The 70,512-nt window shown below is 50.2% G+C and overlaps 2 protein-coding genes across 2 annotated transcripts in view; both read right to left on the minus strand.

Moving 5' to 3' along the window:
• Window positions 1–29,511: 29,511 nt before the first annotated feature.
• Window positions 29,512–46,535, minus strand: LOC124506669 (annexin A8). Its single transcript, XM_047072623.1, has 12 exons — window positions 46,515–46,535; window positions 41,686–41,776; window positions 40,583–40,677; window positions 39,101–39,214; window positions 38,007–38,097; window positions 37,186–37,265; window positions 36,623–36,682; window positions 36,002–36,095; window positions 35,652–35,747; window positions 33,905–33,963; window positions 32,640–32,762; window positions 29,512–29,571 (listed from the first exon to the last, which is right to left on the minus strand). The coding sequence occupies exons 1-12, from the start codon at window positions 46,533–46,535 to the stop codon at window positions 29,512–29,514; spliced, it is 984 nt and encodes a 327-aa protein (XP_046928579.1).
• An 11,513-nt stretch (window positions 46,536–58,048) lies between these two features.
• The window catches only part of ANTXRL (ANTXR like), a 36,054-nt gene continuing 23,590 nt past the window's right edge, over window positions 58,049–70,512 (minus strand). Inside the window, exons 11-17 of the mRNA XM_047072789.1 lie at window positions 69,489–69,558; window positions 68,837–68,927; window positions 67,083–67,268; window positions 65,792–65,827; window positions 64,625–64,705; window positions 63,108–63,185; window positions 58,049–58,303 (exon numbers count right to left, since the gene is read on the minus strand). Coding sequence (XP_046928745.1) covers window positions 58,049–58,303; window positions 63,108–63,185; window positions 64,625–64,705; window positions 65,792–65,827; window positions 67,083–67,268; window positions 68,837–68,927; window positions 69,489–69,558 — 797 coding nt within the window. The remainder of the gene's footprint in view (window positions 58,304–63,107; window positions 63,186–64,624; window positions 64,706–65,791; window positions 65,828–67,082; window positions 67,269–68,836; window positions 68,928–69,488; window positions 69,559–70,512) is intronic.

Here is a 70,512-nt window from a genome sequence, read left to right on the forward strand (position 1 = left end):
AGTCTTAGAACTGGATGGAAGAAAGAATGTTTCTTTGTCTTTCCACCTGGCTGTAGTCTCCTGAAGCAAAAAGACTAAGCCTTTATCTTCTGGGTACCCAACATACTGCCTGGCCTTGAGTAAATGCCCCATGAAAGGGCAGTATGCTGTTGTCCATCGCAAAGAACGGACAAATGAACTTTGAAGCTCGGAGGTGAGCTAGGCCTCAGGGAGGAGACCAGGAAGAAATGGGCTGGCAACCTCTTTTCCCATTCAGTGCAGCTGATTGAGATTCGGTCACCTCCAGCTCCAGCATGCACAAGACAACTCTCCATACGGAGCATTTAAACTAGGCTTTGGGGCCCAGGGGCCTGCCTATTTTTTTGTATTTAAGTAATCAGGACAGTATAATATAAATTAAATGAGAGACATAGATCAAGAGGGAGAAAGAGAGGCAGAGAGAAGGGAGAGAGGAACCGAGGCAGAGCACTGTTCTCTGTAATTTCTTGGGCATGATGGAAGCGGGTTCGGGATCTTGGACTCCGTATTTTATCACCTGATCCTACTTCTTCCACGTTTCCTCAGGCACAGCTGTTGACACAGGAATCTACAACATTTGTATGTATCAACAGAGACCAATTAACAAATGCATGCGTTCCTGTGTAAACATGGAAACTTCCTTATGCTGACAGGGGTAAGCGGACACTTGGCCTGGAAATATTTGGTGTTTAGAAATATTTAACGAATTAGAGATTGGCGGACGAGATGTCCGCTGCTCCACTCTCCTCTGGGCGGCCAGGTGCCTAGACTCTTTTGGGTTTTCTGGTAAGTGAACTTTTCTTGAAACAAATGCTATATGAGTGATTTATAGTTATTCATAAACAAAAACCAAATTTGCCTTTGTCTAATTTAAACAAAAATTAGGAAATACAGATAAACCCAAAGAAACCTAAACCACAGATCATGCCCGTTAACATTTTAGTTTATACACATAGTCCCTTTTAAATTCTATTTATTTATTCACACAGATTTTAAAATTAACTTATCCTAGACATTATCCTTTATAACATTCTTCTTTTATTGTATTTTTTAATGTATTTAATTAATTTAATTTTTTTTAAATGGACCTAGAACCTATTATGCTAAGTGAAATAAGACAGACAGAGAAAGACAAATCCCACATGATCTCACTTATATGTGGAATCTAAAAACCAAAACAAATGAACAAACAGCAATAGCAACAACAAAAAAGAGGAACAATCTCATAAACATAAAGAACCAGTGGTTGCTGAAGGGAAGGCAGGGGGCAGGGGAAGAAGGGACGAAATAGGTGAAGGGGACCAAGAGGCACAAAACTCTAGTGATAAGTCATGGGGATAAAAGCACAGCACAGAGAATATAGTCAATAGTATTGTGCTAACTTGGGTGACAGGTGGTAACTATACTTTATTGTGGTGAGCATTCCATAATGTACATACTTGCTGAATCACCATATTGTACACCTGAAACTAATGTAAAAAGTCAATTAAAAAAATAGACCCACCTGTTTTTATCAGTCTCCCCTTGTGTCACTCTAAGCATTTCAGTGGTCATTGTCAGCTTCCTTGAAGCTAGCACGTTCTTTAGTGGGTGTGCCAGAGGCATGTACTCTCTCACTTAACAGTGGAAGGAATCGACTATGGGTGAGTCATCAATGAATGAAGGTCATTCAGCCAACATCATCAAATGCCTAGGCACATGCCAGGCCCTGGGGCTGAGGAAGGCAGGACTGCAAAGGTGCATAAGGCGGCCTGGAGGAACTCAGAGCTCATAAGGGAAACCTATATTTGATGGTAAGATTCATGGACAAAAAGGCCTTTCTGGGTACTGTATCATATATGGGGAACAAATAAATGTCCAACAATCAGAAAAGGCTTAATAACACAGTATGATGGGCTATGGGGCTGCTAGTGAAAACTTTTTTTTTTTTTAATTTTTTTTAATGTTTAATTTTGACAGAGAGAGAGAGAGACAGAGCATGAGCAGGGGATGGGCAGAGAGAGAGGGAGACACAGAATCCAAAGCAGGCTCCAGGGTCCGAGCAGTCATCACAGAGCCTGACGCGGGGCTCGAACTCACAGACTGTGAGATCATGACCTGAGCTGAAGTCGACACTCAACCGACTGAGCCACCCAGGCGCCCCAGTGAAGACTTTTTAGTAGGGTTGAGGATGCTTAAATATTTTATGTTTGTTTATTTATTTTCAGAGAGAGAGAGAGAGAGAGAATATGAATGAGGGGCAGAGAGAGAGGAAGAGAAGGAATCCCAAACAGGCCCGGCACTGACAGCACAGAGCCTGATGTGGGGCTCAATCTCATGAACCACAAGATCATGACCTGAGCTGAGATCAAGAGTCAGACGCTTAACCGACTGAGCCACCCAGGTGCCCTGATCTGTGAAATATTTTCAAATAGCGATGTTGATCCATGGAGTATACTCCCCACTATTTGTAAAGTGTGCTTACACGTTCATAGAAAAAACAGACAAACAAACAAACAAACTGTAACCCTGGAGGGAAAGACTACAGTGATTATGACATTATAGTGATATTTTTGTTCTGTTTATATTTTTTACATTTTCCAAATTTTCTACGATAAGCAGCCGTTGTATTTGTAATCAGAAAAAGCTCTTTTTAAAAGACTTCATGCTTGGCTGTAAAAGACTGTTTATGAAGCTTCTTAGGGTCTTTTGGGTCTGCTGTTCTATCAGGAAAGCCGGGTTCTAATAATTCGCTTAGGAGAGTTACCTAAAAGTAAAATGAAGGGCAAAGGTTATGCCCATTTCCAAGCTTCTGATATGTCTGCAAAACTACTTTCTAGCAAGGCCATGCTGATTCACCTTCTCCAACAGCCCCTGTGAGAACTACAAGGTTTTGGAGCAGACACCTTGGTCCTGTGGGGACAAATGCTTTGTCTGATGACATTTGGTGGCAGGCTCACTTACCTCCTGTAAGACACTTGCTGATCTAGCCACCAACACTCCTGCTTATATCCCATCTTGTCTCCAAACATTCAGGCCTGGTTAAGAGATCAGAAATACACGAGTTTTGACAAAAGGCTGGAGCACACTTCAGTTGGCTTCCAGCAGTACTATCTCCTGGAGCAAACTTGTCCTGCTGTTGCTATGGACTTTCCGCTGCCTCAGTCGGAAGTGTCAGGGTCTGCCTGAATGATCTGTTACCTCTGGAGAGACAACATCAAGTTTGCAGGAGGCTGGATCTGCCGGCTGGGCTGTCTGTCGCTAAGACGGTGCTCAGAATACAGGAGGCAGGAAGCAAAGGGGCAGAGCAGAGACAGCCCGGAGTGGGCGTGAGGCAGCTGTTGACCCCGGGCAGGTGACTGTCCTGTCCTGGGCCACAGCTTCCTCACCTATGACATGCATTCTAATGTTCTTCCTGCTTAAATATCCAGCCATTCTGCATGCTCTGGTATAAGGAGATGCCAGCTAAATTTTCCAGACAGTGCCCAGATAAGCTCCTCAGTGAGTTTGCTTCGTGTCATTTAAGGGTTCCACTCTGGACCTGAGATCAAGAATTGCTTGAACTCAGAGAGTTAGGGTTGAAATCTGGCTGGGTTAGGACTCTCCAGTTCCAGATGAGGAAATTGAGACCTAGAAGGATGGAGAGGCTTGCCTGAAACTCCATGGTCATTTGGAGGCTAGCTGAGAGGACACCCTAGGCTCCCTTGACCATATGGAGCCCCTCACATCACCTTGCTTCCCTGAAACATCTTGTCTGATCTTGCCCCTCAGGGAGGAGCAGAGCAAGCTAGGACTTTTGAGCACGATTTCCTCGCGCGTTTGCTGACCAGCATGCTGTCCATATGAGGCCGAGGTAGGCACAGTGAAGCAAAATGCTTTCTGTTTCAAAGTGTTTGTGTAGAGGCTGGGGGGTTAAAAGCCACCAAGGAGAAACCCAGGAGTGTATCGGAAAGGAAAGAAGGGGACTGTCCCCTCTCAGGCCCTGCCAGACCCTTAGCGGAAGGCCAGGACTATTCACAGCGTGGGGGTTAGGGAGAGAGGGAGGGACAGGAATGGGCTGTGTTCCCTTTGAGCCTGGTTATGAAGGCCGATGACACCACTATGACGCAGCTCCTGGGGGGGGGTCACAGTGGGGCTGTGGGTAGGGGGAATGGCAGTAGATTTCTCTCCTTAACTTTCTAGCAAGTTGGCCGCCTGAGTGGGAAGGCAGATCTCCCAGCCTTGCTGTCTGTTCTTGAATTGCACTTGAACCACAAAATGGGCTTGGGATGCAACTTGGTATAGTGGAAAGACAGGGCTTTGGACGTGGGCTGAAGGCCCTGCTCTGCTGTGTAACCAGCCCCAGCATCTGTACTTGTCTGCTGTGAAAATGGGGGTGCTCTTGCTTACCCTGAAGCAGTATACCAGGCCACTTTGTACCCGTGAGTCTAGCTCTTTCAATACTGGCCAGGGCTGGAGGCCTCCCGTGGGGGACAGTGCTGGGCCCCAAACCCCTGCTGTAGACATTCCCTTTCTCCATGGGAACCCCATACATCACAGCTTGCTCCCAACCCCACCCTAGCCTCTGGACTCTGTTCCCATCTGAGTCCTGGAGAGGCTGGGCTAGAAGGTCCCACCAAATATCTTGATAGCTTGGGACCCTCTTCTCCATCTCTTCTTGCCTGGGTTTCTGTCTCCCCCACCCCCATTCTGACTCCACGTGGCCCTCTTTCTTCCTTAAACACTCCCTGCTCCCTTCTGCCTCCAGAATTTTAGATACAGGGCTCCCTCTGTGCGGAATGTTTTTCATCCCCCGCACCCTCCACATCCCCAACTAACCTGGAATGGATAGCTTTCATGTCACTCCCTCTGGGACACCCAAGACTGCCTCAAGCCCTCTGTTCCACCCCCTGTGACTCCTTGAATTTCCTGGCACAGCTATAACCATCTTTCCAGAGTCTCCACACCTTACCCTGCCCTGGTGTCTCAGTGACTGTCCCCAGAGAGGCACTTTATGGATGCAGAGCTTGGCGCCTCAGGCCATGGATATGCCCTTACTGTAGATTCATGGATTTTACATGCTTTAGGGTCTGGTGGTGGGCAGAGGAACAATGTCTTCAGTGAGGGGCCATTGACATCAGCTTATGAATATTCATGAGTCTCTTTGTGCCCTGAACTTCTTGTTTTTTCACAAGAGAGGGCTTTCAGGGCTGTCACGCCAAGGATGGGCTGACATGCTTTGTCAATTGGGGCTCTGAGGATAAGACCTCAACTAGCTGCTGAATTCTGCCAGGTGCCTGAGGATTGCGTGACATATCCCTATACCCCCTCCCACCCATATTTTTTTTTATTGTGGTTCTATGTATACACACACACACACACACACACACACAGGGAGTCAGGTGGTCAGTCAGTGCCTCATAACATCAGACATGCTTATTCTCTTGTGCATGGCATGTAACACAGCAGGGCCAGCCAGAGGCCATCTTTAGGAACTGAGAATGAATTCTGGAAAAGAGGAGTTCTCTGTCCTTCTATATGCACCCGGTGGGCTATGTGAGCTTGGGGCTTCTGCTCACCATCTTGTTGGCTCATGGAGACAGTGTGTCTGAAACTGAAGCCGTGCAGAGGCCTGCAGAGTCTAGAAGTGAAGAATGAAAGTCTGAGGACCTTGCTTATATTCCTGGGCCCAACCATACCTCAAAATCCTGGTTGTGGACTTCCCAGTTAGGCAAGCCAACAAGGTTGTTTTAAGTAGTGTGTCTTTGTGGAAGATTAAGGATGGTCACAAAATCTTTGACAGAGCTCCTCTTGAGAGGTGGGGTGAATCCAGGGTGGTCACCTAAGTCAGAGGCCTGTGTGCAAGAGGCCTGTGTGCAGGCGCCAAGGTAGCCCATGGATGGTGCTCCTCCAGGCACCTTGGGAGGAGGGACCAGAGGTCAGAGTCTGAGGAACTGGAGGAGGAGATGTTTACTACATCTTGACCTCATTTCATACGCAGGATTCAGAGGTAGGAGCTGATGCTCTTATCCTAAGGAGGAGGCAAAGCTGTGTCAGGTGAAGGCCAAGGCCATCTTGTAAGCAAGTAGACAGATCTAGAGTCCACGCTCACCCCCTCTCCAAGTCAATTTTCCTGATAATCAGTCAGTGACCACTGTGCCCTCATGACCTCCCATTCCTGCCCCCCCCCCCCCCACTGACTCTTCTATTTTTCTGCTGCACAGATCTCATTACCGCTGGGAGCAGGGAGCGTGGCTCCAGCCTCGCCCACCTCAGCCGCTAATGAGCGCCCTAATTTGATTGGCTCCAAATGAATGTGACCCAGAATTAAAAGATGCCAGAAGACACTGCCATAAATCGAATGAGTTTGCTTCAATTTATTATGTTTCGAATTCAATTAGATTTCTCCTCCAACCCTCTCCGAATATTAATCCAGCTGCTGGCTATAGAACAATAACTAGAAGGGCTATTGTTGAATCCCAGCCCCCACTGTTCAGCTTGGGCTCGGGCAACAGTGGTGGATGGAAAACCTCAGCCTGGGTGTGGGGAGGTCAAGGGAGTTCAAGGCCAGCTGCCAAGCATCCCACCAGCCAGCCAGCATATTTCCTGTTGGGGAAGGGATTCAAAGCAATGTACCCGATTAAAATGGTTTAAAAATTATTTTTAGTGCATAAACACTTCAAAAGACTACATAGAAGGAGTGCTGGAGTCATGGACTTTGTCATGTGACAGGCGACAGGGGACAGGATGACCCAAGGTCTGGGCTTAGTCTGGCCACAAACTCTGTGCAACTAGGACTCTGTACAACCGACCTTTCCCAGCCTCGGTTCCCTCATTTGTAAAACCAGGGGGCTGGACTCCAAGAACGATTTTGATGACCCTGGTTTCTACTCTTCTCCTTTTGTTCCCAGCTGCCCACCCAGAACCTCTTGCTGGTCCATTTGGCTTGGGAACCACATCTCCTCAGGCTGCCTAGCCAGGGCTCTCTTGCTGGGCATAGGTTGGACTCAGCCAATGGGAGATTTTGGTTGGAGGGTAAAAGGATAGGAAGAGAGAGGGGTTAGGGCTGTGTCTCTCCAACACTCCACTCCAGCCAGCAGCGTCCTTTGCATTTCCAGCTTTCATGGCAGCCACGGCACTGTGGCCTCTTTGTCTCTTTAGTCCCATGGGTAGTCACAGCTGCTGCCATGTTCTCTACACCCTTTACTTTTTCTCTGTGCCCTGCCCATCTTTCTTTAGGGAGTATTGCCATTAAAGTCTCAGGATTTGAATCATCTGGGATGAATTCCACTTCATTCCATGACTCTAAATAATGCAGATGAGAAATCCACTTTTGATTGAGGTTTCCCATGGGGAAGGGTCTTCCAAACTGCTGCCCAGATGAAAGTGGGGGGTCCTGGTTTGGGAGGCTGGCATGAAGCCAGGGAAGCCCAGGAGCTTCCAGATGGAGCACAGGAGAGGCTGTCTCCATGGGCAGTGTCCACCCTCGGGTGGAGAGCACAGGGTGACCTGGGAGGACCTAGGAGATGGTTGTTTGGGGAAGGTTGTCTCTCTCAGTCCTCGTAGAGCAGATGATGCCTCAGAAGGACAGAGGAAAAAGGGGAAGGCTCCAGGCCCCACTCCATCCCTGACCCAGTTGGATGTGGGGGAGTGAGAGCCCTGGCCTGAAGGCGAAGGGCATGTATCCTCAGGGAGGGAGGGAACTCTGCAAAAGGGCTGATGACAGAGGGTTTGTTTGCTCTGAAATGGGGTTCCCAAAGGCACAGGACAGAGGAAAGAGGGGAAGGATCCAGGCCCCACTCCATCCCTGACCCAGTTGGATGTGGGGGAGTGAGAGCCCTGGCCTGAAGGCAAAGGGCATGTATCCCCGGGAGGGAGGGAGCTCTGCAAAAGGGCTGATGACAGAGGGTTTGTTTGCTCTGAAATGGGGTTCCCAAGGGCATAGTGACCAGGACTTGGAGTCAGTCATGAGGGAAGAGACTGATGGAGAGGAATCCCAGAGCAGGAGGGAGGGAGAGAGGGAGATGGTGAGTGGCCAGGGTCTTGCCTTTGGGATGGTGACCAAAGATTACAGAGGTAGGATCAACTAGGGTTCTATATGGTGCCCAGCATCAGTGTAAGTAAATGACCTGGGCCCTGGAGGAGGGTGGAGAGTGCCTCTCTGAATGTCTGGTCCAGGAGCCCTGTGTGGGTGAGCAGGGACCCAGAAGGGAGCTGCAAGTCAGTATCACACCTAAGTCATGGTGTATGAGCATCCTAGGGCTGTGGTCTGGCTGCCTCGGGGTCAGCAGGCAGGGCAGGCCAAGTTCTGCCTCAGTGGCTTGCACATCTTGGTCCTAGTGCTACCCTTTGTGTTGAAGGGAAGCTTGGCAGTGATTGTTGAGTTATTTGGAGAAGGAGCCACCACCCGGGAGGGATGGTGTCCTTGTCACTGCAGATACTCAAGACCATCTGGAAGCTTGGAGTTGATGAAGAAGGAATGCAGATAACCTTTGTGACTTAAATGAGCTTGGGGCTTCAGGGAGCTGTGACCTGTGAGTCAATAGGAAATTCAGGTTCGAGGAAGCCAGACCTGGATTCTGGGCAAGTGGAGGTGGGGGTCTAGGCTAAGAGTCTGAGTGCCAGGTCAGGCCCCAGAGAAGCAAAGGCTGTTGGGAGCCTGGCCAGCTGCTCAGGTGGCTTCCGGCCATCCCCTAGGGCCAGAGCCAGTGGGGACTGAGAAATGTACAAGCACAGTCAGTGTTCTGGACAGACACTGGAGGCAGATGAGCCACATGGCCTGGGAAGCAGATAAATGGGGAGGGGCAAATCTTCTTGTGAGAACAGAGACATCTTCCTATCTCCTGGAGAGAAGGTGTGGATAAGCAGTCCATTTACTCATCCATTTGTGATAGGTTTTTAAAAATTAAAGTAGGGGAAGGTTTCACACCCCCCCTCCAGACTTGGAACATATTTTTTTATTGACCTGTGATACAACAGATCAAATTCCTAGAGGTTCAGCCTAGTAGATACGAAATTAAGTAGTTTCCCCTCTTAAAAGGCATAACTCAAATATTAATAAAGATAAGTCCAAATTATATATTTTTTCCTTATGATCTTAAAGTTTCATCTCAAATGGAGTCACCATACTTGATATTGATCAAATCCTTTTCAAAGCTTACGTTGTTGGTCCAAATATTTAAAAATATTTCACTCTCACAGTGTGTCTGGTCATTGACGTGATACATACAAATAGGAACAAATCAAACAGGAGGGAAGGGTTTATGATTAGGGAAAGCAGATTCCACCCTCACTCTCCAGTAAACTTCTTTTAAACATTTCCATTTTTAGTACTTCTGGTGGGTACCTCCATAACTCTCAATAGCATGCATATGTACTTTTAGTTCTTGACTTATTATCTGTAGAAAGTTTATGGATCCCTTATAGTTGAACATGAGAAATTGCTCCCTGTATATGCCTTTTTTTCCTCCCTTCATTATCCCAAGTTTCCTCACAATTATTTTTAGTTCTCCCATTAGTCTAATAACTTTACACTGTGTAATTATACCTTAATTCTGTATTTTGTCAACCTCAGTTAGGGTAACGGACCGTGGCAAGCGGTTTTGGCCTGTTCCCATATTTACCACCCCACTTTCTTTTGGGAAGGACTCTTCCTTTCTTTCCCAGGGGTGCGTGGGAACACACTCCCCATTGGCCCATCAAGTGCACACCACCCCCCGTCACCCCCGCCCCCCCCCCGCAGCCATGGGTGGCAACTGCTTGAACCCTGGGCATGTTTCCCAATGCAGGCCATTAAGAATCCAGAATGTATAATGTTAAATGAAATAAGTCAATCAGAGAAAGACAAATACCATATGATTTCACTGATTTGTGGAATTTAAGAAACAAAACAAACGAAGAAAAAAAGAGAGACAAACCGAGAAACAGACTCTTAACTACAGAGAACAAATTGATGGTTACCAGACGGGAGGTGGGTGGGGCTGTGGGTGAAAGAGGTAAAAGGGATTAAGAGGACATTTGTGAGGAGCACTGAGTAATGTATGAAATTGTTGAATCACTATATTGTACATCTGAAAATAATATACCTGTGTACGTTAATTACATTGGAATTAAAAAAGTTAATTAGAAGAAAAGAATCCTCCCTCTTACTTTCATTACTAAAATCTTCTCTGGGATTACCTCCAGCAGGCAAATGGAACATTCTTGCTGGTAGTGTCCCTCTGGACCACTGTGTACAGAGATCCTGCCTGAGAGGACCATTCCAGAGGCCAACAGCAGTGAGAGAGGGAGCTACTGAGATAGAGATGAGTTTCAATGATGACAAAGACTGGTAGTCCATCTGTCCTGGAGCCTCGTTCACCTCTTGACCTTCACAACTGCATGAGCCTGAACATTTCATTATTAGCTTCAACCAGTTGTATTTGCTTTCAGACTACTACGGCGCTAATCACGGCATAGCAAACACCCCATCGTGTATAAGATGAAATGAGAATCAGCAATTCTGCTTCTAGCATTATTTTCCTATGGCTGCTATAACAAATTACTGCGAACATAGTGGCTTACAACTTTATAAATCTTGCAGTTCTGGAGGTCAGAAATCCAAAATGTGTCTCCCTGGGCTAAAGTCAAGGTGTCTACAGGGCTGTGTTCCTTCTGGAGGCTCTAGGTGGAGAATCTGGTTTTTGCCAGCTTTGGGAGGCTGCCTGCTTCCTTGGTTTGTCGGCTTCTCCCTCCATGTCCACCACTGGCAGTAGTGAGAGGGGTCCTTCTGACCTGGCATCACTCTGACCTCCTCTTCTGCCTCCATCTTCCCCATTCAAAGACCGTCAGGATTACACTGGACCCACCTGGACAACCCAGGATGCTCTTTCTGTTTTAAAGTCAGTTCATTAGCAACCTAATTCCATCTGCTACCCTAATTTCCCTTTGCCGCTGTGATGTTCTTTCTGACACTGCTTCTGACATCCAATGTGTGGTGTCTTTTCCAACACCAATCAATTCTCCAATTTTCCAATATCAACCCTAAATCTCTGGTTCTCTGACACCAACTTGGTGCCATTATTCTACCTATCAGACTTCATATTTTAAATGAAATTTCATAGCTCAACTCCCATTCAGTACATATTTACCTTTCTTTTGTTTTTAAATTTAAACAGCTCATGGGGGTATAAAATTGATATACAATAAATGGCACATATTTAATCTGATGAATGTTAGCATACACCCATAAAACCATTGCCACAATCACGAAAATGAACATTGTCCCCCAAAGTGTCCTTGTGCCCATCTGTAATCCATTTCTCCCCCCTTTCCCATCCCTATCGTCAGGGATTTTTTTTAGAAGTTCAAAGACATTTATAAATGGAATCATACCATATGCATGCCTGTTTTTCTGGTCTTTTTGTCTTTTAAGTAAGCATGTTTATTTTGAGATTCATTCCATGTTGTTGCACTTTTTTTTTTTTTTATGGCTCAGTAGTGTTCCAGCGTATGGATACAACACAATTTTAAAATTGAGAACGCTCTGAATAAGGTGAATGCTCTTGATAAATGTTGAATTGTTCCAGTTATGTGGACATGTAGTTTCATCTCTCTTGGGAAAATACCTAGGAACGAAATGATAAAATCGTGTGATAGGTGTCTATTTAACTTTCTTTTCCTTCATGGATGTTGCCATGGATTTTGCGTCGCGTGGCATCAGAAGGCACATGATTAACCATTTATTTATTTATTTATTTATTTAAGTTTGTTTTAGTTACAGTCAAATTCACTTTTGGGATGGTTATAGTTCTATGAGATTTAAAGCACCACCCTCAGGGGGCGCCTGGGTGGCGCAGTCGGTTAAGCGTCCGACTGCAGCCAGGTCACCATCTTGCGGTCCGTGAGTTCGAGCCCCGCGTCAGGCTCTGGGCTGATGGCTCAGAGCCTGGAGCCTGTTTCCGATTCTGTGTCTCCCTCTCTCTCTGCCCCTCCCCCGTTCATGCTCTTGTCTCTCTCTGTCCCAAAAAAAAAATAAAGCACCACCATCAGGATGTCAAACACTTTGATTACCCAGAGCTCCCTTGTGCTGCCTTTTTGTCTGCAGAACCTCCCCTGTGAAACTCTTGATCTACTTCCTGTCCCTATAGTTTTGCCTTTTTTATTTTTATTAAAATTTTTTTTAATGTTTACTTATTTTTGAAGGAGAGAGAGACAGAGCATGAATGGGAGAGGGGCAGAAAGAGAGGGAGACACGTGATCCAAAGCAGGCTCCAGCCTCTGAGCCTTCAGCACAGAGCCCGGTGCGGGGCTTGAACTCACAAGCCTGTGAGATCATCACCTGAGCTGAAGTTGGATGCTTAACCGAGCTACCCAGGTGCCCCTTTATTTTTATTTTTTTAATTTTTTTTTGAGTGGGGGGGAGTGCAGGGGAAGGCAGAGAGAGAGGGAGAGAGAGAATCTTAAGCAGGCTCTGTGCTGTCAGTACAGATCCTGACATGGGGCTGGAGCTCGTGAACTGTGAGATCATGACCTGAGCCGAAATCAAGAGTCAGTTGCTCAACTGACAGAGCCACCCAGGCACCCCAGTTTTGCCCTTTTTAGACTGTCATATAAATGAAAGTATACAGTATGTAACTTTTTGAGACTTGCTTCTTTCATAATGCCTTTGAAATTCATCCATGTCATAACATGTATCAATTTTTTGTTCCTTTTTAACCGGGTAGAATTGCATGTGTAGATGTGGTTCAGCTTATCCACTTCTCTGCTGAAGGACACTGGGTTGGGGGGGTTTCCAGCTTTAGGCAATTATGGATCATCCATAATCGTCTTCTCTAATCATCTGTATACAGGGTTTGAATGAAAGAAAATTTTATTTGTCTATGGTGAATACCGAGGAAGGGAATTTCTGGGTGTATGGAAGTATATGTTGAATTCTATAAGAAACTGACAAACCATTTTCCAGAATGACCATACCATTTTGCATTCCTACGTTAGTTGTTAAACTCCTGTGTTAAACGTAGGAGAGCCCCAGTTGCCCTACATGCTTACCAGCAACCACGTCAGATTTTTACTTTTTTAAATGTTTATTTATTTATTTTGAGAGGAGGGGGAGGGGCAGAGTAGAGAGAGAGAGAGAGAAAATCCCAAGCAGGCCCCGTACTGGCAGTAAAGAGCCTATCGCGGGGCTCAGTCCCACAAACCGAGAGATCATAACCTGAGCCGAAATCAAGAGTTAGATGCTTAACGACTGAGCCCCTCAGGTGCCCCATAATGTCAGATTTTTAAATTTTAGACATGAAAACCGCATGGTTTTAACTTGCTTTTCCCTAATGACCAATGACATTGAGTATCTTCTCGTGTACTGATTTGCCATCCGTATGCCTTCTCTTCTGTCCAAATCTTTGGTCACTTTTAATTGAGTTGTATTTTTATTGTTGAGTTTTGAGATTGATTTTTTGTTGATCCTGTATCCTATAACCTTGCCAAATTTTTAAATTAGTTCTGGGAAGTTCTTTGTTTCTTTGTTTTTATTTGTTTTTTAGGTTCTTTGGTATTTTCTACATAGACAATCATGTCATCTGCAATAGAAACAGTTTTATTTCCTCTTACCAATGTGTATTTCTTTTCTTTCCCGAGTTGTTGCAGTCATAACATTTCTAGTTCTGCCTTGAATACAGTGCTGAGAGTGGACATCTTTGTTTTGTTCCCAGTCTTAGAGGAAAATATTCCATTGGGCCATTAAGTATGATGTTAGTTGTAGCTTTTTTTGTAGATGATCTTGGTCAATTCGAGGTAGTACCCCTTCTATTCCTAACTTCCTGAGAGCTTTTATTATGAACGGGTGTTGGATCTTGCCAAATGCTGTTTCTGCATCAATTTGTAGGGTCATAGGGTTTTTCTTCTTAAGCCTGCTGATGTTGTCGATATCCTCGATGGATTTTCAAATGCTGAACTTGCTTGGCATACCTAGAATAAATCCTACCTGGCTGTGGTGTCTAATTCTTTTTCACGTGGCTCGGTTGGATTTGCTGACACTTTGTGGAGGACTTTTGGGTGTAAGTTCACAAGAGATATTCATGGGTTGTTTCTTTTTCTGTCTTTGGTTTGTATCTGGGTAATACAGGCCTCACAAGACGAGTTAGGAAGTGTTCTCTCTTCTTCTCTTTCTTGGAAAAGCTTGTGTAAAATCGGTGTTAATTCTTCCTTAAATGTTTGATAGAACACTCAAAGGAAACTGTCTTGGCCTGGGGATTTATTTTACTGGAGCTTTTTAATTATTAATAAAATGTCTTTAGTTGTTATAGGGCTAGTCAGATTGTTTCTTAACAAGTTGGCTTGGTTTCTGAAGTTTCTGATTTTTGAGGAATTGGTCTATTTGTTCTAAGTTTCAAATCTATGAATGTCGTAAGTTGTTTATATCATTCTTTTATGTCTTTTAAGGGCCTGAAGGATCTGTACTGACATCTCCTGTATCATTTTTATTTCCTTCTTTCTGCTTACTGTGGCTTTATTTTTCTCTTCTATGTTCATGAGGTGGGGACTTATGTTGATTTGAAAACTTTCTTCATTTGTAATAAAGTTTAGTGCTATACATTTCCCTCTCTTTACTGTTTAAGACATGTTGTAATCTATGTTTTTTGATATTTTGATATACTGTATTTTAATTTTCTTTCAGTTCTGTATATTTAAAAAATTTCTTTAGAGGCTTCCTCTTTCACTTATGGATTATTTAGAAGTGTGTTGGCCAATCGCCAAGTGTTTAAAGATTTTCCTGTTGTCTTTGTTTTTGATTTCTTGTTTGAGTCCATTGCGGTTGAGAGAATACGCTCTAAGATTTTAATTCCTTGAAATTTGTTGAGGTTTGTTTTATATGGCCCAGGATATGGTCTATCTTGGCAAACAGTCCAGGGACACGTGAAAAAATTATATTTTTCTATTGTTGGATGGATTGTTCTACGAAGGGCAATTAAATTCTTTTGGTTGGTTGTGGAGTTCTGACCTTCTACATCCTTGCTGATTTTCTGGGTAGCAGTTCTATGGGTTTCTGAGACAGATGTTGAAGTCCCCAAATACAGTTTGGATTTGTGTGCTTTTCCTTTGAGCTTCATTAGTTTCTCCTTCATTTTTTTAGAAGGATTTGTTGTTTGGTGTGTATACATATAGGGTCATTATGTCTTCCCCCTGAATGAATCCTTTTATCATTTTGTAATGCTCCTCTTTGTTCCTGGTAATTTCTTTATTAATATTGATAAAGATATTAATATAGCTGCAACTAATTTTAAAGGTTCATGTGTGCATTGTGTATTTTTTCCCATCATTTTATTTGCAGTCTATCTCTGTCACGGAAGTTGAAGTGAGACTTTTTGTAAGCATGACAGAATTGTTGTTTAAATCCACCCTGCCAGGCTCTGTCCTGCTCGGCGCAGTTAGACCATTGATAGTAGGGCAATTATTGATACGTTAGGGCTTAAATCTGCCATTTTATTATTTGCTTTATGTTTGTTTAGTGTGATTCTTGTTCCTCTGTTGCTCCTTTTTTGGGTCTTCTTGTGGGTTACTTGAACACTGTTTAGGATTTCATCTTGATTTATTTATCATGCTTAAGAGTGTATCTCTTTGTACGGATTTCCTAGTGGTTGCTTCGGACATCACAGTTCACTTGTATGTCTTGTCAAAGTCATACCCAAACTGGATTTTACCACTTTGAGTGAAGTGTTAAAACCCTGTTTATTCGCAGCCACTGTCAGGCCTGTTGAGTGAAAAGAGCTTCTCCTGCCTCTCCTGGGATCCTTAACAATATATTTGGCACTGCAGACCCTGCCCCCCAATTATTTCTCTCCACACTTGGTGAACCTTCTGTCTTCCAGAACCGTGTTGCACTCTGTCACTTATTAATGTTCCCCCTCTCCTTTCACTTCTGCCTTATTTTTGTTATTATTATTATTCCATTTTAAATCTACAAGCTTCGATTTCAGTGATGCCTTCAGAAAAACAGGAGATGAAGGAACAAAGGAATGGAGAACCCCAAGGGCCCTTTTAAAGACATACTGTAGGAAGAGCCTGGACTTGGGCTCTGGGCAAAGCTGGTGAATCAAGAGCTAAGCGCTGCTCACTCGCTCCAAGCGTGGCCCGCGTGAGTGTGTGATCACACTGAGCCCGCGCGTCCTCCTGGGCGGCACACAGTGTTGCTGGAAGATGAGCGAGTGTGGGGAGTCTGGTTCAGGGCCTGGCACAGAGCAGCTCAGTAAAGGGCCCTTGCTATCTGTGTGCCTGCACGGTGGTCCAAAGCGGGGGGCTGGGAGGGTGCGGCTCATCTCTGTGGGGCCACCACCGGCCTCTTTCCCTGGCTCCTGAAACGGGGTTGACTTAGCCACTTTTGGTATCAAGGAATGTCCCAGAAAAGGAGGAGTGTCCCCCTTGGAGGGGACAGCGGACTGGTGGCTGACCTGAGGGCAAAGGAGTGGGTTAGGGCCACTTTAAGAAAGTCACTGGCCACTACACACTGTCTTTGGGAGACCCCCCCCCAAAACCACCACATCCAACATCATTAAATGCAGTGTATATATAATGACATAAGTTATCTATAACTACTATATATATAGTACACATATATTTTTCAGTAGGCTCCATGCCCAACATGGGGCTTGAACTCACCACCCTGAGGCTGAGAGTTGTATGCTCTTCCAACTGTGCCAGCCAGGGGACCCAGTATTGAACTACTCTAAAACACGTTCACCAGGTGACATAATGCTGCATATCGTAAGACCTTTCATTAATGAGACATTTTTTGCAGTTTTATTTGAGTATTTCAGAGGTCCCGATAGTTCCCCACGCCTGAAACATTTTTACAAGCCCTGGAAAAGCCCCGAAGGCTCGCATTCTCAGCTCACAATGAATGAAGCAGCCCTGCACAGTGTTCTCGGGAGGATGGTGAGGGCCCGGTCCGCTGACGGAAGCCTCTGCCGGGATGCTCACCGCACCAGAGGCAGAGCTTTGTGCCACCACGATCAGGTTGCGTAACGCACCTTCAGCAGGACGGATCCCACGGAACCTGCAGCAACTGGCTGGTGAGCAGGGCACAGCAGGAAAGACATCTGGGGGACCAGCAGGTGAAATCCTGGCTCTATTGCCTTCTGGCTGTGTGACTTCAGTCAACTTATTGCCCACTCTGAGCCTCAAATGCTCTAAAGTCCTTCTACCTCTAAAACCTCTAGGACAAAAATGGCCATGAGGTTCTGATTTGTTGGTCGCTGCCCCTTATTTACTCTTTTTCTCAAATATGGGTGGTTGAGTGTACTTAAAAGGGGTATTTCTGTGTACTGTCCTTACGCCGAGACCATGAGGAAACCCGCCGTGCAGAAGGAATGGGGGTACTTGCACTGGAAATGCCTTTGTCTTTTTTTTTGTTTTTAATTTTTTAATGTTTATTTTTGAGAGAGACAGACAGAGTGTGAGTGAGAGAGAGGCGGAGAGAGAGGGAGACACAGAATCCAAAGCAGTCTCCATCCAGGTTCCGAGCTGTCAGCACAGAGCCCGATGTAGGGCTTGAACTCACAAACGGTGAGATCACGACCGGAGTTGAAGTTGGATGCCTAACTGACTGAGCCACCCAGGCGCCCCTGGAACTGCCTTTGTCTATCGGCAAATGGAAGGGGAGAGAAGGGATAAGGTGCTGGATTTATAGAGAATGAGGGTCACACCCCTTTTCTTGGAGTGGAGACATTCCTGGGTTCTTTATCTCCCCTGTTGCAACTCCTGAATTGCTAAGGGCTGAAGCCTCCAGGTTGGCCTGACAAATGCTCTCCATGCTGATGGGAGTGAAGGAGACTGAGATATTTCTCGGGTGAAGGGAAAAGAAAGGCCAGTTGAAACTTACCCAGCATCCCACTGTGGGGCTTGAAAAGAGCAGGCACCATCAGCAGGTGCTTCATGAAACCCAGGTGGGCAGCTGAGGTGGGCCTGAAAGCTTCTGCCTGTGTTTGCTCTGGGCCGGCCAAGTCAGGGTTTGGGAGGAGGGCCATGCCCGAGAAGATGGGGCTGTCTCTGGAAACATACCTAGGCTGCCATTACTCAGTCCAGGAGAAAGGCCAGGCTGGTGCAAGAGCCACAGGCCAGAATCTAGGGTCACAGGATGGCCATGGCCTGGTGCCCTTCCCAGCAAGGGTGGGTCCAAGCCAGGAATTATTTCTCTTCTGACAGTGAAGTCCAGGTATGGGGTCAGGATGGGAGAGGGCGAAATTATTTCAGTTCTTATTGCTGTTATATTATTGCTGGTGTTGGAAACACACGTTGAGCTTCCTTGTGGTGGGCATGGGACATTAAACATGAATGACAAAGTCTCTCTCTGATGAGTCTCACATTCCAGGGGGAGACAGACATCCCCTCCCCTAATAATCAGGCAAGTGCAAAATGTAGTACTTCCTGAAGAGAAAAGCCAAGAGATGGAGAGAAAATAATGGTGGTAGGGTTAGGTTAGAGTTCAGAAAAGGAAAGGAGGAGTGGTCTCTGCTGAGGAGTGGGGAGGAGGAAACTGAGGCTCAGAGAAGTGAAATTACTCACCCACGGCCACCTGCTGGTCATAGCAGGGCTAGTGGGCTTTCCCTCTCGCTTTGCCCTCCTCAGTATGTCTACCCACTGGGACAGGGTCTGAGCCAGGACAGAAACTATGGCACTAGAGTGTGGAGATGGTGAAGGGCTTCAGGCCGTCAGGCTCAGCCTTCAAAGGAGTAACTCAGAGTCCAGTGTCCTGTCCCCTTTCCCATTACCCTTGACTTTTCCTGGCTCTGCTCCAGTGGGCTCAGGAGTGAGGCCCACCCTTTGCAACATGTGACTGAGGAGAAGTCAGATTGTAAAGGAGAACTTGGAGAATTCTAGGATGGAGAAAACAGGTACAGAGGGGGTGAGTGATTTGCCTAAGGTCACACAGCTGACCTGGAGTAGTCTCCCCAGGAGTCCCCTAGTACTCTTTCCACTGCCATGGTTATCTTCCCTCCCAGCGAACTTATAGGGACCCCAAGGAATGCATCACTAATGATGTAATTTCACGGAATGTGGGAGCGAGGGGTGTGTGTGGCACAGACACAGTGTACTAACAACGTAATGTGAAACTAGCATGTGCCTGGCACATGGTAAGCCCTCCATGAGTGATTGCTTCCCTCTCTTTCATCACCTGGTTTGGGACGTGATGTCAGAGCTCAGAACCTTGCACGTGGTTGGCACTCTACTGAAGTTTGCTCATTGACGGCATGAATGCTGAGGTGTGGAGATGGGCTCCTTCCCACTTACTTATACTCAGAGGACGCTATTTATACACCTGCTGGGGGGAAGGTGTAGAGGGAATCAACTTTCATTTCCTCTCCCCCAATTATACGATCCTGCCTGCACCTGTGTACCTGTGCACGTGTGTGCATACACACACGCGTGCACACACACATACAGGCTTTGGGGATTAGTGAGGAACATAGCCAGGTCTAAGATTATATTTGCTGGCCTCTTTTTTTTTTTTTCTCATGCTTTAGTAGAAAAAGACATTCCTCCAAGCCCACAGCTGCAATCTTCCTGAGCAGTGTTCAGTCTTTAATCATGTTGCGGAGGACAGGATGATCCGTGACTCAGGAATCTGCTTCGTTGATAACTCAATTCGGTGGCTGGGTCACATTTGTAAGCAGTGATAGCACATTCTACGGAAACCCGGAATCCAATTAGGGCTAAGGGCTGCATCATTTCTCATCCCTCACTGCCTTCCACAGCCCCCGGCCATTCGTCTTTCAAGGTTGAAGGCTCCCTGAGGTCTGCAGGGCCAACTTCTGACCCTCCCATCAGGGGCCTTGGCTGCTCTTCTCATCTTCACAGCAGCTGCGGGTATTGGAACCAAAGCTTGAGGGGACAGGCTCTTCTTGTTCCCTGGGCCTGGGCCTCTCAGGACAATCCCAGGCTTTTGGTGGTTAAACGTATTTCATTACCTCGATCCCACGTAGTCTTGGAGGTCCTGGGTATTTTCAAAGCCCACTCACCAGAGAGCCATTTGTTTGAGGCTGTGTGCATTAGTTATTGGCAACAAATGTTGAAGCAGAGACCGTTAGAAAATCAGACGTGAGGGTTTTAACAACACAGAAAGCAGACCCCAAATAGGTTTAATTGGTTGCACTCATATAAAAGTGCCATTAGATAAGGGTTACATGACTGGGCCACAGGCCATAACCAGAAGTTTCTGGATTTTTCTGAAATTCATACTCAGCTCCCAGATTCTAGGACTATTGAGGATTTTTTTCCCCCAGAAATTTCTGATGGACTACATTGATCCCATGGACTCAGCCTCCTCATTTTATGAGAACTTCACTTGTTCCACTACATCGCCTCCTCCCTCAGTGTTCATTCAGCCTCTTCATTTAATGAACTATTTAGATAAGTGACAGCAAATAACTTTCAACTTGCATGTCAGCTCCAATAGATCGGTAGTGGCTGCTCTAAAAACTGGGTCTAGAAGATTCTGACCTAACTGAGCACAGAGAGGAAGAATGCCATGTTCAATTAGCAAAGCCCTCCATGCCTGCCAGAGGGTGAGAAATGGCATTGTATGTCACATCATTTGCTATCTTTGCACTGAGCCATTCTAAGCTCTGAGAGGGGCCCTGTTAAATAAGATGAATAGACCTGGCCCTCACCTTGTTCCCAGTGTCTCTCATCTTAGGGATGATTAGCCAGCAAGTGTTCCCAGATCAATCGGTGGTGCCCTGGTTGAGGCAGATGTAAGTATCACTAAGCCATCTTGTCGAAGCACATGGACTTTGGAGTTGGATGTTCCTTAGTACAAATCCTGCTTCTGGCACTTCATGGGCAAGGGGAGGGTAGTGGGCTAGTTATCTAAGTGCTCTGAGCCACTCACTGTATCTTCAAATGTAAAATGAATACCTATCTCACAAGAGAGTTGTCATTAAATGGCATCAGATTTTGAAGTATAAGGTGCTTACCTTATGTTAATGATTACTATTATAATTATCATTGGTTTGGAAACACAGATAGGTCTCTAAATTTTGTCTTGGGTACAGAGAAGTCTCCACAAAGATGCCTTCTTTTGAATTGCAAGTGGTACACAGGCATCCTTCAGTAGAAGACAGAGACCATTCAAACAGAGGAGGACATTCCGCTTCTTGGTTAGGGAAACCTGAACTATGGAATATAAAAAAAATTTTAACGTTAAAACTCAAAGCAACTTTCCTGAAATAAAAGAAGACTTGAATTTATTGTCTGAAAGGAAAATTGATATAGAGTCGTCAACACTGAAACAGATGCTAAGAAATGAATGTTTGACTTCAAAGAAAAAAAATTCCAGTGAAAAACCATCCCTTCAAAAACCAGGTAAAAACGCCCACAAAACTCCTAAAGAACAATCACACAAAATCTCAGACCAAGAAAAGCACTTCCAGAGTGGAAGAATAATGACCTCTGAAAATATACATCTTCATAAAAGCAATGAGAACACTAGTGAAAGTTGTCCAAGTCAACTTTTTCAGAGCTCTGGAAATTAACCAAAGGCTTTCAATAATCTGGGTATAATTGAAGAAAAATGGATGAATTGTGGTAAGAATAGCAACTTTTGTGGTGTTTTAACTTGCCTTACTCCCATCCTCCTTTCAAGGGCCATGGTGCATTTGAAAACCAAAATTCTCACAGCCGTGGTAAGGAGAGCCAGCAGCCTGGCAGCCACTGGAGAGGACAGAATGGGTTTGGAGCTTTCCAAAAAACCCCATTCCCAGAGAATTGTCACTATTTGATCTGACAGCTCCCTGGAAAAGCTCCCTTCTCAGGGATTTTCTTTATTTGACATGGATCAGTGCTTACTCTGCAAACAGCCCTATCCTGAGGGCATTTGTCAAAAACAATCAGCAGCTTGGGGTAGCAATACCAGTTGGGGCTAACAGGGGGCTGATCAAAGCACTAAAAAGGCAAAACTGGAGAATGAAATGTCCATAGGGACTTGGAAAAGCTCTGGCATGTTCCTGGAATTCTAGAAGGCCACATGTGTGTGCTGGTTTGTACATATACCCAAGAAAATCCTGTGTAAGGCTTAACCTATTATTGACCTTGAGGCTCTGAGAAAGCAGGGAATAAAGACTGAGAGTTGGAAGTTGCTTACTGGTGTGTTGAAGACATACCTCAACACACGCACACACACACACACACACACACACACACACACACACACACACACAGTTTCATAGCAAAAGTAGGGAGTCTTAGTGGTTCAGGTACTAGAGGAAATCTCTGTCCAGTCATTAGGTGACCATTAAATTAACCAGTGAGGGACATCAGTAGCCACGTGTGAGAAAGAATATAGAATTTAGATAATTAGTCCAGCAAAATCACGAAACAAACAAACAAACCAACAGAAAAGACACCAGCAGAACAACAAGAAGAACCCTGGAAGAGTTTTGATTTCCAGACTGGCCACATTATATAATTAAAAATGTCCAATTTTCAAGAAAAAAATTATGAGAGATGCAAAAAAAAAAAAAAAACCCAGAAACTAATCGTCTATTCACAGAAAAAAAAGGTAGTCTTTAGAAACTACCACTGGGAAAGCTCTGACATTGGAATTATTGTTAAAGACTTTTTGACCAACTGTTATAAACATCTTTAAAGAAAAGAAACCGTGTCTAAAGAACTAAAAGAAAGTATGGTGATATCTCACCAAACAGAGAATATAATAAACTTTTCTATAGAAATTATAGAAAAGAGCCAAATAGAAATTCTGGAGTTGCAAAGTGCAATTAAAAATGAAAAATTCACTAAATGGTCTCAAGACAGATTTAAGCATGAAGAGGAGAGAATTTAGCGAAGGTTAGTCACTTGAAGAAAGGTCAATTGAGATTATACATTCTAAGGAACAGAAAAAAGAAAAATGAACCTCAGAGACCTGTGGTACATCGTCAAACATACCAACATATGCATAATGGGAGTCCTAGAAGGAGAAGAGAGATAGATTTAAAAAAAGGCAGAGCAAATATTTGAAGAAATAATTGCCATTAGGTTTTCACATTTGATGAAAAATGTTAATCAACACCCCTTGTACTCCATGTAGGATAGACCCAAAGAGATCCACACCTAGGTACATCAGAGTCAAACTATCAAAAGTTATGACCAAGCAATTCTACACCTAGTATATACCCAATAATTTGAAAATGTATGTACATGCAAAATCTTTCATCATATATTCGTAGCAGTTTTATTTATAACACCTCGAAGTAGAAACAATCCTAATGTCCATCAGCTGATAAATGGGCAGACAAATGTGGTCTTCCCTTCCAGGAGTGGGGGAAGATTGATGAGGAAAACATGGCTGACTCACTAAGCTCCACTAAAAGGAAGGATCTGAGCTGGCAATTCACAGAAAAACCAATACAAAGGGCTTTTAAATATATAAAAAGCACCATACGTTTAAAACCGTTTGTCATCATAGGAAGATTATGCTTTACCCATCAGATTGACAGTGATCAGATTGTGAAAATTTACTGTGTTAGTGAGAGGATTAGGAAACTGGTTCTTTTCTTTTCTTTTCTTTTTTAAATGATGCAAATGTTTGGGGGCAATTTGGCAAAATTCCTCTCAATTACAACTCCACATGACCTTTGATCCATGCACTATATTTTAGGAGTCTATTGCCTGACTGCAGTGTAACAAGTCTTACAAGAATATTCATTGGAGTATTATTTCCAATAGCAAAAGCCCCCGAACACCCTAAATAAATGTCCATTGAGCAAAGACTTGCATTTACTGGGTTATTCGGCAATCACATTTCTGGGCATTTCTCAGAGACTTTAATGTAAGTCCACCCAAAAATTTGCACACAAGTATTCATAACAGCTTCATCTGTAAGATTTGTATCGATGGCTACTTTACATACAATGACGCGTACCATTCTTAATGTTTACAATTCTATATGTTTCGGCAAATTCACACTTGCCTGTAGCCCACCCTTTATGGTGTTTAAAACATTTCCAATACCCCGTAAAGTTCTTTTGTGCCCTTTCCATTTCATCTCTGTCCCCTCAACCCACCCTCAAATCTCAGGGCAAGTACTAGCCTGATTTCTTTCACTATAGATCAGTTTTCATATAAATGGAATCATACACTATATGTTCCTTTATGTTGGGCTGTATTTGTTCAGGAACATGTATCTGAGATTCTTCTGTGCTGTAATGTGCATTGATAGCTCACTTCCTTTTCTGAGCCACCCAGGCACCCAGTAAGGCATATGTTTACATTTATGAGAAACGACCACATTTTTTTTTTCTAACCCATTGCATCATTTACTTTCTCACCAGCCAAATAGATGGGCCTATTTGAAATTTTTAATGAGCATGCAGTTTTCATGTGCGTGTTGGCCATTTGCATATATTCCTCTGTGGAAGTGTTTGCTCAAGTCTTTCGTCCATTTTTGAATTGGGTTTTTTATTATTGAGTTGTGAAAAATTTTTTTCCTCCAGCTTTATTGAGATGTAATTGGCATATAACACCGTGTAAGTTTAAGGTGAACAATGTGTTGATTTGATACCCTGATATATTGCAAAATGATTGCCACCATAGGACTAGCCACGTAGTTACCGTTTCTTTCTTGTGGTGAGAACATTTAACATCCACTATCTTAGCAACTTTCAGGTATATAACAAAGTAGGAATTCTTAAACATTCTGGCATGAAGTCCCTTAGTTGGTATGTTTTGTGAATACTTCCTCCAGTCTTTGACTTGTCTATTTATTTTCTTATCGGCAAAGTTTAAAATTTTTGATAAGGTCTGATTTATCAGTGTTTTTGCATTGTAGTTTCTGCTTTCTGTGTCTTGTCTAAGAAATATTTTCTTTCCCTAAGGTGGTTAAGATATTCTGTTTTATCCTTTAAACTTTTAAGTTTATGTCTTTGCTTTATTTCCGATGTTTGAAAAACCAGATGTATACGTTACATTTAATATTTAAAAAATAACTAATTAAAGGGAAACATGTAAGAGAGTCAGTGGGAGCTGCACTTGGGTTTTGAAGCCCAAGATGTAACTTGGTTGTGTCCAGCCAGGTGGCCTTGGGCAGATCACTCCCCAGGGAACAAAATGGGCCAAAGAGTATAGCAATGGCCCACTGAGGGTCCGTATAGGTAAGTGGTTTTGAAACCTAATTGGAGAAGGGTGCGGCTCAGCGGTGAGGACACACAGCCCACTAGAGCTGGCGTCCAAGAAAACACAGAACGTCCCCCACATAGTGATGAAGAAGAGGGCCAGGGTTTCCCCTCCACAGTCCCTCAGCCTTCTCTGCTGGGCAGTGGGGGGGGGGGGGGGGGGAGGGGGGGGTCAGCTCCTGGCTGACAGTTAGCCTTTCAGCCACAAGAGGGCACTGTGCGAGCAGGTTTCTAGGCTAGCTGGGCGCTGCCTTGCAGCACGGATTCGGAGCTGGGTCCAGATAGCAAAGGTGGTGGTGTATTGGCTTTCCAGCGGTAGCGGGAGGCTTTATAAGTCATGTGTGGTCACACGGAGAGGTGGAGAGGAGGGCAGAGCAGTGCCTTCACCAGTGATGTAGAAGGCCCAGCCAGTGTGACCCCCTCCAAGCTGGAGGCCTCAAGGTGGTGCCATATCACAGCCCAAGGGCCAGGAAAGGGCTGGTGGAGGAACGAAGGTAGAGGCCACTGGGCCATCATCAGACAGGGCCCACTTTGGCCCAATACCATGAGGAAACTTGGACACCAACATGGGGCCATGAAAGTCCCTGGACCCTCGCTCTCATGCCCAGAGCCACCAAGCTATTTCAGCTGTTAATGTGCTGAAAGGGGAGCTGTGGAAGGTCAGCGCTGCTCCTCACCACAGGGTCAAAGATGCAGTGGCCTGGGGCTACATCAACACCATGTAAAAGATTTTCCCACACCGGGACAGAAGGTGGCCAAGGCCAGTCTCCTCCTAGGGAAGTAGCTTCAGGACCACAGGGTACTAGGCTGGGAGGTTGGAGGGAATCACTGTTTGTAGTTGCAGCGGCCACAGCACTGGGCCCGCTCCAGACTCATGCAGGTGAACTCGTCATCTGTGGGGTTGCCAGAAATCGTACCCAAATCCATACCAGATGCTCCCTTTCCCGATCCCTTAAAAGCACCCATTGTCCTTTGAGCTTCTCAGTCTGATAGCTTGAGTCCTCCCTGACTTGACTCCTGAAAACACCTTTATCTTTTGACTCACCCACCTTGGGAGGCCTGAACACATGGTTCCTGTAATCTGATGGAGCCCAGATCTGCCCTGTTGTGTTTGCATTCCTCCCTCTGCCTGGAATGTCCTCCTCTATCTTGTCTACCTGATAAGCCTGAGTCATCCTTTAAGACTCTGCTCAAGGGGCACCGGGGTGTCTCAGTGAATTGAGTGTCCTACTTCAGCCCAGGTCATGATCTCACGGTTCATGAGTTCGAGCCCCACATTGGGCTCTCTGCTGCCAGCACAGAGCCCGCTTCAGATCCTCTGTCCCCCTCTCTCTGCCCTTCCCCTGCATTCACTGTCTCAAAAATAAATACACATTTAAGGGGAAAAAAAAGATTCTTCTCAGGCATCACAGTTCTTACAAAGCCTTACCTGGTCAGCTCCAACCTGGCTGCAAGTAGAATGTTTGGCCACGGAACAAAAGTACAGGGTGCTGAGCACAAATCTGTTCCCCCCTCTACTCCCTGCCGAGACAATCCTGATTTTGCCCAAGTATTCAGTCCTCAGCAAGGTGACCCTTCCCCTGGTCAAGGATAAACATGGAAGAGGCCAAGCCCAATATGGTTCTGGCCATGTCTGCATGGCCCACTGGACTGGTGGTTGGTGGGTGGGGAGGGCTGAGCTCTTCCAAAGGGACTCGGACAGGGACAGATCTTGCTGGGCTTGTTCGTCATTGCATGGTCAAAATCTGAAGCAGGGCCTGGTGCTAAGCAGGTGTCACAGGAGTTGAGAGAAGCTGTCTTCTCCATCAGATCTTTTAGGACTATTTTCATTAGGGCTGATGAGTAGGTTTCCCTCCTCCCAGAGTCTAAGAGGCCCAGGGTGTCTTCTTAGACTCAGAGGTGATGAAGGATTAATTCAGGTCCCGTGCCTAATTGGGTCTTCTGTCCCCAAAGCCTGTACTCTTGTTTGTTTTTGTTCATTCAAAAACATTCATCAAATGCCTGCTATATGATAGGCACGGAATGTTCGGGAATGGATAAAACCAAGTTCCTGCCCTGCTGGGGCTCCTAGCCTTTTTGAGGGACACACATAAACAGGTAATTATCCTCTGATGCCATAAGGGCATGGATTCTTCAGAACAGAGAGACTTATTAGTTGCTCACAAGAGCATCCACTCTGGACAGTTTAAGCAGAAAAGGAATTTATGAAAAGCCACAGGACAGCTCACAGAATCCTGTGCCAAATGAAAATGATGTCTCAAATCATGCCATGAGACAAAGCCGAACTCAGTTTACTAGATCAGGTCCTCCTTCCCTACCAGCTGGTGTTACAGAGGAAGAGACCAGGTCTAGCTTCTGAGGATAAGGAAGCTTGGATCTGAGGATTGAGAGGGAGTTTATTAACATATGATTTCCTGTAGAGAGGTACAGATAACAGTTTTCATTATAGAGTTATGGCAAGGCTATAATCAGGGAGCACCTAGCTTCTCCTTTTCCTTCTTTGCTGAACTCAAACTGATCAGACCCCAAAATATTATTTTTTACATTATTTTTTAATTTCATTTTTTACATTTACATCCAAATTAGTTAGCATGTAGTGCAACAATGATTTCAGGAGTAGATTCCTTAATGCCCCTTGCCCATTTAGCCCATCCCCTCCCCCTCAACCCATCCAGCAACCCTGTGTTTGTTCTCCATATTTGAGTCTCTTATGTTTTGTCCCCCTCCCTGATTTTATATTATTTTTGCTTCTCTTTCCTTATGTTCATCTGTTCTGTGTCTTAAAGTCCTCGTATGAGTGAAGTCATATGATATTTGTCTTTCTCTGACTCACTAATTTCTCTTAGCATAATACCCTCTAGTTCCATCCACGTAGTTGCAAATGGCAAGACTTCATTCTTTTTGATTGCCGACCAATACTCCATTGTAGATATATCCCACATCTTCTTTATCCATTCATCCATCGATGGACATTTGGGCTCTTTCCATACTTTGGCTATTGTTGATAGTGCTGCTATAAACATTGGGGTGCACGTGTCTGTTTGAAACAGCATACCTGTATCCCTTGGATAAATACCTAGTAGTGCAATTGCTGGGTCGTAAGGTGGTTCTATTTTTAATTTTTTGAGGAACCTCTATACTGTTTTTCCAAAGTGGCTTCGTCAGCTTGCATTCCCACCAGCAATGCAAAGAGATCCTCTTTCTCTGCATCCTCGCCAACATCTGTTGTTGCCTGAGTTGTTAATGTTAGCCATTCTGACACCAAATTATTTTTAAGAATACAGATGCATTAAAAAGAAAAAGGAAAAAAGAAAAAAAATCCCAGAGCAACTGTAAAACTACCTTAGGACTATGTCTGTTTTATCAGAAGTGCCCAAAAGGTTATTCTAGCAAAAATGATTTGGAGGTGCAGAGGACACTTTCAGTGACCTGGCCATGTCCCCTTTCCCACCTGTGTGCTCAGGTTTGTTTCAGTGCCCCCCCACCCCCGTGACAAGCTTTTAAAGATCACATTTCTTTTATGAACGCGGACAAATTAAGTTGGGCCTGGTCTGGCCACTGATAAAAATCCAAAGGCACTTAGATTTGAACGTACAAGTCTTTATTATTCTGAAAAGCACAACCCAGACATCTCAGCTTTAGCTGCCATTGCCATTTGGTTGGAATGAGAGTTGCTCCCTGCTCATGTCAGGGGAGGAAAGAACAGCTCCTTTGATCAAGGATTGGATAAGCCCGGGCCCCTCAGAACACAGCGTCCCTGGGGTGGGACATCGATTTGCAGCTTTCTCTATTAGTTAGACAGCAAGGGAATTTTTATTCTACCTACAGCCTCAAGTTGTGAAGGGTTTTTAGAGGAGGCTCGTGAATGAATGTGAGGGACCTCCCAGTGGGCCCGAATGTGTGTGTTTCTCTCTCAGCGGTTCACATGCATGGGCTCTGAAACACATGGGTTCCTCTGGCCTCCCTGGTGGCCTTTCAGAGAGGCATATCAGCTGAGACGCTTATGCAAATTCCATATTCTCTGGTCTTCGCAGATCTTGATTTAGTACACGGGGTGGGGCTGTGTACCTGCGCGACCTGGGCACAGGTGACTCTGGCACAGCTTGGGAAGCTCCTTGTGTGGAGGAAGAAACAACCCCTTCACACCAAGGTGTCTGTCAGGCCAGATTATACTCAGGTTGGCAATGTGCTCACACCTGGAACTGACTGGGGGAGGGGGCAGTGGAGGGAGGAGCCCCAGGCAGAGAAGCTGGCTGGAAAGCACTAGAAGCTGGGAGACAGAAGACTGAAAGGCAAGTTGGGCCCCCCCCACCCCCCCAATCCATGGCCAAGGTTGAGCAGGCAAGGCCCTGTGGCTCCGGCTTCTTGGCCTTTGCCCCACTCTGAGCCTTCAGGAATCACTGCCCACCAGGTTCAGCAGGGCGTTCTTGTAGTCGCCACTGGTGTCTCCCTGAGGACAGGAGGGACAAGAGAGTCACAGGGGTATCTGTCAGCTGCGGTTATTACTACAAGTCATGGTCTTCGGGAAGAGACCTGGCACATCCCCTGTGGGTTCCCATGACACAGGCCCACGCTATGTCACCCACCTTTTCTTGTTTTCCATTTCAGGCTATTTCTTTGTATCTCCTTTTGATGCTCTTATGAGTACAGGGGAGCTTAATGTAGAAAATGAATCACAGACACAGTTCTGCTCTGGAGCAAGGAAGGCATTTGGATGGTCCCCTACCCCCGTCAGCTGTCCCAGGACTCTTCCCCATGTCAGGACCTGGGCGGGCCCCACCACTCATTTATTTGACATGACCCATCATTTATTCAACACCTCCTACTGCAGATCAGGGAACCGAGGTTGGAAGTAGGGCCCCCAGGGCCATATACCCATACCCACATACCTAGAGGCAGTGGGGGAGGTGGTGAGAGCCCCGGCTTTGGGTCCACGCAGAACCCAGACCACAGCTCTGTCACTCACTGACCCTGTGGCTGAGGCAAGTCCTGTCTCCACCCTGAGACTCCTGCTCATCTGTCAGCTGACGTTGATGCTGATACGAGCGTTGCTAAGATGTGCTGAGAAGTGACTAGCAGGGGAAACGTGGGCTTGCCTACATAGCAGGTGGCTCACATAGGGGGGCAGCAGCTGTCTCCCAATAGGATAGACCCCACAAGGCCAATGGCTGAACCCCATATGTGTGGTCTACCAGTCCCCCTTAGCTATGAGGCGTGTCCTGATAGGTCTGGCTGGCCCAGGATCTGCACACAGAGCCAGGGAGAACAGGGGAGGGCATATCACCAACTCCCTTTTTATGCAGTTGAGGAAAAGGGGAGGGTGAGGATATAAGTGATAGGGGTGGGCCAGTTCCCCTTTCCTATGCGCTACAGCAGTTTATGCCTCATGGGAATCACCGAGTCCTTATCGTGAAATTTTCTTGTAGATTTTTAACCACATTTAAAATTTCTTCCTTCCTTCCTTTCTCCCTCCCTCCTGTCCTTCCTCCCTCCCTCCCTCCCTCCCTCCCTCCCTCCCTTCCTTCCTTCCTCCCCCTCCCTCCCTCCCTCCTTTCCTTCCTCCCTCCCTCCCTCCTTTCCTTCCTTCCTTCCTTCCTCTTTTACTATTCACAAAACAATTTTTGTAATATAGCATTTTTGTTTCTGTGTTATTTTGCTTTTTTTCAGAAAACTATTCATGGTGTCTATCTTTTTAAATGTGTGGGTATAAAGTTATCCATGGTTTTTTTTTTTTAATTTTTCTATTAATTTCTATACAGAAGTTTTTAATGCTGATATCACCATTTGGGCATCATTTTTGCTTTGATGACAACTACAGAGAGTGGTCTATATTAAAAAGAAAATATTTGGGGCGCCTGGGTGGCGCAGTCGGTTAAGCGTCCGACTTCAGCCAGGTCACGATCTCGCGGTCTGTGAGTTCGAGCCCCGCGTCGGGCTCTGGGCTGATGGCTCGGAGCCTGGAGCCTGTTTCCGATTCTGTGTCTCCCTCTCTCTCTGCCCCTCCCCCGTTCATGCTCTGTCTCTCTCTGTCCCAAAAATAAATAAACGTTGAAAAAAAAAATTTAAAAAAAAAAAATAAAAAGAAAATATTTGGCAATTCCAAGTAAATTTTCGTAAGTGACAACAGTAGGCAAAACCTAACGAGGGCGGGCTTTCTTGTATGTCTAGACGGGGGACTAGATCATCGATGATATTTTTCAGGCGATAATTAGCCTGCTAAGTCTCCATCATGAAGTCTACACACTGGATGCATCAAAGTGATCATTTTCGCTCAGTGTTTTTGTTCCTCTGAAGTCTGCCCGTGGCTCAATCTAACTGTGATGGTGAGAAGGTAGAGACATTTCCCCGATGCCATAGAAACCATGTATGGTTGAAAATTTTCCTAACACTCTCCTGGGACTGGAGGCTGGGAAAGCCATTGCTGCAGGTGACACGTCAGGAGCCAGGGCTGGGTTTTGGGCAGCCCTCCTGTCTTTTTTATTTTTATTTTTTTTAACATTTATTTATTTGTGAGACAGAGAGAGACAGAGCATGAACAGGGGAGGGTCAGAGAGAGAGGGAGACACAGAATTGGAAATAGGCTCCAGGCTCTGAGCTGTCAGCACAGAGCCCGACGCGGGGCTCGAACTCACGGACCGTGAGATCATGACCTAAGCCGAAGTCGGATGCTTAACCGACTGAGCCACCCAGGCGCCCCAGCCCTCCTGTCTTTTGACAACACTGGCTGGAAAGCCAAAAACAAAACAAAGAATAATCCCGCGGTCCTTCACCCCCACCTACCCGCTGGCCCATCCTGAGACATTTTAAAGTAGAAATGTCTTTTTACCATATTGTGAGCTATGTGTTTCTTGGAAAGAGTGGCTGACAACAGATATTTGTAGAATAACTAGAGACTTGACTTGACCCAATGGAGACTTAGGGGTATACTTCTCGAGGTTTGACTTCTGTTCATGAAACTGTCAAGACCTCATTTGCATTAATAACTAGAAGAGCTATTACAAAATTACAGCGGTGTGATTATCACTGCATTTTCTCAGGTCCAGAAGGTTTACTGACCAGCATCTGGTTTGGTAGTGTGCTGGAGCCCATCTGACTTATCTCCTTAAAATCATGCTGCTAGGACTAGATGTGAAGTCTAGATTTGAAAGCTACTGCCGCAATTCCTACCAAACTATATACTGTCATTGACATTCGGACGTGGCTTCCTCCCTCTGAAAGGATTCAGTGTGTCATTTTCAAAGGGACGACCATAGCTCGAATGCAAAGCCAATTCTGGGTGTGATGTACACGGACCTCCATGATCTGGTCTGTGTGCACCTGCCCAAGTCCCCTCCCAGCCCTAGCCACACTCACCCCCTTGCCAATCCCTGTACACACTGCATGGCAATGAATGCTCGAGTGTGACACCCACTGGGAAGGGATGGACACATGTGACTTAGAACTTTGGTCACAGCATCCAGGCCTCCCAGTAATGCCTCCGTTTCAAACTAGTGGTAGAATCAGGAGCTCATGGCTTACCATGATCATGGTGCTGAGGGTCTTGCCGTACATCTTCGTGAACTGACACTTGATAAGATTTAAGTCAATTTCACTTCTTGAAACGATGTTTCTTATCAGGGTTCCATCACGCGTCCCTGCTCCCTGGACAAGACGCAGCAATCAACAATCACTGCTGGCCCTTCTGGTCCATCTCTGTGATGAGGGACGCGTCTGTGCTTTGGGTGCAGGGGGCTTTACGGGGAGATGGAGATGCAGGAAAGAGCGAGCCTCTGCTTCATTGGGTGAAGCACTGAGAGGGGTACTTTCGTAGCTCAGGATCTCCATTCCCTCAATCTCTTCTCCCTCACTGGCCCACATATCAACCCCTATTGGGAGCCAAATGTCCCAAAGTGCACTGTGTGTTGGCTTTGCCACTTCAGATTCTAGGCACAGAATACTCACCACTACAGGAATACGATGTTTTCCTAGGGTAGCGACATCATGAAGCTCGGCTCAACTGGCCAAGTCACAAGCAGGACCTTCCTGCTTACTTTCATCTTTGACTAGTCTCATGTCAGATGGCCAAGGGAACCCCATGCCCTCTCTCACTTCCTGGCCATAGAACTTAGGTCTCTAATTGCAGGTGGTACCAACAAGCACAGATCAGAGAAGGTGGCCACTGACTTCAGTCTCAGGGAATCACTTTGAATGTCTATCTTCCAGTTTGGTTCCAGGTGCCGGAAACTTCACCTGATACAAGTGGCTTGGATGTCTGTTTGAATGGCTAGTGCAGCCTCTTGGACGACAGACAAACCCAGATTGGCATATCTTGGATGTACATGAAAGTTGAGTGCCGCGTGTGACAATCTCCCTCTGAACTTCCGTTCAAAGGGCGCCTTGACTTCCTGCTCTCTCAAGGAGGTCACATGGTGGGATAAAAAGGACAGGTGAACTGGCTTGGGTTCAAATCAAGGCTCTGCCACTTACCAACTGTGTGACCTTGACCACAAGCCCTACTTTCCCCATCTCTAGGATGGCAGCTATGACACAGGTCTCACAAGATTGTGATAGAAGATGAGTGCAATGAACACCTGTGAAAACACCTGCTCATATTCACCCTCAGGAGGTGTGGATTCCCTTCTCTGGACTCAGTTTGCCCTTTGAGAACTACAGCATTCTGATCACAAGAGGTTGGAATAATAGAAGACACAGTGTTGAAGACGGTGGTGGCTCTGAACACCTTGGCTTTGTAGTTGGTGCCGAGTAGGGCTGACAATAAAGGGCACAAAAGGCAGAATAGTTACCTTCAAGGCGTAGTAAAGTCGCTCTGCAAAGTAGCTGTGGAGGTTCCGGGTGCATTTCACTGACAAACAAGAAAGCTCTGTTAACACTAGAGGTTGTAGGTGGCATTGTGTACATGTTTATTTATTTACGTCCTGCCTTGGGTCTTAAGGGCCAGCATTATGCAATTCTTGGCCTATTTATTTATGCTTTGCCTTGTTCAAAAACAAGAGGCTTTGCGTTGGGTGGGGCAGGACAGGGAAGGAAGCCTGGAGCACTGGGCACAGGTCTGAAGGCACAGAGCAAGCAGGCAAAGCATGAGGTGTAAATGCACTGGGGTCCACAGGGCTGGCCCGTGGGAGCCTGGCTCTGTCCAGGGCAGCCCCTAGGCTCTTACACTCCAGAGCCAGCTTTGCCAAGAATCCGGCCACTCAGCTCCACAGAAGAGCCATGGTTATAGTGACCACTGGCCTCGGAATGTCCACTTCACCTGTCGCTTATCAGTAAGTTCCCTGCATTTGAATGTCCATGTGACAGATGGGGCCCAGCCCCAGAGCACTAAGGGCATCAGAGAGTGGGCCCCATACTCGCTTTCATAGATGCTGCTGCAGACACTCGGCATCTGGGTCAGGGAGGTTGGCACTCTAACCCAGGGCAGCAGAAAGAGTGGGCTTTGCTTGAGGTAGGCCGGTGTTCAACAGCCTGCTGATGGCCTGGCATGACTTCATTGTCTGACCTGCCTGCCTTACCCAGTCCTCATCTGCGAGGGGGATGATGGGAGTCTTCAAGGAGAATAGGAAGTGGCCAGCACAGGAGGGAACTGCACACCCTGCTTTTCCCTGTCCGAAGATTTACCAGGAGGTCGTTCAAACTCCATGCAGGGGCTGACTCACTGAGATTGGAGCGGGGGGTATGCTGAGATGCTCCGACATAGACGGGTTTTTATCACAGCAGTCAAAGCCCGCTGGGGAGTGTCAGATGCCCCGGGCCACCCTGCAAGACCCAGGCACACCGTGGAGGTCCCCTGACTGCCCAGCACCGGACGGGGACAGCCTGGTGTGGAGGTGAGTGTCCTAGCCCCGGGGCCCTGACGTTGGCTCCATCATGGCAGGGAGGAGAGGAAAAGTCCCTCTGCCCCGGGCCTCAGCTCTTTGTTGTGCCACGGTTCCCTTCCCTGTGATCTCAGTTCTGGCCCCCAAGATGTGGTCAAGATTTAGGGAAGGTTCTCAGCGCTCCCCAGCATCAGCCCATCAATCACTCAGTTTGGACTCCAACTATGCATCATCATTTCTTCGATGAGCAACCAAGGAAGAGACCAGGCTGCTGGCTCAGGTCTAGACAGGTGGCTTTCTTCAGGGCTTCACAGCCAGATCCAGAATATTCCCTGTGTGGCTGTTGGAGGGGAGCACAGGCCCTGGGTCTGACATAATCCTGCAAATGCACACACACATTCACATACTCACTTATTCTCACATGTCTCCTGCTCATACTAACACTCACACTCACACTCACATAGCACAGGGATTACGTGGGCAGTACCGAGAATAGTCCTTGGTGGGACATGCCACACGGAAGACACGGGGGGTAGAATAATTCCAGTGTCCTGGGCTGAAGGGTACATGTGTGTGGCCTGGCGGTGGCCAGCGGTGGTCCCTTGAAGGTGGACATAGGGACCCAGTTGCTTGCTATTGCCACCCCGGGCACTGCCCCACTGCCGAGTCCCGTGACTGCGGACACCCGCGTGTCTGAGCACCGAGCCCCATCTCTTACCCACTGTGAGCATGGCCTCCTCCAGGGAGCCGTGGGTCTCACTCTTGATGCTGTCCTCAATGCTCTTGCTGGCGATTTTCTCATATTCCTCAAACACTGTAGAGAGAAATCCTCTCTTAAGGGATATGCGGTCTCAGTGCGACACCCCCGGCGTCTCAGATCAGAGACTGCATGCCCATGTGCCGCCCCTGACTTCCACCTGTTTACCAGGGAAAGGGTCCCTTTCCCTGGCTCTCACCCCAGCTGCATGACTAGACAAGGATGCACACTGGATAGGCAGCATGAAGGGAGAGGCTCTGTGGCCAGGACGCCCTGCGCCGCCTTACATTGCCTCCTTCCTTCCCCGGTACCTCTCATCAGGTGCGTGGCACTGCGTGTGCACAGGATGGTGATGAATTTCATCTCGTCAGTCCCGTGAATCTTCTCGCCCGCGGCGTACAGATCCTAGCATTGGGACAGCCGCAACAAGCCAGTGAAGGGGAGCAAGGAGGTGAGGTCCCCCCCCGACCCACCCACCAGGTCGGTTAAAATCCCTTCTGGATACCGGGCCAGAAGCCACTCTGCCAGCTCCCCTGCCTTCCCCTGGGGCTTTGCTCTGCCTCTGGGCATCTCCAAGCACTCTGCCAGCAGGCAGAACTATGGCGATCTGAATGTGCCCAGCGGGTCCTCAGAGGCCTAGAGTCCCCAGGTTGGGCTGTTCCAGGACAGAGCTCCAGTGGACCCCTCCCAAGTCACTCCCCTTCTTGCTTTCTGGGTGTCTCCGACACCCTCACTTTCCTCCTGGGACACCAAGGAGATAAAGGTCTGCAGAGAGCGGGGCTGGGTCCTGGCCTAGCTTAGTGCCAAAGAGAACCCGGATGGGCAGAGGGGCTGAGTGAGGCTTCCAGGCATCAGCCCCAGAAGTCTAGATGGCAGAGGGTGGGGCAGGAGGCCTGCAGGGCAAAAGCAGCTGAGGGTGTATGTAGCCTCACCTGTGCATCTTGGACGGCCAGTCCTGGGTCCACAAAGCCGCTCACGTCATCCCTGCTGCCCTAGGAACAGAAAAGGTGACGATGTAAGGCAGGCTAGCCCAGCAGAGCAGCTGAGGCAGAGGGGAAAGCTGGGCAGGAGGGAAGGCAGGGCTCTACAGCTTTCTGGCCATGGGCACTTCAGCAGGCCAGTTACCCTGTCCGGGGCCAGGTTTTCTCATCTGTAAAATAAGAGTAGTAAGGGCTGCCTCCGAGGGAGCTGGGGGAATCAGTGAGCTAAGGTAAGCAGAGTGCCTGGCAAGGGCTGTGTGTGTGAAGCACCCCCTAGGGGACAGGGCACTTTCCTCCCAGTTCTACGGCGCCCCCATGTGGCTGTCAGGGAGGTGCAGGTGTGAGAATCCTCCAACCACGCAGGGAGGTAGGTACCCAATGAGCCCAGGCCGCTGGGGCTGTACCTCGGCCCTCGCTCCACCCCACCCCAGCAGCTCTGCCCAAGAACTGCTCCCCGGGGCCCAGCTGATGGGGTCCTCCAGGCAAGGGGCTCCCAGCAGCCTGGGCTGTGATACCTGCAGGAGGCACACCAGGATCCTCTCCAGGTAGCCGCTGGTGTCTGCCTGGATGTCTTCCTCCAGGCTGGCCCCATAGTCTGCAGGGGAGACAGGATCGTGAGGCACAGACCTGCTTTCCTCCTCCCAGCCCCATTCCCCACGCTTCCCCCAGTTAAAGCCTTCTGGTAAGAACGAGTCACGTGGAATGGACATACTCCCCAGGTGCCTGAATGGCAGAGGCCCCACCTCCTGGTGGGGAAGCAACACAGACTGCCAGCCCAGCTGGGATCGCAAAGGTGGGTCAGGCCAGAGAGCCCCTCCAGGGGCTGCCTCCTGAGCTCTGCTTCATGTGCAGTTTGGCAAAGCCAGAGCTTTCAGGCACATTGCCCACCGGGCAGACCACGGGGAGGACATGCTGGCCTCCGTTTGCCTTGCATCCTGCAGACTCCACGATAGCTGGCCTGTGGTCTACACCCCCCATTGCAATGGGGCCCCCGCACGGTCCCCAGGGTCAGCCTGTGTCCAGCCAGGAAGGAGCCAGCCCCATCCAGCACGGACAAAGCCCGGGGCCCACCGCACTGCCATACCCTCAAGGGGCAGAGAGTTTAGGGTGCGTGCCCCTCTCCCCCAGCAGCCCGTGGGCTTCAGGGGGCTTAGAGACCATCAGGCACAGGACTGCGCATACAGTAGGTGCTTAGCACCCATGTGTGGAAAGGCCCAGAGAGGGTCTCTTCCAGTGTGGCTCAGTGCACTGCTTGTCCCTCATCCCCTGCCAGGCTGACAAAGCCTGTGGCCATTTCCAAGTGAGCCTCGACCTCAGGCCTCGCACCTTCCCTCACCTTCCTCGTAAGCCTTCATTATCTCCTGCAGCTGGTTCTTGGTCCGAGAAGCCAGGATTTCAATGATGACGCCCTCCTTGGTTCCCAAGCCCTGTGGATAAAAACCTCTGTCTGCTGGAGAGCTCTGCCTGTGCCCTCCTGCTCTGTCCACACCCTCTTAACTAGAGGCAGAACCGGCCACTGCTCTGCCCCCTCCGATGGGGGCCTTCACTGGGGGGTGTTTCTGGAGGAAGTCGCACGTGTTTGTCTCCAGTGGTGGATCCTATGGGCAGGTGAGGCGATGGGAAAGTTCTGTTTTGGCTCCGCCCTCCATGCTGGTTGGTCTCCAGCCGGGTGTCTCCACCTCTCTGAGCCTAAGGCTTCTCTCCTCGGGATAAAAAGCTGCCCGCCCCGGGGCGCCTGGGTGGCGCAGTCGGTTAGGCGTCCGACTTCAGCCAGGTCACGATCTCGCGGTCCGTGAGTTCGAGCCCCGCATCGGGCTCTGGGCTGATGGCTCAGAGCCTGGAGCCTGTTTCCGATTCTGTGTCTCCCTCTCTCTCTGCCCCTCGCCCGTTCATGCTCTGTCTCTCTCTGTCCCAAAAATAAATAAACGTTGAAAAAAAAAATTTAAAAAAAAAAAAAAAAAAGCTGCCCGCCCCGAAGGAGGATTAGAGATAACAGATGTCAAATGCTGGGGCCGCACACCTGGTGAGTGTCCTTTCTATGGAGATGATTCTTCTAGCCGGACCCTGATTCCCTCCTTGATCATCTGCGAGGGCGGAAGGAGCAGTGGGAGTAATAGGAAATCTGAGAGACCGGGCAGAGACCGCAGACGTAGCTCTCTATCTCTTGCACACCTGGTCTGGCGCTGTCCTGAGAAGTGCTGAGTTTGGCTTCCTCGTGGCCGGGGGACGGCAGAGGCCAGCCAGTCTGGGTGTGGGGGCAGTCAGGGCAGCAGGCTGCAGGCTCAGCCGGCCCGGTCATTTCAAAAGGTGGCTCAAGGGGAGCTCGGAGCTCCCAGTGCCAGGCTCTCTTGGGAAAGGAGTCCCAGGGAGCGCCCTCACCCAGTCCTCCTAGGTGTTTCTGCCCCTCCCCCACCCCACCTGCTTAGTTACCTTCATGGCATCGTGCAGCTCCTTGGCTTCGTATCTGTATGGTGGGTGCATGAGGGCCACGATGAGCCTCTCAAACTTGCCACTCAGCTCCGACTTCAAGGTCTCAGTGAGATCCTAATGCAAGAGAAGGAAGGACAATGTTCTGGGTGTCCTGCCCACCTGAGTGTGGACAGCGGGGCGCCAGCCAGTCCTGGGGGCTCTGGCTGGACTCCCCTGTGGGCTCTGCCATGCGCTGGTGCTGGCTGGGGTTTCTTGGGCCAGCTGCTTTGCCTCTCTGAGCATCATCATCCTTACCTGTGAAATGGAGACAGAGATGCTCCTGCTTTATACCATTGCTTAGGGGACTGGCCGAGAGATGTATGTGGCTCGACTCAGCTCTCAGTGCAGTGCTGGGCCGAAATACACATTTATCATTGCTCATCATCAAATCCCGTCACAGCCCATGGGCACTGAATAGATGCATGATTGAATTAAGGAATCTGTCTCATGTGTGTCTCCTTCTAGGGACACTGGTCTCCAGAAGAAGCCACGGGACCACACCCAGCTGATCTGCACGACACAGCAAAGGACCAAGGACCTTGTCAGACCTGGATTTAAATCCCAACCTTGTTGCCTGTAGGCTCTGGGATCTTGGGTAACTTATTCCACCCCTTAAAACATCAGTTTCCCCTAATGCTGAATGCAGAGAATAATGCCAGTTGTGAAGATTAAGAGAAAGAAATTAAAAAAAAAAAAGTTAAAAAGGACACTGGTGCCCCCTGGAATATTTAGACTTCATCATTCACTTTCCTGCGTCAAATCTGCCAACTCATGACATGCGTTGGTGGAGGCTTCCTCCAGCCACGGCTATGTGTGCCTTTGTTCCTGTGTTTGGCTAGTGCCCCAGTGCCTGGCTCTGACCCGGGCTGGTGGAAGGAAAGGGGAGGGAAAAAGGGTCCATCCTGTGTACTCTCTGGAGCTCCCTCGAGGCAGAGGGAGGAGGCACGGGGCACAAGAAGCTCCAAGATGAAGGGAGAGTCCTGTGCCATAGAACGGAGTGGAGCTTGGCCTGCACCTCTGTGCGTGGGCAAGAGAAGGGCGTTCCAGGCCGTGGGAACAGGGTGAGCAAGGTACAGAGGCCGGGAAATAGCTCAAGGACGGGGCTGTGGAGCCAATGTCAAGGAGCTCGGTGAGAGAGATGGGGGTGGAGAGGAGGAGGTGGGCAGGCTGGACTGTAGAATGTCTGACACCAAGCCAGGGGTGTGAGGAGCCATAGGTAGCTTTTTCCAATAAAACGCAGGATGGCTAGTGGAATTCTAACTTCAGATAAGCAATTAAAAATATTTTTGGTGTAAGCGTGCCCTATCTGCCCCATGGTTCTAGAAGCTGGCCTTGAGACAAGGGCCTCACCCAGAACAGAGCTGCCCCCCCAGGCTGTCTCCAGCCACAGCAGTGCCCGCCCACCCCCACCCCGAGGAAACCGGACTCCCGTCCCACCCTTACCTTGCCAAACTGCGCCTTGAAGGACTTGGCGATCTGTTGCCGCTGTGCGTTGCTTCTCTTCGTGAGCACATCGATGATGGCCTGCTCGTTGGTCCCTGCAGGGGGGCACGGTGTGAGCACCCCCACTGCTCCCAGGGAGGCTGGGGGCTGAGCAGGAAGGAGGGAAGCTGCCTGGTGGCCAAGAAGTGGGCACACACCTCCTAGATAGCTCCAAAACCTGACGATTTCATGGTGTCGATAAGACACCTAGGCCGGAAATCCTTCTGTCCTTTCTCCACCTCCTACCCACACAGTGTTGGGGTGCTGCCTGGGGCCAGTCTCAAGGTGATAGAATCTGAGGACCCTCTGGTCATCTGGTCTGCTCTGGACGTCGCCTGGGGCCTTTGGAGCTTGGACAGTGAGACCTCCCACCCTGTCTTCTCTTGTGCTAATGGCAGTGGGGGGAAATAGGACCGAGGGCCCGGCAAACTGGATCTTAGTCCCATCCCAGCAGCCTGTGGGCAAGCAGCCTCATCTCCCCGAGCATCCCTTTCCTCCTTTGGGAAGTGGAGATGACGGCAGAGATCTCACAGGAAGTAGAGGTCATGAGCATGCTGTCAAGGTTCACCTAGAAACGGCGGTTCCAGGCCCTGGCTGGATTCAGGAATGCACACACCGGAGACAAGGAAGGAGGCCCCCTGTGCCCAGCCCAAGCAGAGGGGGGAAGCTGAGTGTCCCAGTTCAGCCCTACAGAACCTTCAGCTTCATCCCTTCCAAAACTTACAGTGACAGGCGGGTCCAGAGTTCCTGAGGCCATTCTGTGAGAGGCCTCAGACCGAGCTGGGTAAAGTTGCCCACCCAGGGACGCGTAGGCATGCACAGCAGATGGCCTCCTCTTCCCGGCCAGGGAGGCGCAACCACCCTTCCCCTTCTCCTGCCTTGGGGGGTGGGGGTGCACGTAGACCAGGGCTGGGGGAGGGGGCCTGTGTGCTTCTCTGGGTGCCGGGAGTCAGTCCCAGACTCCCAGGCTGTCCCCTGACATCCCCTTTGCAGAGCCGTGAGCGCAGTGGTCTTGAGCAGAGCGGGCAGGCGCTCCCGAGGGAAGGCGGAGGACGTCCACTCACCAATCCCCTTCATGGCTTTGTAGAGGGTCTCCGCGTCGGGGTCTGGGTTAAAGTGGGGACTGCCCTTGACGGTAACACCCTCCTGGTCAATCTGTAAAAGAACCCAGGCCTGTTCAAAGTGGGAAGGCAGGGAAGGCAGAGCAGACTGCCAGCCCACCTCGCAGGCTGCCCCTGCAGGGCGAGCACACAGTTCGGCTTCTGCGGGCCACTGGTGGAGGATCTCAGCTTTCGGTGCCAGCACCAGCCCTGGGGGGTTGGGGGACACAGACTCGTGAAGGTGGCTGGCACTGTGGCCACTTTCAGAGCCGCCGCCCAGCCTCTGGTGTCGGGAGGAGGGAAGAACCAGAAGGAGGTCCTAGGATGGGGGGCTGGCCTGAGAAAGGAGCAGCAGGGGCTTGGGGGGACCTCCTTCAGAGTCCAGCAATGGTTCTATCGGGATGACAAGGGCAATTAACCACGATGTGCTCCTGCCCACCTGGCTGCCTTCGGAAGAGGCTTACAGTTTCCCTGACTCAATGTTCTCACCAGACCTGTTCTTGGATCTTTTGTGAGAAGAATCCTGAGGCTGGGGAGGAGGTTTACCTGAGGTGATGGGAGCTTGGGAGGAGAAGGGGGGGGGGCCCTGCAGGGTGTGTGTACAAAGGAACACGAATGGCAGTATATCCTATGATGTGTAGCTTGGGGTTAGACCTCCCGGGGGGTCTCTGACTCAGGCCAGCCGCCCAGGAGTCAGCTGTGTGGGGAAGCTATTATTAAGTGAGGGTTCCCTGAGAGACCACAGCCTGCCTGGCCTGGTTGTGAGGAGTCAGTGGTTCTCCTCTGGGCTCTGTGGGACTGCCAGATCACCTCCACAGAACCGCTCTTTGGTTAATAGGCTGGCACCACCCAGAACCACAGCTTGTGGGAGGGAGCCACATAACCTCTCCTGCCCCTGCCCCTGCCCTGGGGTGTGGGCTCCGATCAGGCCAGGCCTCTCCCAGCTAGTGCCATCTGAGGGCAGGGAGCAGGCCCCACCCACCACACCCCCCAGCTCCCTCCAGCATGGTTGACAGGCAGTGGGAAAGGACAACGCACCCCAAACCACAAGCACAATGAGCAAGCTTCATGGAGTTGAACGCGCTACCTGGAGAGTGGGCAGACAAGGCTGGGAAGAGAGGCATGGTCTGAGCTTAAGCTGCCTCCTTTCTGAGAAGCGGGTACTTAGAAGAAGGTAGAGAGTCAGGGCACCCAGCTGAGCATCCTGACAGCTTAGGGCCTTTGCAAGTCCCCAGGCTCATGGAGGACAGAAGGTTAGGTTTAGAAAGAGCTGCATGGTGCTCTGAAAATTGTGATATAAACAAGATAACCAAAGTACTTGGGCCCTTGACCTGGGCCAAACCTTTAATTCAGGGCTTGCCCGAAGGCTCTTTAGATTTGTGCCCTGTAGAATTTCACAGATGCAAATGAATGATCTTTTTTAAGTATGTGTTTGCGGGAAAGGGATAGTAGAGGAGTGAAGGGAGATTGGACATTGGAATCTGAAGAAGACTCAAGAGATCCTTCAACGGAAAGGAGTTTAGTCCCATTGTGTTTGGTCTCTCGTGCACTTATACACCTACTTCTTCTATCTGCCCCTCATCCACTCATCTACTTTCCCACCTACCCACCCACCAGCCCACTCATTCATTCATCTATTCATCCATTCTCCACCCATTCAACAGCCACATCCACTCATCCATCCACCCATTTAATCACCACATCCATCCTTCCTTCCTCCCTCCCTCCCTCCTTTTCCTTCCTTCCTTCCTTCCTTCCTTCCTTCCTTCCTTCCTTCCTTCCTTCTCCTGATTAGATACAGGGCAGATTGCCATCTGTGGGGTCTATATGAGGATATTCCTTTTCAGTAAGAGGTAAAAAGGCTTTCTATACCCTTTGGTTGAATTTCCAATGTCTGGTAACAAATTTTCCTATCTCATTTCTTAGCACCAGGCACAAGAAACATTTCCTTGCTCAAAGTCCATCCAGAAGAGCCTGTGTGGTCCCAGAGGTTGCCCAATTGTGTGCATGAATACATTGTATCCCTTGTTTGTGGAGTCTGAGCTGCTGTTACTACCCGTAGCCATTTGATCATCTCCTTTGGGCCAGGCCCTCTGTGCAAGATGCTGTAGGTGTTGTAAGTGCAATGCTGCACAACTCCTTGACTTCTCCAATACTTGCACTAGGTAGGTATGAATGCCCCATTTTACAGGACAGGGAGTTGGGCTCAGAGCACTTGGCAAGGTGACACAGCTAGTAGGTGGTGGTGTCGGCACTGGTCCCAGAATCTGACTCAGAAGTTGAGCTCTGTGTACTTCCCTCTTTCGATGATGACTATTGATGACTCCACCTTTTCGAGACAGTGAACTTCCCTAGAACCCTTCACTGAAGGAAGCCTTGCCCACAGGGTGTCTGGGGGCTCAAGCTCTGGGTGCCACCCGTGAGGGGCTTTCTCCCTGCCCCCAAACTGGCAGTAAATGTGCAGTGACTGAGTCACTGGGGAGCAGCCCATTCAGCAGGTCTGAGGTCAGCTCGGGCGGTGGTGTTAGCGGCTCCCAGGGGGGTGGTGATTTTGCTGCATTAAGAAGCCTCAGCCTCTCTGCCCACTCTGAGGTTTTAGGGGATAAAAAGTACAATTATCTGGAATCAGACCCCCGGATATAAGCAGGGAGGGATAGAACTCCAGATCTTCCTATCTGAAACACTGCGCTGTTGGAGGAAGAGTCTTTCTGGGCCCCCTGCCTGGAGTGAGCTTGTCCAGACAGGGACATTTTCACCAAAAGGATGACCGCCCTGCCTGAGACTCTATCTGTAAGAGCTCTGTTCAGGGAAGCTGCCACACCTTTACCCTCCCTCGTCATGAGGCTGCCCTGGGAGACAGGACTTCATCTCAGTGCAACAGGCACAGACAGGCGCCTTCTAGCTGATCTTTCACAAGCCACCCCCCACCCCCACCCCCACCCCAGTCCTGGGCCTGGTCCTCGCTGGCAGCTCAAGCTGTCCCAGGTGGGGTCTACCCGCGATCTTGCTGACCCAAACCAGTTCCCCCCACTGGTTTTGGGGCAGCCAAGGTCCACCGTTTGGGCTCTGGAAATGGGTTTCTCAGAGTCTAACCCAGACTCTAGCATTTACTAGCATGGCTACTTTGGGTACCCGCTGAGCCTCCCGTGCCTCAGTTTCTTCATCTGTGGATAAGGACACTGGCATCTACATTGTAGAGGTGGGACGAGGCTCAAGGGACATATTGAATGTGAGATGCTTAGAGGGATGTCTGGCACACGATGGTGCTCAGCGAAGGTCATCATTATCCTGCCAGGTTGGCAGGTCCCCGCAAGGAGGCTTCACCCACCTGGGGTTCCTGCCACACTGAGAGCAAGGCCCAGAGCCAGGCCGGCTAGGCCAGCAGCTGACAGTGGAAAAGTGCCCAACACCGGGTTCTCCCTGCCACATCTGCGTCAGGCCAGGCCAGGCCAGGCCAAAACTGGAGGCCACTGTAGCTCCTTGACCTGTCCCGGCTGCTTCGCCGGGGCCCAGACGACTGCCCCACCATTGCCACTAGCTTCCTCTCTGTCCAGGCCTGGTTTGTCTGAACCCAACAACTCCTGGGTTGAGACATTTGTGGCAAAGAGATTTCCTGAAGCGGGATAAGCCTGGGTCACCCACTGCCCCTCACAGACAGCTTGGGGACGGGGGTGGAGAGAGACCTGAATTCTAGCTAGATCCCTGCCTGCTAGCTGTGGGACTGAGCAAGTCACCCAGTGTCTCTGAGACTCAGTTTTCTCATCTGTAAAATGGAAAGAGCAGCCCTGATGTCCTGGGGTGCCTGGGGGCGAAATGCAAGAGTCCTGCCTGGGCACAATGTCACCCGCAGGTGTCATCTGCTTGTCCTCTTTGTCCCTGTCTTGTGTTTTCAACTCCTTTGCATGAGATGGCCTCAGACTCAAAGCCAGGTGTAACACTCCCAAGAATCTGTTAATTCAGCTGGGACGCAGGAGACCTGGGGACAGGCTGTGCTGTCTTCCCCGCCTCAGTCCTCCATGACTTTATAAAGCATGGATTTTAGCCACTCAAGGCCCTCTCTTCTCTTTCTTCAATCTTGACGAATAAACACCACTGATCGCCGGAGGACTGCCTGCCCTCCCATGCCCTAAGGGGTAGGCATTGATGGATCTTCCAACATCAGCCAATTTGATCACGTTGCTCATCATCTCAAGGGTCTTCAGTGGCTCCCCATTACTCTTAAGGTAAAGCCCAAGCCCCTTGGCCTGCCATGCGAGGCCTTTTAGGACCTGCCCTGCCTGCTTCTTTAAGTCTCTCTGCCCCCATTCCTCTCCCCTCTCACCCAGGACCCTCTCTGGAGCCATTCTCTCCAAAGCCAAGCTGCCCACCCTTCTGGGCTTTTGTGTGTGTGTTCCCTCTGCAAGGAACCATCTGCTTGATTCTCCTCAAACACACGGATGTGCACACATACCACATGCATGCACATATGACTCACACATGATAACCCGTAGCTTTGAGCAGCCTGACCCCTCCCTGCCGGGGCTTGTCCTCTGGGCTTCCCCAGCCTCTCAGTTCCCCTCAGTGCATTTCAGGGTTCCTTTATCTGTCTGCCCCCCGCCCCCCACTACACACACACACAACTTCTCTCCTAACTGTGAGCGTCTCTAGGGCTGGGACAGTCTCTTCTCTCTTGCCTCCTCAGTGGGCAGTCTGGTGCATGGCCGGCAGGCAGCGTGATTGTTGACTGAGCTGACTTCTGTCTACCGACACCCTGCAGGCACCCAACCTTCCACCTCTGCTTGCTCCACACTTACCCAGGCTTTCCACCAGGCCATCTTGTTCGCCTCTCGATCGTCTTTCCCCAGGGAGACGAAGTAGGACCGGTCCACCTTCCCTCCGCTCCGAGAGGCACAGGACTGGCCCTCCAGAGGAGAGGCCGGGTTGCTTGGGGTTGGGTGTGGTGGTGCAAGCAGGCCCCAGGCCCCACCCTGCGCCGCCCCCGCCCCCCTCCCTTTCCCTCTGGGCTCTGCCTGGCTCTGGGTCCCTCCTGTGGCTCCCAGGCCGCACCCAGGCACCGCCCCGGCCTGCCTGTGGAATTCTGCCACTTGCTGCCAGACGTCTGGGCTGTGGCTGTTACGCAGACTGGAAATTCTGAGTCCCGACCTTTGAAGTCCCCACTTAGTAAACATGGCTGTAGTTTCATACTATCTTTACTAGATCCGATCTATATAAAAAAAAGAAGGAAACCACATCTCCCTTTCTTTTATGGCGCAGTTTCTACGCCATTAACAGGGCAGCGGGGAGCCCAGCAAAGGACATGGGCACTGGCGGCCTCCATTTATTGGGGTGTCTCTAAGTCTGGACACCTTTTTAATCACTGCGTGCATTCTGTCCCCCTTATTCTTTGCCTCAACCCCAAAAGCAGGTGTGGGCGCCATGTGCTACAGTGAGAAAGAGGCTCCAGTGTTCAGATCCTTTGCACAAATCCTGCTTCTTGAGCTGTCATCCACCAGGTCTCTCTGACTTGCTCTGCGCCTGCTCTGTGCTGGGCCTCGTAGGACGCCAGCTGAGGGAGGGAGCCAGCTCCCCAGGGAAGAGGTTCATTTTTTCCTCTCTGGAGCTTGACTTCCCTGGGTCCCCTGACTAGAATGTTCCGCAGCACACTCTTTCTACCCAACTCTTAACCCACCCTTCAGGGTAAACACAGTGGCTCAGGGTTATGGTGAGGCCCCTCCATCCTGGGGAGGCTCTCCCAGGGCTTCCAGAAGCCCTGAGCGAAAAATAGCCCCACAGTGGTGTGATTGTTTCATGTTTAGTGAAACCTCTCAGGGTAACAGATAAGAGTGATCCCTTGATGCAAAAATCCTCTGGTTTCCTGACCCTGAGTCCAATACTCTTTGCTCCACCCACACGGTGTCCCAGGCTGTTCTTTCTGGAAGTGTGGGCTGGGGAGGGTGGGGACAGAGCTGGATGCATAGGCTGAGGGAGGCAGCCACCACCCAGAGCTGCCTGAAGACTGGGCATCACTATTGCATAGCGCTGTGTGGTGCCATCAGAAAGTCACATGGACTTTGGAGGCCCACACTCCCAGGCTCCTTGGGAGCCCTTTGGGTCAGAAGCAAGGTGCCCTCAATGGTGGGGCTTCAGCTGCCCATGCCCATGTGCATGTGGGGGCGTGTCCATGCTGTGGCATGAGTATGAGTGTCTAGTGAGTGGGTCCCCTCCAGGAGGCTGCGGTTGAAGTCTAGTTATGAGGATGACCTTAGACAGGACTAGTGTGATCGGCCCTGGCAGAGCCCAGAGAGAAATGCTGGACCCTGAGACCAGGACAGGCCACAGAGTTTGGTACAGACACGATCTGGCCCTCTGAGGGGCCATCCTTCTTAGTCTCTTTATTACTACCCTAACTGACCCCTGGGTCTCCTTCCTGGGCCCTCTGTTCTTCCCCCTCCTCATCAGAGGTTCTGAACCTTGGCTGTCCTTTGGGATTGCTTGGTCACCTCCTACCCCAGGGACAAAAGCCCTGAGCCTTCCCCATCCCCCATTCCCCCTCTTGCAGGGTTCCTTGACTCAGTAGCCCCATCCCTGGATCATCCATTGGGCCCCACATTCCTGTGGGCCTCTGACATGATGTGTTGTCACCATGTCCATTCTAGAGTCTCTCACCTGCCCACTTGTGCCCACATTCTGCCCTTGTGCTTATTTCCTCCTCCTGATGGCCTTTCCTCACTTTTGGGTGGATGTGGGCAGCTTGCTGGCCTTGGCTATGGGCCTCCACCCCATCTGAAGTGACACTTTGTCCCTGGATTACTGGGTCACTGAGTCAGGCAGGCAGAAGTTGCCTGAGGCCACGTTGAGTGCCTGAGCACAGTGCCTGAGCCCTGCTGAGTGAGCTCTGGCCCGGGTGTCAGACAGAACAGATAGCTGGCCACCTCTGGGGTGCCTGTCTGAACACTTTGTGTAGGCTCCTCATGCGGGACATCACTGCAGTCTGTCCTTCCCACAGCTCAGGCAGACAGTGTGAGGGCCACACCCAACAACAAGGCTGGCAGAACCTGGCCCAGGGCCTGGGGGTGCTCAGTACCTACCCAGGCTAAGCTAGACTTCTCGTGAGCAGTGTTAGGAGCTTCCTGTGGGGTGCCAAGATCTCCAGCCACACATGTCACTCATGGCACAAAGAATGATGGATGCTGCTGTGTTCCTGACACCCAGCTGTGCGGGGGAGTGGGAGGGTGCTGGAGAGCAGTGGGTGCCATGGAGCAATGCAGTTGGTATGAAGGCAACACGAGCAGAGAGCGGCCTTACCAGGAAGGCTGTGTGGGCCAAGGAAGGTGTTTTTAAGGCAGGAGGGCGTTGAGCGTGTTTAAATGCTCTTGGAATGTCGAGAAGGAGAAGTGAAGACATAGGAGAGAGAAAACAGAACAGTGATGCCAGTTCCCTAAGAAGTGGGAGCCAGGGCACAGCCAGAGACTTTGACATTAGTTAGGAAGGAAAACCCCAACCCCAACCCCAACCCCAACCCTCTTTGTCGTGATCTGTAAAGGAGATGGGCAGAGAATGAGGGCATGTCAGTAAAGAGAAGGCATTCCTTCCAAGTGTTCTCAGGTTGTTTTAGTCTGTTTAGCAGGAGGTGATAGAAAATGCCGAGTGTGGGGTGAAGCAGTGAGGTCGGAGGTTGGCCGAGGTTTGAAATTATCATTGTGGTAAAAAATGAACCTATGGCAGGTATCCAACTTGAATATTGGTCATAGACTTTGAATCACCCTGACGTGCCAAGCCTGAGTGAAGACCTCCCTGGTCCATATGAACATGGGACTTGTTTTAACCATCTGTGTACAGACCCAGGAACCCGTTCTGTCCCATCCAGAGAGCTAGTTCTGCATCCTTGATCAGCCCCATGAGCCCTTCTAGAGCCTTCTGGAGAGTCTGCTGCCTCTCCCTCTCAGCAGACCTCTCAGTGGGTTTCTCTGTGGTGTTTGCTCTCTGGCCTGGTGAGTCAGCAAACGTGGATTTGTTCCTTTGTGTGTTTGAGTTCCAGGGCCTTTGTTTTATCCTTTGATCACTGGGGATGAAAGAATGAGCTGCTATGGCTGTAGTGTCTCATTTATTAATTTCCCTTTTCTGGTTTCCATCTCAGGGAAAAAACAGGGACAGCATCTGCAGATCCATCTCTCAAATTCTTCCTTTTTTTTTTCTCTTCAATTATGTCTAGTCGTAGTAAATTTCTAAGTTAATACCATTTTAAAACTTTGATCTTTGGTAAGCTCTGGCATTTTCATAATTAGTTGTTCTTGTCTTACAGCTTTTCTTTCTTTCTTTCTTTCTTTCTTTCTTTCGTTTGAACCTTTCGCACAATCCTATTTTAATGTCCCATTTAGACTTCTCTATTATCTCTACTTTCTGGGCCCTGAGTCTTATCGTTTCTTTTATCTGCTGGCTCTCTTTGGTTAGACACCTAGAATTTTTTCCCCTTGAGCTCCTTTTCAGCAGCAAATGTTCTCAAAGAGACCCCTATGCCCTGGATGGGGAAGGCATCTCCAGAGGGAGAGGGTCATGGTTGGTTTTGCTGACACCTGATAGATTCTGTTAGGTCCAGAAGGACTTTAACGCTAGGTTTTCAGCTCATATTTTCCACACCCTCTCATACCACACTGGGGACTTAGGGCCCTAATTTCCCCTCATCTGGGCACTGGCTTGGGCTTGAGGATTCTGGTTCTGTTTTATGGGACCATTACCCTCTGCAGCTCTGACCTAAAAGGGAGCAGATCCAATCTCTATGTGCCTGAGGGTTGAGGCTTCACCTCTCAACGCATCTGGCCAGAGGGCCTTTGCTCTGACCAGATGTAAATATTGTGCTCAAGTCTTCAAGGCCTAATAGCCACACACTGTTGTGAATCGACTTAACTTCAAGTTTCTTCCTCCTCCTCCTCCTCTTCTTCTTAAATTTCTGGCAATCAGAAAATGGCCTCTCTTGGGGCGCCTGGGTGGCTCAGTCGGTTGAGCGTCCGACTTCGGCTCAGGTCATGATCTCGCGGTCCATGAGTTTGAGCCCCGCTGTGCTGACAGCTCAGAGCCTGGATCCTGTTTCAGATTCTGTGTCTCCCTCTTTCTCTGACCCTCCCCTGTTCATGCTCTGTCTTTCTCTGTCTCAAAAATAAATAAACGTTAAAAAAAATTAAAAAAAAAAAAAAAGAAAATGGCCTCTCTTATGTTTAGCCAGAACTTGTGTTGAAAGTTGTGTTCAGCACTGAGGCCTCAGTGGCATAGGTTTCCCCCAGTAGTATTCAGTAGCCCAGGGCAGGCACAGAAAAGGCAAAGAACTGGTTCCATCCATGTGAATCAGAAGTTTTACGCTGAGCATGTGACACAAAGAAATGGGACCAGAGAAGTGCATCATATTGGAGTGAGGTTGGTCTAGATGCTGGGCCCTGGGGCCTGTGCTGTAAACAGAAGGGGAATGACTATGGATGGGGCATCCTGATAGGGTTAAAAAACAATGGGGTGGGAGGAACGAGTCAGTAAACTGGGAGCATACATGGTGTTGGCGAGAGCGAGAGGTCTGAATTGTGCAGTTAAGGGATTACGGGGCTCAGGGTGCATTCAGGGGTAGGGAGATGGAAGTTCAGTGCAGGAAGGTGGCCAAGAGGTCAAGGATTAAGAGGTCACGGCATTGGATGGGACATACCACGAGTTTTGAGGTTCCCTGGGATAACAGCAGGCGTCGGACTGCATGGCTGTGTCAGCCAGGTGCCCACATGAGCAGTCAAAGGGGAGGAGATGGGCGACTGGGGGGAGAAGGGAAGAGGGTGGCACAGCAGAGTGGGTCTTCCCTGAGTCCTTGGCAGTGTGCAGAGCCCATGCACTTGGGCACACTGGGCTGGGGTACAGAGGCTGGAGTGGGCCCCCTGGCACAGATCTAGCCGCCCCAGCCATGAGTCTGCTGTTAAACAGGAGGCTATGTGTTTGGTGAGAGGCCTGTGGGTTGGAAAAGTGTGTGCTGAGGGTTTAGGGCATTTCAGGCCCCCCCAGCCCTGCCAATACTCTCCCATTTCTCCAGGTTTTAAAGACATATCTACTGTCTCCAGAAAAAGGAAAAATATATGTGACACATAATGGACGCGCAGTTAACTAAGTGGCAAGACAGAAGCCTCCATCATGTTTGTTCCATGGCTCTGTTTAACACGGACATTTTAAAATGGATCTTTAAGTTGGGCTAGTAAATGAATGTAAGCTCTGAGCACCATCTCCTGGAACGATCTATCACATCATACTGGCCTCCGGTCATCCTCATCCCATCCCTAATGAGGCACCTGGGTACCTACTGCCCGAGGTTACAGGCAGGAAGGCTCCTGGGCCGGGGACATGGGGGAACACTACAGGAGATGCCCATCCATCGCTGCCTTCTGCCTCCTGAACCCCAGGAAACTTCTGCTGATTTAGCCCTGTCCCATCTCGGCCCAGTTCCTGGCCCTGGCTCACCTAAAGCAGGGCCCCTGCTCTTATCCTCCTTCCCCTTTATGGCCTCCTGTCTCTGTGGCAAACACCTTTCGCCACCAGCCATCTGCTGTCCGAGCCAGAGTTTGCTTCCCAGGGATGTCCACCACCCATGGGTAGAGGAAAAGAAAACAGAAAGGTTCAGGGTTTCCAGTTACAAGGAACTGCATTTTTGGGTTTGAGCGTCCCAGCTCACCTTTGGGCTTAAGGACTGCAATGCTGGGCATTCTGTATGTCATTGGAGCCCCAGAACTTCTGCAAGGATCATGGACATGGGGCCGTGGCCCCCAGAATGATGAGGCACCAACACTCTCGTCTTCAGCTCCTCATTCGTCAAAGGAGGTGATGAGCCCCCAAGGTCCCTTCCCGATCTTGCAGTCTGACCTGAGCAGGTGGGTCTTGACCCAGCATCGCCTCAAATTCCCAAGAGAGCGTCACAGGATCTGCCACTTCGGAGCCCCCACTCTGTGTGTGAGGTCAGGGAGCTTTGCGCATCAGCACACTCAATCCTCACATGGCTGTAGTCTCTACAGAGGCAAGAGTCACCTGCCTGTGCTCCCCCAGCTTATCCTTAACCATGGAGCTTTTTCACAGGACCTCCCCCATCTCCCCCAGAACCCCCCACTTCAAAAAGCATCAGCTGATAAATAGCTATTAGGGGCCGAATCGTGTCCTCCCCAAATTAATCTGTTGACGTCCTTATCCCCTAGTACCTCAGAATGTGACTATTTGGACATGGGGTCGTTAAAGTGATAATAAAATTAACTGAGGTCATTAGGGTGGGCCCTATTCCAATATGACCACTGTCCTGAATGGAGAGGTTAGGACACGGATACACACAGAGCAGACACCTGTGAGGACACAGGGAGGAGATGGCCATTTATTTACAAACCAAGGAGAGAGGCCTCAGAAGGAATGAAACCTGCAGACACCTTGATCTTGGAATTAAGAAAATAAATTTATTTTTTTAAAGATTTAAAAAAATGTTTATTTATTTATTTGAGAGAGAGAGAGAGAGAAAGGCAGAGAGAGAGGGAGACAGAGAATCCCAAGCAGCCTCCACACTGACGCAGGCTTGAACACATAAACAGCAATATCATGACCTGAGCCAGACGCTCAGCGGACCGAGCCACCCAGGCACCCCAAGAAAATAAATTTCTTTTTTTTTTAATTTAAAAAAAATTTTTTTAATCTCACTGACATCAGGTTCTGCCATGTAAATTCCTCTTTTGCTGATTAAAGGTGAGTGTGTAATATGTGACCCCTCTGAACAAATGTTTTTTGTTTTTAATTTTTTTCTGTTTATTTATGTTTGAGAGACAGAGCGTGAGCTGGGGAGGGGCAGAGAGAGGGAGACACAGAATCCGAAACAAGCTCCAGGCTCTGAGCTGTCAGCACAGAGCCCGATGCGGGGCTCGAACCCACAGACCGTGAGATCATGACCTGAGCCGAAGCCGGATGCTCAACTGACTGAGCCCCCAGGTGCCCCCCAGGTGCCCCAAGAAAGTAAATCTCTAGAAAAAAAAAAGAAAAGAAGTTTCTGCTGTTTATGGCCCCAAGACTCTGCTACATTGTTACGGTAACCCATGCAAACAAGTGCCACTGGATGTGCATACACTGCATGTACTATTTGCTGTTAACTGAGCCCAGACTGCACATAAGGGACCAGACTTCTCTCTCCTCACACTTGCCCAAGCCCTTCTCTCCCAGCTGGCACAGGCCCAGTCTGTAGGTTGGAGGCAGCAGGCAGGTGTGGGACACTGGTAGAAAGGGCAGGTGCTGGGGGCAGGTGAGAGCAGACGCTGAGGGGCTCTTATGTGCTCACACGGCTTCCTGGGGCATCAGGAAGACAAAGTAGGTGGGAGAGATGAGCGGGAGTGAAGGGGGTGGGGCGACCAGGGCCACTCGTGGAGGGACAGATGGGTCAGGCTCCTCAGCGTGTTGCAGACCACACTGGAGGCACCTGCTCGGCCTGCCGTCACACCAACGCTGTTCCCACACCCCAAGCTGGGACTGACAGCAGCCATGTGCCCACGTGGATGTCTTTCCCCCATCAGTGTGGCACTGGGGAGCAGCCAGTCAACCTGAGCAGCAGACCAGCAACCGGGGGCTGCGGGGGGCTGGGCAGCTAAGTGCACAGGGAGGCGGAGATGGGGGCGAAAGAAGCAGATGCAGAGAGAGGGGGACGGACAGAGGTCACGTGGCCCGGAGAGCAGGAGAGCCTGAAACAGAAGGCCAAGCATTGTTCCATGGGCTTTCCAATGCTGCTGGGGCCTGGCTGCCTGTCTGACCCCAGGTCAGGACCTACAGCCACTGTTGTTCTGTCCTTCTGGCGTCTGCCGTGGGCTCTGCCTCTGCACCGCCCGGAGGCAGGGTCGGGTCGGGTCAGGCTGGGCTCTCCTGTCTGGAGAACCCAGATGGCAGGATTTCTTAAACGTTTCCATGGAAATTCCTCAACTGACGGAAGGCGTGAACAGGGTGGGGGTACACCCTAAGCCGTATGTGAAACTTGCGAGCTTCATGGTTCATCTGAAAGATTCATGATTTAACAATGCAACTCTTCAAATTTCAGAATGTAGTTTTCATGTGCTCATTCCTTGTCCATTCTACCCCCTCGTTCAGAGATGCTAAAGCACTGCCTCTGAGAAGCTTCAGTCTTGACACAAGGTGGGAGGCAGGTGGCCTTCAGACCACTTGTCTCCCACTGAGACCAACCAGGCAACATCCAGGGCCTGGGTGCATACTTGGAATGTGGAATGGAAAGCAGAGAGAGCGAGCGGAACTGAATGGACATTTCCACAGATTGCTTCACCATGTGAGCAGATTGCCGAGCGCGGCGCAGTTGGAACACCAGGCAGTGCCCGAGATAGTACCCTTCTTCCACCCTGACCTCGTCTACTTCCTGGGCCTGCTCTGGGAGTCCTGGTGCATGACAAGGAGGTGGGGGAACTGTTAAGGCCACAGCGTTAAGTGTGCATGCTCCAATATGGCGGTGGGTATGCGTGGGTTTCTGTTTGCGTGCTTGTGAAGGAGGTTTGTGTCTGAGCTGGGTGGGGTCTGGGGGAGGATCCTGGCTTCCAGAAGCACAGGCTTTGGCCCAGGCTTGGAGGTCCACATGGGCTGCTTTGCAAGACACCAACAGGCCTTCAGAAAATGTCTAAAATGAGGAATAAGCATTGCCCAGCGTATTCTGTTTTGTAGACATGTCAGCTTGGGACGGCTCAGATGTCAGACTTGTTATAAAGATAGCTTGCCCCAGGTAGGAGGGGGAGGTGGGAGACCAAAGGCAGCCCACCTCTGAGTCAGCTGTCAGCAGTGGGCTATGCCCCTTTCTCTCTTCACTAAGGTGAGGAGCCCCCTGCTTATGACAAGCCAGAGGCTCTGCTGAGCTAGAACTGGGGAAGGCAGGGCAGGAGCCTGGGCCCAAGGAGGGATCCCCAGTGAAATTCCCTTTTGCTGCTACCTCCTGATACTGTCACTCCTGGAAGCGAGGCCAGGGTCGGTGGCTGCGGATGGCCAAGGGCAGGCTGATGTTCCTCTAAGATGTCCACGTCTACCTCCCTCTTCAGCTCAGGGATGAAGAAAGTGTGATGAGACCTAGTTATTATAGGCTAAAAATAAGAAGGCTCTCGAGGTCCATTAATGAACAGATTTCATTCACAGTCACATTAAGCCCCTTTATTGAATCACAGATACATTTCTCCATATAGGGTCACAGAGGCTGCGAGACGGGCCTGCACTGTCTTACGGTCATACTTGGATATGATGCAGAGGCACAGAGCTACTTTCCGAAAAGTGTCCTTGAACCTCTCAGGCCAGGACAGTGCTTTCACACCAGTTACAGACAAAACAAAATATTCTACTTCTTGAGAAGAGATCAAAATCTCTCTCTACACTTTCATGCTGTTTCATTCTCTTTCTTTCCAATAAAAAAAAATGTTTCACACACTTTTCTTGGTATTATAAGTACAGTAAACATTTTCCCCCCAGATTCTCAAAAGACCCATGGTCCTAACCACCTTTTTAAAGCTGGATGTGGCTGTTTTTGGCTCATTTGTCTATGACCCATAAGTACCTGCAGCTCAGTGGAGGCAGTCTAGAACCAGTGGGACCCATCCCGCACTACACAGGCATCTGAGACCCACCAGACCCTTCCCCGTGGGGCCAGCCCTGTGTCACCTGCCAGCCTTGTTAACATGCTCTGTGCTTACACAGCTGGTGATTTTCACTCTTGCAACACTAAACCAAACCAGAATGTTGGCTAAGGCCTCACAGTCCAGGAAGGACCTCAGGAAGTGAGGCATGGAGGGGTTGCTTATGGTCTTCAAGCACCTATCACTCACTGCTCTGGAATGAGTCGCTGAATGGAGTCCCAGTGAAACTATTGAGTCCCATGCCACAGGGGCTAAGCCCCCTCCTCTATTTTCCTCCGTCTTGAGTTGGCTTATTTCTCTGAGACACCCGTGCCTGGCATTTCGTGCCAGGAAAAGGCTTCCCATAAATAGCTTGCAAGACAGATGTACTGGCAGAGGTGGAAAAGGCCCACCATGCGGGTGGACATGTTCTCTGTCACCGTTCCTGTCCTGGCAGGACACTGATCTGCGGCCCAGGCTGGGACAGGGCAGACAAGTGTGGGAGGGGTCCACAAGAAAGAGCAACTCCAGGTAAAAAGGCTTTGGAGAGTTACCCTGCAAACATTTTCCACATCCATAGCCATTCCAGGAAAACCGTTATGTATTTATGTATTTATGTATGTATGTATGTATGTATGTATTTATTTATTTATTTTAACGTTTATTATTGAGAGACAGAGAGACACAGAGCGTGAGCAGGGGAGGGGTAAAAAGAGGGGGAAACACAGAATCTGAAGTAGGCTCCAGACTCTGAGCTGTCAGCACAGAGCCCAACGTGGGGCTTGAACTCACAAACTGCGAGATCATGACCCCAGCCCAAGTTGGTCACTTAACCAACTGAGCCACCCAGGCACCCCCAGGAAAACCTTTTCTTTTTCTTTCTTTCTTTCTTTCTTTCTTTCTTTCTTTCTTTCTTTCTTTCAATTATGGGCATCGCTATGCAGCCACTTTAATCAATACAGACTAAAAACCCAAACCTGACATATTTTTTTTACCTATACTTGTCTTACAGAAATTCTACTGAAAAGCATAATTATGACATTCAAGGACAAGAGGCTGAGGGTGCAGAGTACTTTAATTTACTATCGACATGGATTAGAGATAACTGGTTGTGGTCTTGCAAATGGCAAATGACAAATAGGGGAGGTTTACATTCCCTAGGGAAATGGAGAGGATTCTCTAAAATTCTTCTGGGCCTGGGGACGGTTTGGGGTATCTGGAAAGAGAAGTTACCCTGGCAGCTGGTGACCTTGGGGGAGGCTTGTCTCTTTCTAGGACACATTCAGAGTGTGGGTAGTGAAAAAAATGAAAACCAAGAACGTGGAGTGAAGGAGGGTGAGAAACTCAAGTCTTTCTCTCTGCACAAAATTAGGGAAGGAGACACAGGATTGGATTCCTATTTCAAAGACATGTTGGGCTTTTTTCAAAGAGCGGAATTTGGCTAAAATCCCAGGTGTCCCAGCCTTTGGTGACAGATGAAGAGCGGGCCGTGGGGACTGGGGCACATCCATGTCTGCATCCACAGGACACCAGGGTGCTTTGTCCTGGAAGGAAGCAGTATAGATCATCTCATACAGTGGAGCAAAACCCACCAAATTTTCTTGCTGATCAGCAACTAATTCCAACTCCCTTTGACTATAAACCAAGACTCAAAACGTATGTCTAATTCAGTGCACAAAGAGCTCTTAATAACTTGGGGTTTTGGTGCATTGGAGGCTGGGCTATGGGGGTGGGAGTGACAGAGTGGTTCCGCAGAGTGCCCGGGAAGAGGGGGCCATCAGTGGCAGCATCCTGGAGGGAAGCCGGGAACACTTGCGTGATGGGCATTGGCAGCATGAGTAGCAGTTGCTGATGGGGAAGCACTCCTGGCTGGGTGGAAAGCAGATCTTTGGGGTGCAGGGTAGAAGGCAGATCTTTGGGGTACAGGGATACTTCATGCAGGGGGGCCTCAATCGGGCAAAGTTGAGGCACCTCCTCTGTAGGGAAGAGAAGAGAGAGAAGGTCACTGAGAAGCCAGTGGAATTGGGTCCAGAAAGCTGTGGTTTCTCTGGCTGCTGGGGCCTGTCGAGCTCCTTCTCTAATCACACCTGTGCTCTTCCTACTGCCCAGATCCCCAGTGATCCCCTGCTGATCTGTCTGGGCCTGTCGGTCCCCAGAAGGTCCCACCAGTCCCCACAGGTGCTCCATGTAGTGGGCACTTTGGGCTTCTCTGAACCCATCATTCCCTCATAGTGTTATGCTTGAGTGCCTGTGAGTGACAAAACGTACTGACCACTGCTTTCTTTTACTGAGACTTTCATTGTCATCACCCTACTGTTAAAAATCCTTACTAACCCTTTCGAATAATCTTGGTTTTCCCTCCTAAAGTAGCCACATTAGAAAAACAACACACCTAAAACCCCTTGAATTTATAAGTATGTTATTAATGAATCTGGGACACCTAGAGGCAGACCTTGTCCTTTCCCATATCCACAAGGATACTGATCCAATGAAAAGTTCAAGAAAGACACACACCCTTGGGGACCCGCATGCCTGTGTGCAGAGTGGAGCCAAGCCCAGAGATGGGTAGGGATTCCTCGCTGTGACTTTCCCAGCAGGACAGCAAGACTGACATACTTTGTAAAATGTCACTTTCTAGGCAACTTTCTATGTAATATCACCTTAGGCTTTATCAAGTTAATATTATTACCTTTTACAGATAAACATTTCTGCTTCTCTTGATCATAACAGAGATATTCTAGAGAGCCCAGACAATACAGACAGACATGCACGAGGAAACAAAAGTTGTTTATTTCCCAATCCCATTCTCTAATGCCGCCTTTGCACAACCACATTCCAGGGCCGAATAGGGGACCCTCTGGTCCATAGCCCAGAGCACTGCAGCTGGGTCTCTTCTCAACACCATAGACTGATTTGGGCCCATGGGCAGAGTCTCGGTCATGTGGCAGGATGTTCACCATCCCTGCCCCAGGATCACATCAAAAACTCCCAAACTACGCTCAACTGTAAATTTTTTCAATTCATCCTTAAATCAGTTTGATCAAATTCCCTAAGCATGTTCATTACAATTACACTAAAGCAGAGCTAAGCCCATGATTCTTCTGGGAAAAGCTGACGATGTGGTCTAGGTTTTCGCATATTCAAATCTGTTACAGCAGTGAGTGAAGGTTTGTGGTTTCATTATAGGTCAGTACATTTGCGTTACACGTGTGCATGGGTGTGCTGCTGCTGAGAACAGATTGGAAACTTTATCTTTATTTCAGGCTCCTTTATTTCTGCTTATTTACTCCCGAGCATAAACAGATTATCTAGACCTAGCAACCGCTGTGGGATCTCTCTGATTTCATCAAGGGATGACTGTGGGGCACCTGTGCTGAGCCCGTCCTGTCTCCCACGCCTGAGTCCGTCTCCGGGAGCTGCAGGCTGCACCTTCCCATGGACTGCTGGGAGAAGAGAGGGGCCCCACGTGGCAGGGGGAACGCGGAGGGCCAGAGAGACCCTGAGACTGTGTTGCAAGTGTCATGGGCTGAGTGGAGGGGTCTGGGGGTGGAGGGGAGTCTCCTTCCTCTCTGCCTTCCTACCATTTGATGATCTAAGGCAGTGACCAATTACTGTTTACATCAGTTCAGTGCTGCACAGTGAAGGGATTAATCTTGGATCCACTGGCAAATGGGTCACTGCTAGCCCGAATCTCCATGCTTTGGGGCATGGGCTCCATTACCTTGTTTCCTGCTACATCATGGGGAATGTGTGCATGTTTCAGCATGTCTGTGCACATGCTTGGGTTGCCTGTGTGTGTGTGTGTGTGTGTGTGTGTGTGTTTGAGTTTTGGGTCGGGGGAGGAGAGGGTTGCAGAGCACAGGAGAGCCAGCTGCATCACAATCCCAAGGTTATGATCTGAGATCTTCCCAAAGTTCACTGGCTTGACAGACAGCTATCAAGTTCAGTCTTCCTGGAGAGGGGAAGCTACGTCCCAGCTTTGTCACACCTCCCTCCCTGATGGAGCTCTCTCTGTGCCATGGGCAAGGACAGAGGACTCAGGAGCTCCTTGGCATGAATACATCATAAGGCCGATCTGTATCCAGGTTCTAATTGTTCCATGGAAGAACACTTTCCCAGCAAAAATACATGAGCTCATATTTAGAAGGAGGTCTGTTATCAGCATACTATCAAAATAACATAGTGACATTCACAATTGTTTGCATATATAACACACTGCGCTGTGGACAGACGGACTCTGTGGACTCTGTGGACAGAACCCAGATATTTCCCTATGACCCTGGCAGCATGATATGGGTGTTGGAGCCTAGACTTGTACGTGAACCTTCCGGGGGTCATCACCTGCCCTGCCGCACCTCTCCACAGCCCCGTCACATTGAGTCCATCACTAAAATTCATGCACTCAGTTTCCACAGCTGTGACATGCAGAGAAGTGACCACCTTGCTAGAAGAGAAGGAGCCAGGCTGGCAGTTAGGCGTCAGCTCCTGACGCTGGCCCTAGGGCTTCTGGGCAGGAGACTTAACTGTGCGGGGCCTCGGCTTTCTCCCCATGGAATTGTGGGGGGATGAAGGAGTTAGTTGTATTAAACACTTAGAACAGTGTCTGGCCTTGGGAAGCTCTGTCACAGGCAGGTGTGGTCCCTGCGGGGTGGCTGTGAGGAGGAAAGGAGACGCTGTGCACAGGGCGTTGTGTGGGGGACACGCAGGGTATGTGCACTGGGACACAGCTCTGTGACCATGAACTACGTGCAGTGGGGGAGGGTAAGGTTGGCCACTGTTGGCCAGATTTCCTGGCGGACCTAGCAGTGGTCCTGTTGGTGAGTTAATGGGCTTCCCTGGGATAAAGCAACAAAGGAAGAGAATCAGGACCTTGGATGGAAGCCAGGGTTTGACTCAAGATTAAGAAACTAGACTGAGTCTTCTTGGGTCATTCTGTGTATGTGCGTAGGGAGAGACGGTCCTGAAGAAAACAGCCACACTCAGGTCTCCAGGAGGATGGTCAGAGGGACAAAGTCACATGGCAGGGACCCAGGAGTGGGAAGGGAGCCCACACCCAAAGGGCCTACTTATGGGCTCCCAGCTCTGCTCAGGATGAGGGGGGTTACTTTAGATGGCCCTGGGTGTTGCCACTTGCTCTCTGGGTGGCCTCTGTGACTTTGCTGGCCTCTCAGGACTGTTTTCCCATCAGCAAACAAACAGGGTCACTGTCACTCCCAGCTTGAAAGAGTACTGGGCTGACTCCAGAACTGGCATGGTAGGGGCCTGGCAAAGCGCTGGGCAGCTGCAAGTGCCCCACAATCCATGACATTCCCAGTAGGGTCTTGGGAAAGGGACCATATCAGAGGGTGCCCAGTGCCCCTGCCCTCCCCTCGATGGGGTAGGATGGCCCTTTCTGGTATCTCTCCCTTGTCCACCCTCTGGTCTTGGGCCTCCCTCCATGTCTTGCTCTGTCCCTCTGCCAGGAGTGGACGAGGCTGGGTGGGTTCAGGGCACAAGGCCGGTGTGGTGCTAGTGACCATAATGGGGCTGTGGCCCTGGAAGAGGCTCCAGGAGATCCAGATGCAGAATGGGCATCTGTGCAAACATGGCTGGGACCGCGAGCTCTGTTCAGACCCAGAGCCAGGAGCCCAGTAGTCCCCTGAGGAGCCTTGAAACCTCTGACAGCAGACATGGCCCTGCTGGGTGTCAGCACACATCCATGTGTCTCCTCAGCAGGGTCCCCACCCCCAGGCGTGCCCAGGACTCCTAATGCTCACCTGGCCACCAGGGACAGTCATGCTTGCCTGAACTAAGCAAATGACTAATGCAGCCCTCACTATAGATACTGGGGACACCACGTCCTCCAGGCACCTGGCCCAGTCTGAGGTTCTGATCATGGGGAAGCTTAGGCACATGATTCCCAGGCAAGCCAGGAACATGCTCCTCATGGGCCCTAATTCTGAGCCCTGCATTGGTTTTGGGGAAACCCTTATGGTTTCATGAGTGCTGACCTGAGGGGGGCAGGGCAGTGAGAAGGGTGGAGGCAGGCCCTGGGGTTCAAGTCCAGCTCTGCCACTCCTAGGCTCTGTGACCTGGGGCATGTTGCTTGATTTCTCTGTGCCTTGGTCCCTCCTTGGTAAAACTGGCATATTAGTAGTACCTGCACGTACAGTCACTGGCAGGATTGAATGTGAAATTATGGAAAGTTCTTAGACTGGCAGCTGGCATAGGAGGAACTCTAACAATTAGCTGTCACAACCATTAAATTCCAGGGGGACACCTGTAACATGCAGGCTTCTCCCCGTTGTCACAGGCAGTGGCACGTGGAGGGACTCTACTAGCTGGCAAAAGCAGGCAATGTTGGTCAACAACATGGGGGTGTCACCATGCCCCTCAGCATTCCTGGCACATGAGGGAGCCGCCAAGGAGAGTCTCAGAGGATGAGGGTGTGGATCCAGCAGACACAAGTTGGGGAGCTCGGTGGGGAGGGATGATGGCTGGGGGTCAGGAGAACTTGCTGGCCTGCCGCCTTCTCCAGCCTCTTTCACTTAAGCTTGGAGGCACTGGGTAACACTCTCCCCAAGAAAGCTTCTTGTCCTTCTGATGGGGACCAGCAAGGAAATGCAGGCGCCCCACCCAGAATCCACACGGGAGGCTCATGAGCACCGCGTCTCCTCCTCTGGGGCATCCTCCCGGAAGATGCCTGGACAGGGCTCTCTGACCCAGAGTCCCTGAGCTCAGCTGCCAAGGGCAAAGAGAAAAGGGCGCCTGCCCAGGGAACATCCCTGTGCCCCTGCTTACCGTGTTCCTGGGCTGACACCACATCAATGGGATCTGGTTGCAGCTTTGCACAAAGTCACACAAGGTGTCCAGTTTGCCCTGAAAAGCAGATGTGGCTGTGAGGAGGGTCCAGGGCCTGGCCGTCACCTCCAGAGGGGTAGAGGCCCCTCTGCCTGAGATGGCTCCAGAGGGCTCTGTCCCCAGGAACACACCGAGGCCGCCCTGTAGTCTCCGCCTGGGGCAGGGGCCTGGTGGCCTTGTGTGTTTCAGGGCAGGCAGTGTCACTGTAGGTGACAGATTGTTTTGGAACCCAAAATGAGTCTGTATTTCTGGTGTAGGAGGAGAAGGCAGGGGCTACTTTGAGAGGAAGGGTCCAAGGTGGGGGACATGCGGGGTCGCAAGGAGAGGTCTTGCAGGGGAACGTGATGTGGGCATCAGGGAGCTGGGCAGGAGCTGGGAGAAGAGGACAAGGGCCTGCACTGGGGCACACCAGGAGCAGGTGGGGACGAGGGCTGATTCCGGGGCTGCTCCGGAGAGAGGAGGGGAGGACACCAGTGAGAGGCCCTGGACCCAGGGGCAGGTGGCCTCCCGACTTCAGGACCTGCAGTTCAGGCCTCTCTGGGCCCTACTGAGGGGGCAGGTGGGGCTGTGCCTTGTGAGCAGGAAAAAGCCCCAGGCCATGACCTTTGCCCTGTCTGGAGGCAGTTTGGCTTCTTTGAGCCCCCAGGCTGACTGTCTGCAGGCTGTCATGTTGCCATCTGGGGCTCCTTGCAGGGTCAACAGGGAGACAGCGGGACTAGGACTAACGTGCCCGGGCCCTGGTACAGCAGTTCCAACGGGTGCATCACCACAGATGCAGGACCAGGAGAAGGGCAAAGCCCACAAAGGAAGAATATGGGGTTCTTCCTTCCTCAGCCAGGGCTGCCTGGTGCCTCCCCATCCTGTCCTCATGCCCCCCTGCAGGGCTGGGAGCTCCCTCCCAGGGTGCGGCCCTAGCACTTTCTGTGAGGATATTTCCTCACAGCCTCCTCCTCCTTGAGTCCCTTGTCCCCATGTCAGTGCGTCCAAGGAAAACGTAGTTAGCTTAGTCCCTCACTCAGCTGAGCTGACTCATGGAACAAACTTTGCTCAGAATTTTCCTTAAACGATTCTTTTTCTGACCTGTGGGAGACTGTTTGTGATCGAGCTTGTGTTTTACTCCTCTGCCTGGTGGCCAGGAAAATGGAAGCCATTGTTGGAACCGCTGACGACCTCAGACAGCCTGCGACTGGCGGGCTGTGGCCAGCCACCAACATCTGCAGACCTGGGCCCCTTCCAAGCCTGGTGCCAGGCTCCAAGTGGTGTTGGTGACGGCAAGAGCCCTCACAGTCTTGCCCTCTCCTGGGGCCCGGGATCGGGATGGCCTCTGCAGTTTTTCCCGTGCCCAGGGATCGATGTAGTGCCCACAAAGCTCATCTCCACCCAAGCCACGGTTCACGTGAGGCCATGGACTGGCTGCCCTCCCTTGTCCCTCAGCCCCACCTAAAGGCCCTTCTCACCTCTATCCGTCTTATCCCGCCTCCTCGGCACCTACAAGGGACCACCACTGGGCGGGGCCGTATACATTCCCTCACGGGTGCCTAGGAAGAGAAAGTACAGTTTGCTTCCTGGTCTGGCAGCTCCCGGGTGCAGACACATGACATCTGTCTGTTGCCCCAGCAGCTGTCAAGCACTGGCCACTCGACAACGGGAATTTGGAGATACCAAGGACAAATGAAGAACACTCTGTACTGTGACAGTGTCCTCCTTGTGAAAACAAGCAAACTCCTTTGGTTTGCAGATATGGCTTTTCCCCAAAAGGCCAACAAACTCTATCCTGTCCCTCTGTGCCCTGGTGCCACCCTTGGTGGAGAAGCCTGGTCCTGCGGCTGTCAGTGGATAGGAGGGCCATCAGGGTAAAGAATTGGTGGGTGACAGGGCTGCATTCACCTGACCTTGGCACATCCAGTCTCCTCAGGTGACAATGTAACCTGCTACTGTACAGCCCCAGACACTGAGGGCTGTTTCCTACCAGCTCTCAGGCTCAGGTCCCCCTGTTTGGGACACTGTGTCCCTGCCACTGAGTGAGCCATACCCGCTCCTCAGATCCCTGCTCTCTGTGCTCACCCGGCATGGGCCTTACTCAGACTCCATGCCAGGGAAGACCCCTTCCAACCTCCCCAGCTCTGCACTCCCCACAGTACCAGCCCGGTCAAGCCTCTTGCCTGCCAGGTGACAGGGGTAAAGATCAGTGAAATTCAGCCCAGTATTCATTAGAGCCTGAAGGAGGCGACCTGGTCCTGAGACCTGAAGCTCTTTTTCCAAGAACTCACCTGAGACCGGGCGAAGGTGCAGCTATGAGCTGTCCTTTGGGAACTGGCAGAAGTTCCAATATTTTTGGGTCTACAGCCATTGCTGAAATAGGCTACCCCAAGTTGCTAAGTGAGTGGCACAGCTCTCGATCAGGCTGAGTTGCACACCCGGGAAACGTGTTTTGAGTCGTAAGTCCTCCCGAGGGCCCTCCCTGCCCCTCCATCACCCTCTTCTTTCGGCCAGCTCTCTCTGCCCAGGTAGGTGGGAGGCGGTGGGGCAGCAGGTGGAAATATCCCACAGGCAGCAGGACCCCTTGTGTGAAGGTCAGCGTGGGCACCAGGCACACCGACATGAGGACAAAAATCAGGACTTACCATTACTATCTTCTGCACTGGTGGCTCCTTGCAGGGCTAGAATGTTAAAGAGACATGAACATCGGCTGGAGGAGCATGAGGGCACTGGCTCGGCCATGCAGACGGAAGGGGACCCTACTCAGCAGCAGTGGGACAGAACATGGGCTTTGGGTGTCAGTCTGGGAGCCCACTGTCTATGGGATGTGGCCAACCGGCTCCAGCATCCCGAGGCTCAGGCTCCTGGGTTATCAAAGGGGAAACGGACCTCCCTGGCGGTGGACAGGGAGACAGCCAGACTAGGGTGCCTGGTCCCTGGCGGAGGTGTCCACACAGTAGTTTTCATTTGGAGCCCTTCCATGACATGAAGACAAGAGAACACATCCAATTCCCTTCCTCCTCTCCCCTCACCTCCCACAGCCCGCAGCCCTCCCTAGTCCCCACTCTGTGCTGACAGCCCCCACTCCCGCTTTCTGTCCTCACAGCTCCCCCTCCACAGCAATCCGGCCTGCTTCTGTCTTGCTGCTTTGCTCTGTCCTTTCCCACCTCTGTGGTTTCCTCTTCCTTCACCCAGCTCTGTCCCGGTCCTTGCAAACCCAGCAGCCAGTACGTCTGCCCTTCTCCCTCCCCGGGGGCCAGTGTCTCTCCTTTGCTAGGGCCCTGATGCCACAGCCTATGAGGCTGACATTTTACCCGCCACCCCCAGGTACCAATACCAGAGCAGACACCAGACTGTGAGCTCCTGTGTGCAAGATGGTGGCAGCTCCTTTCCCGTCCCTGTGTGCCAAGTATGGGGCCCATCATGTCCTGGCCCTTAGTAATGACTGAGAAAGGAAGGAAGGACGCACTGGCTGTGTGCAGAGATCTGGTTTCCAAAGCTCAGCTGCCCCAGAGTCTAGGAATCGTCCCAAACATCAGGATTGTCCCTCGGGGCCCCCAATGCCTCCTGTGACCCACTTTCTTCCCTCAGCAGCAGAGGCCTCTTCTGGTGCTTGGTCTCCCTGAGTTCTCCAGAAGCCTGGCTGCTGTGATGCCTCCCTTGTCACTGGGTACTGGGGTGGCTTATCCCCAGGGACAGGGCAGCTCATAGGATGCCTCTGGAAACAAGCATGAAGCAGGAGGGTCCCTGAGATGCAGGCTGAGTTTCTGCCCAGGAATGGTAGACACAGTCTGTGCCTTTGTTTACTCATCTGATGGCCTGGGAGTTTATGGGAACCCGCCCAGAGGCAGGATCACGGGGCAGGGGTAGGGGCTGTATCCCTCAAGTTGTTGGCATGGGCCTGGGGAATGGTACTATGTTCAAGATATCACTTACCTTTTTGCAACAGCATAGCCAGAAGCAGCAGGAAAGACACAGGACTGTGAGCACGGCTGCGAGGAGCACAACCAAGTAGATAGGTTGGATAGGTGGCATAAATGATGCCAGGTTTTCCGGGGGAGTCATGACTTCTGGAGAAGGAGGAGCTGGAGAGGGTGGTTCATCACCTTCTGATGGCATATTCTGCAGAAAGCACACGTCAAAAGTCTAGGGGAGATCTGGATGGTCCTCACTGGGTGCCTCCTCCCAGCACACTACACCTGCACATCGCGTGTTCCCACTCACCTCAGATTTCCCCACCTCCAGGGAGCACTGAAGGCCTGGAGGACAAGACTGCACTCAAAGAGCCGCTGTGGAGCCCTGAGCCACAGAGCCCACCACTGGCTTCGTGCCGAGGCTCTGGCCCAGAGCCCTGACAAGGACCGGAATCCCCATGTGTGACGTGCCAGCCCTCACTGCACGCCTCAGCCGCACGCGGTGCAGTCCTGCCCTAAACCAAATGCTCGGCTTTCCCTGAGGCAGGGGAGCTACAGGGGACAGAGTCTGTGCCCAGGAGGGGGAAGCAGGTGGGGGTCCATGAACTCAGGCTCCTCCTGAGTTCTTTCCTAAATGTGCCTGCTGAGGGCGGCCTGTCAGTTAGGCTCCTGAGGGACAAATGGCCGAGTGTGGTCTGCTGGTCGGTGAGTGCCTGTCCTGGCACAAGTGAACACACAGTCAGAGGACTGTCCGTGCTGCTGGAACCCTCCCAGCTGGGACTGGACACTAGGCTGGTAGCAATCAGGCACGGGCATCGCTCCTCCCAGGCAGCCCTCTTCCTGTGCCTAACGTGCTCTGTCGCCCATGTCATGCTGCCCCGCCCCAGGTGCCCGGGTGACGTGGAGCTCCGAGAAGTGGGCACCTGGGAGCAGCACCCTCTTTCCCACGTGCCCGTCCCTGAGCTGAGTCCCAGGCCCTCCCCACAGCCCTGGCAGCTTCCCACCAAGTGCCGGAGAGCAAGGTCCAGCAGAGGTCAGAGAGTTAGCGGAGACGGAGCACGAGAAAGCAGCAGAAGCAGAGGGGGAGGCTGATGCCCTCTGCAAAATGACAGGGGTGTTCCCCAAGTGGGCTTGGGCTTGCGGGCAGTGATGGGCGTGTGTGGGTTCAGCTGTGTCAGCAGCTGCTGAAACACCCTGACTGCACAGGGCCACAGTGGGTCCCGCTCTCCAGATCCCCTGTGTCTGGGGCCCGGATTTGGAGCACCTCGCTGCCCCAGAGGTTCTGGACTCAGGATCCTAACACACTAGCCTCCCAGCCTCTCCCACCTGCCCAGCTGGAATGCAGGATGGAGCCCCGAGCTCCCCACTGCTATTCTTGGGCCAGCAGAGGTGGCAAGGGGCGAGGCGGGGTGGCAGAGCCCCAGCACCATTTCTGGACTCTGCTTAGAGCTCTAACTGTTCCCTTTCCTGTGCCTTCAGGGACACCTGGTTCCCAGAGAGAGAGAACAGAGGTTCTGCAGGACCTGGACAGAAGGCTACATGGCAGGTGCTCTTGTGGAAGCACTCCCAGGGCACCTCACAAGCCCCATGTGAGGGCAGCTTGCCAATGAAGGGCTGAGGGACCCAAGCTGGCTCTGAGAAGTCATCCCAGCCCCCTGTCTGCACAAGTTATTTTCTTGGGCCATTGGCACTGTGTCCCTTCTCCTGCCTCCCAGGGCATGTGCTCCTTAAGTGTAAGTGCTCTGGACAGCCCCAGGAGGGAACCTGAAACCTTACCCTGGAACTCATACAGTTGTCGCTGGTGATGTTAGCATCACTCCTGATGAAGCTGATGGCATTATTCAGGCTAACTTCCACATGGACCAACCTGCAGCATAGAAATTGTGGATAGACAGAAATAGCCCCAACAGACATAGTTCTTGCATGTGGATCAAACCACATCCGCCATTTCTTCTCATTGTAACTGATCATCAGGGATTGGGGCCACCAGTGAGCACATGGCATGGGTAAGGAGAGCTCACACCAAGCCCTTGAGATCAATCTCTGCAGTGAAGACTGACCAGGCATAAGGTGTCCTGCCTGGGGTCAGATGCCCTCCTGGCCATGGGCTAGGTTTCCAAGGAGGGTGGATGGGTGTCACCATCCTGACTTTTCTCAATTTGCAGAGTATGTTGGCTTAGCTCTGATGGCTACCTGGAGCAAAGATTTTCCCTGGGGACATCATCTCCAGTAGTCTCCCTCCTTGGAAGAGACTGGGCTATAGCATATCCCTGAGCATCTCAGGTGACCACCAACAAGGAGAAGTGGAGAGTATGCCCTGAGACTTTGGGAGATACACATGTGCTGCCCTAGCAGAGGTGACATCCCGCATCCTATGTACCTCATAGTGGCAAAAACTGCACCTGTGGCCCTTGACCTGGGCACTTACTGGTCTGGTTTTTGTATCATTACTCCTGAGCATGTTATGGTGTTATCATCCACAGTGGTGGCTTTTTTATCTAGGAGAAAACCACAAGAGAATAATGTCAAGGAGCATGCCCATCCATCCATCTCCCCTCAGCTGGCCCCTGGCAAGCAGACTAACACTGGAAGATGCCAGCTTCTCTTTGCTGCCTTCTTCTGAGCCCCTGCTATACACCAGGCCCTGTGCAATGCCTGGCTGGAATGCAAAAGGTTGAGTCCCTGCTCTCAAGGGCTCTACATTTGAGGGATGGGAGGGAGACAATGAAATAACAAAGAAGAAAATAAATGTGGAGAGGGACACTTCTTGAGACCACAATAAACAACAGAAGGCACAGCGAATAGAGGGGAAGGGACAGCTGCTTAGGCATGTGGGGCCTGTCCTGTCCCTAAGAGACACCATTTCTCTTAAGGGACTGAAACATTTACCGTGTAATGTTGTGATGTCTGGAGGTAGCTCTGGGTTTACCAGATGGCCCTGCAGTAAGACATCACGGCACACAATCTCATCAGGTCCAATGAATGCACTGGGGGGGCTCAGTGGGAGATAGTCCTACTGTACCACCCTGCTCTCTGGGGAGGATCACACCCATCTCAGCGTGAGGGCACATCTACGTACCCAACATGTGCTTCTACTGGCCACTCACCCATCATGGAGGAATACCTGATGCCTGAGTATTTCCTTACATTATAGGCCTACATAGGTGATATGGTTTAGCTCGGCTATCATATTGGCTTCGTTTTGCAGTAGAGGAAAAAGAAACTGAGAATAGAACCCTCATTTGGTCAAGGTCAGACAAGTAATGTGTGCCTGTGCCAGGATTCCTGGGCCTGGGCCTGGAAGCTGGCATCCTGTCTCAATCCCAGATGCACACATTCTCCTGTGAAGCTCCCAGTGTGCCTGGCCCAGGGCTACCTGTGTTTCTCGCCAGCAGACTCAATGGATTCGGGTCCTTGTCTCCCAAGGCCAGTGAGAGCTGAGCCAAGGGAGG

Source organism: Lynx rufus, unplaced genomic scaffold, assembly GCF_022079265.1.
Source record: "Lynx rufus isolate CCGP_SWC_20201006 ecotype Redwood Valley unplaced genomic scaffold, mLynRuf1.p SCAF_11, whole genome shotgun sequence".
In the NCBI taxonomy this organism is placed as follows: Eukaryota; Metazoa; Chordata; class Mammalia; order Carnivora; family Felidae; genus Lynx; species Lynx rufus.

Bases quoted from the DNA above. Each gene is read 5' to 3' on its own strand.
- LOC124506669 (XM_047072623.1), bottom strand. From the start codon at position 46,535: ATGGCCTGGTGGAAAGCCTGG. The intron at 39,215-40,582 runs GTAAGGGTGGGA...CTCTTGCATTAG, and splicing joins TCAAGGCGCAGTTTGGCAAG to GATCTCACTGAGACCTTGAA. The intron at 32,763-33,904 runs GTAACTATTCTG...CGTCTTGTCCAG, and splicing joins GACTTTACTACGCCTTGAAG to GGAGCAGGGACGCGTGATGG.